General features: G+C 46.0%; 3 protein-coding genes and 4 non-coding genes across 7 annotated transcripts in view; 4 read left to right on the forward strand and 3 right to left on the reverse strand.

The window, feature by feature from the left end:
* LOC118080088 (olfactory receptor 2T4-like) overlaps window positions 1-451 on the forward strand; it is a 936-nt gene extending 485 nt beyond the window's left edge. The window contains exon 1 of the mRNA XM_035105019.1: window positions 1-451. This exon is cut by the window's left edge and continues 485 nt beyond it. Within this exon, the coding sequence (XP_034960910.1) occupies window positions 1-451 (451 nt within the window).
* Window positions 452-9,244: 8,793 nt separating this feature from the next.
* On the forward strand, window positions 9,245-9,354 carry TRNAL-CAA (transfer RNA leucine (anticodon CAA)). The gene is made up of 2 exons: window positions 9,245-9,282; window positions 9,309-9,354. It is a non-coding gene; the product is annotated as a tRNA-Leu (tRNA).
* Window positions 9,355-12,863: 3,509 nt separating this feature from the next.
* LOC118080932 (L-amino-acid oxidase BmooLAAO-I) lies at window positions 12,864-31,108 on the forward strand. Its single transcript, XM_035106970.2, has 7 exons — window positions 12,864-12,968; window positions 19,005-19,222; window positions 21,150-21,262; window positions 22,705-22,906; window positions 24,468-24,536; window positions 27,778-27,914; window positions 29,874-31,108. The coding sequence occupies exons 1-7, from the start codon at window positions 12,911-12,913 to the stop codon at window positions 30,679-30,681; spliced, it is 1,605 nt and encodes a 534-aa protein (XP_034962861.2). The 5' UTR covers window positions 12,864-12,910; the 3' UTR covers window positions 30,682-31,108.
* Window positions 31,109-33,056: 1,948 nt separating this feature from the next.
* TRNAE-CUC (transfer RNA glutamic acid (anticodon CUC)) lies at window positions 33,057-33,128 on the reverse strand. The gene has a single exon. It is a non-coding gene; the product is annotated as a tRNA-Glu (tRNA).
* Window positions 33,129-48,398: 15,270 nt separating this feature from the next.
* On the reverse strand, window positions 48,399-48,470 carry TRNAE-CUC (transfer RNA glutamic acid (anticodon CUC)). The gene has a single exon. It is a non-coding gene; the product is annotated as a tRNA-Glu (tRNA).
* A 544-nt stretch (window positions 48,471-49,014) lies between these two features.
* TRNAL-CAA (transfer RNA leucine (anticodon CAA)) lies at window positions 49,015-49,125 on the reverse strand. The gene is made up of 2 exons: window positions 49,088-49,125; window positions 49,015-49,060 (listed from the first exon to the last, which is right to left on the reverse strand). It is a non-coding gene; the product is annotated as a tRNA-Leu (tRNA).
* Window positions 49,126-56,826: 7,701 nt separating this feature from the next.
* ZNF692 (zinc finger protein 692) overlaps window positions 56,827-70,620 on the forward strand; it is a 20,111-nt gene continuing 6,317 nt past the window's right edge. Inside the window, exons 1-8 of the mRNA XM_035106969.2 lie at window positions 56,827-57,063; window positions 58,962-59,168; window positions 60,144-60,175; window positions 61,456-61,974; window positions 64,054-64,105; window positions 65,887-66,021; window positions 67,955-68,017; window positions 68,842-68,920. Coding sequence (XP_034962860.2) covers window positions 58,978-59,168; window positions 60,144-60,175; window positions 61,456-61,974; window positions 64,054-64,105; window positions 65,887-66,021; window positions 67,955-68,017; window positions 68,842-68,920 — 1,071 coding nt within the window. The 5' untranslated portion in view covers window positions 56,827-57,063; window positions 58,962-58,977. The remainder of the gene's footprint in view (window positions 57,064-58,961; window positions 59,169-60,143; window positions 60,176-61,455; window positions 61,975-64,053; window positions 64,106-65,886; window positions 66,022-67,954; window positions 68,018-68,841; window positions 68,921-70,620) is intronic.

A 70,620-nucleotide genomic window follows, 5' to 3' on the forward strand; every position in this document is an offset into this window, starting at 1 on the left:
ACTGCCTCTTCCCTACTGCAAGTCAAATGTAATTTACCATAACCTCTGTGAATATCCAGCCCTTATAAAGTTGTCCTGCTCAGACAATTCCAAATATGAAATAGTAACCTTCCTTGGTACCTTCCTGATACTCCTGCTCCCTCTCTCAGTCATCCTCGCTTCCTACATTGCCATCCTCCTGCAAATCTTGAGGGCACGCTCCTCCGGAAGTGGCCACAAAGCCTTGGGGACATGCCTGTCCCATCTCTGTGTGGTGGGACTCTTCTATGGAGCGGCCATTTTAACATATATGACCCCAGTATCCTCCTATTCAGCACAAAAGGCAATGATCAACTCGATATTTATTACCATCGTGCCTGCCATGATGAACCCTTTCATATACAGCCTAAGGAATCGGGATGTCTTGTCAGCACTGAGGAAAATATTTGCAAAATCCACATTACATAAATAGCCTCCTGTGAAGGCAATTGAAGAGGGGGGAAATGGCGAGAAGGTATATCATACAGTGATACCTCGGTTTAAGTACACAATTGGTTCCAGAAGTCTGTACTTAACCTGAAGCGTACTTAACCTGAAGCAAACTTTCCCATGGAAAGTAATGGAAAGTGGATTAATCTGTTCCAGACAGGTCCGCAGAGTACTCAGCCTAAGCGTACTTAACCCAAGGTATGGCTGTAATTGGTTTTGGAAGTCCGTACTTAACCTGAAGCGAACTTAACCTGAAGCAAACTTAACCTGAAGCAAACTTTCCCATTGAAAGTAATGGAAAGTGGATTGATCCGTTCCAGACAGGTCCACGGAGTACTTAAACTGAAAGTACTCAAACCGAAGCGTACTTAAACCGAGGTAGGACTGTATTTGGAATCCAGTGATAAATGCCCGACGCCTGTCCCTCTCTCTGTCAAGCCATGGCAAGAGCACATGGGACCTCAGGCATCTGCACAGGGTCTGTGTCCCTTTGGAGAACAGAAGAACTGGTGGAGGCCGCCGTGCTTTAAGAAATAGGGTTTATTTGCCTATTTACACCCTCAGTCTGCATGGAGGGAGTCCAGATCTTACAGCATGGCCATCCTTCTCCCTTGCCAAGATGGATCTCAGCCTTTCTTCCTCTTTCTTCTTCCCCAAAACCCCTTGCCTTCTCCCAGAGCAGTAACCCTGGCAACCGTCCAAATCTCCAGTCTATGGTCACACCTGGTGCAAGAAGTTCCATGGTCTTGTTAAGGATAAGGACCACAATGGCTCTCTTAGGGAACTCAGCCACCCCAGTTCTGTAACAATATTGACTTATTTTACCAGGGCTGCCATAAGGATTGCAGCGATAAAAGATGAGAAGTGCTTTAATCATTCTAAAGTGCTATATAAAAGCTGATGCTGAGGTCTTTGCTAATTTCCCTCTAGAACCCTGTGCACCAGCTCTCATGCAGCTCCAGAAGGTTCCTCAACCCTCCAGAGGATATTTTCGACTGGTTGTTAGGGGACAGCAGAGCGAAAGAGAAATCAGCAAGAGTCCTCTTCTGTTTCCCACTGTTTGGAGCCTCCTGTGAAAACCTCTTCCTACCTAGTCCATCACCCAATTCACTAAACCACACTGCCCACCACTAGCAGATGTGAAACTTGATGGACAGAATATCCTTGTGACCATGGGTGTTTTCTCACCCCCATCGTTCTTCCCGGACACTGAGGTCCAGCGCCGAGGGCCTTCTGGAGGTTCCCTCGTTGCGAGAAGCCAAGTTGCAGGGAACCAGGCAGAGGGCCTTCTTGGTGGTGGCGCCCGCCCTGTGGAATGCCCTCCCATCAGATGTCAATGAAAAAAACAGCTACCAGATTTTTAGAAGACATCTGAAGGCAGCCCTGTTTAGGGAGGCTTTTAATGTTTAATAGATTATTTTATTTCATTTTTCTGTTGGAAGCCGCCCAGAGTGGCTGGGGAAACCCAGCCAGATGGGCAGGGTATTAATAAAATTATTATTATTATTATTATTATTATTATTATTATTATTACTATTCACATTACTCACACTTTGAATAAGGGGCAGAACAACCTCTCTTTTAAAGAAAAAGGTTCACTTTTGGAGGTGGAATTTTGCTTTTGGTTCTTAGGTTAAAGGGGAGAGAGGGGACTTTATTAGCAGATTTGGACACAACCAAGGGAAGAAGACTGGTTTGAAGTTGGCCTTGCCAGGTTCCTGTTACCTACTAAAATCAAGTGGGCAGGATTGGAAAAGAGATCATTACATATCAGGATAGGTATATCCTTTAGGAATCATGTTGAATAGTATCTAACAGAAGATACATATTGAATTATTTTGTTTTTTGTTTTTGTTTTATCTTTTTCTTTCTTTTTCTTTGCTTGTCCTTTTTGTTTTCTTTTTCTTTCTATTTATAGATGTTGAGATGTATGATTCTAACTTTTATCTTATTTGATTTATAGAGCAGTTATCAATGTATGTATTTGTTAACTATGTATTTATTTGCATGTTTAGAAAACATAAAAAATAAAGGGATACAATGCATTACCAATGCAACAAGGAATTATTTGAAATAAAAATGCTGAATAAATATGTAGGAATTGCATTTCATTTTCATTGAAGGGAAGAAGATTTGCATGAAGTTCCTAAGTATGTTTGTTTAAGATATAAGTGGCCTTCCATATATTTTTGTCACAATGACCCTAAACCTCTTACTTTCCAATCTGTTTGTTGAAGCTGAAAGAAAAAGTATATTGTTTTAACAATTGCATCTTTCTCTGCATTTTTGAGAATGCTTATTTATTATTTCCATTTATAAGCTGCCTCTCATTCTGTAGGATCCTAAGGCACTAAATGTAGTGTACACCATAAAGGAATAAACAATTAATTAAATCATCATTTAATTCACATGGACTAATAAAAGTATTGATAGCAACTTAGTGCAGCAGCAGGAAAAAAAGAATAGATGGACACAGTGCTTTTTTTTCTTTAAAAAAATGTTTAGGGGTACTCTCATTTTCCTGCTCATATTAAAATACTGCCCCTCAATGAGGCCAAACTTAAATTCACAAAATGTTTAAGGGTATGTGTACCCCTGCGTACCCCCGGAAAAACTATTCTATTTAGTCTTATTATAAAGTTATTGTAAGTTTAAGTTAAGTCTGCTGCAATTGGATTTTTTATTGGGCAGTGCCGATCCTGAATGTATTGGATTTCTGACCATTATGCTCATTTGGCCTCAGTAGCAGTAAAGCTCTTCTGGATGAAATATAATTGCCTCTGGTCTATTTTTGGGGAAGCCTGCAATGTGTTTAAGTTTTTACTCTGCTAACTACAGTATACGTCAGAGTTCTGCTCTGGATCAATAAGAGTAGAATTTCAATGACAATCTAATGCCATGCCAACCCTGCTTGCCTCACTGCAGTCAACAAAATGTTGTGGCCTGTTTCCGCCCACATCTGTGTCCTATGTGTTATTTGTTCTCTACCTGACCTTGAATAGAAGGGGAAGAAATGGAGGCAGTGAGAGATTTTACTTTCTTGGGCTCCTTGAGGAGGACCCAAGCAGAAGAGCAGAAAAGCACTCTCCCCTCTTGCAGTTTCCAGAAGCAGACAGCCAACCTTGGAGGGTTGTCGAGCAGGGGTAATCTTAAATACTGTATGGGTATTGTGTTGTGTGCTATGAACTGGACACTAAGGGCCATGTGAAGATCTTGTTCTTAGATTTATCTAAGATAAATGAAGTCTAAATTTAATCGAGCACTGTACGTGGGAATATACACCAGCTTTCCTGCAGACAAGTTAAGGCAAGAACCTCAAAATGCAATTTGCATATTTGTTTTTAAAATAAAAAATTATTTATGATTTTCAATTTTATACATTTCAATAATTTTACAATCATTTAAACATTTCGAAACTTGACTTCCTTCTCCCTCTTTCTGTGGTTCCTTAAATTTATTTTTTATATTTTCTGCATATTCCAAATTAACTTACTCTGCATATTCCAAATGAACTCATTGCTCAACATAAAAAAAAAACCCATTACCTCCTGGCAAATAGAAGGGGAAGAAATGGAGGCAGTGAGAGATTTTACTTTCTTGGGCTCCTTGATCACTGCAGATGGTGACAGCAGTCACGAAATTAAAAGACGCCTGCTTCTTGGGAGAAAAGCAATGACAAACCTAGACAGCATCTTAAATAGCAGAGACATCACCTTGCCGACAAAGGTCCGTATAGTTAAAGCTATGGTTTTCCCAGTAGTGATGTATGGAAGTGAGAGCTGGACCATAAAGAAGGCTGATCGCCGAAGAATTGATGCTTTTGAATTTTGGTGCTGGAGGAGACTCTTGAGAGTCCCATGGACTGCAAGAAGATCAAACCTATCCATTCTTAAGGAAATCAGCCCTGAGTGCTCCCTGGAAGGACAGATCGTGAAGCTGAGGCTCCAATACTTTGGCCACCTCATGAGAAGAGAAGAATCGTTGGAAAAGACCCTGATGTTGGGAAAGATTGAGGGCACTAGGAGAAGGGGACGTCAGAGGACAAGATGGTTGGACAGTGTTCTCGAAGCCACCAACATGAGTCTGACCAAACGGCGGGAGGCAGTGGAAGACAGGAGTGCCTGGTGTGCTATGGTCCATGGGGTCATGAAGAGTCAGACACGACTAAACGACAAAACAACAACACCTGACCTTGAGGAGGGAGTAACCTCAATGCGCCCACCATACAAACACCATTGACCAGCTGGCTACCAGGCCAACTACTATGGGCATAGCCAGGATTTATGTTGGGGAGGCAAGACAGAGCTACCTGCAATTGCGATTGGTCAGTTCATGGAAGCCACACCTATCGTTTCCTCGGGTTCTCAGCTGCGGCGCTAGAATTGCGCAGCAACCTCATCCAAGTGACTTCAGCGAGCATTTCAATTTCAAATATTCTGATTGTTTCTACTTTTAGCTAAGTATTATTATTTTTTATTTACGCGCATGGCAATTACTACAACCTCCCATACTTGCCAAAACAAACAGCGAACAGCACAGGGAAACCTTAGGTTGCGGGGTTGGCAGAAGGAAAAGTCTAGAGCAGGGGTCCCCAAACTAAGGCCCGGGGGCCGGATACGGCCCAATCGCCTTCTAAATCCGACCCGTGGACGGTCTGGGAATCAACATGTTTCTCATGAGTAGAATGTGTTTTTTTTATTTAAAATGCATCTCTGGGTTATTTGTGGGGCCTGCCTGGTGTTTTTACATGAGTAGAATGTGTCCTTTTGTTTAAAATGCATCTCTGGGTTATCTGTGGGGCATAGGAATTCGTTCATATTTTTTTTTCAAAATATAGTCCGGCCCCCCACAAGGTCTGAGGGACAGTGGACTGGCCACCCTGCTGAAAAAGTTTGCTGACCCCTGGTCTATAGCAAAAGCTCATCCAAAGGAAAAAGCATTTCGTCGTCATTTGTCCACTAGAGGGCTCCGGGTTTTGCTAGGTCGGAGATAGGATGATGATAATACCAGTAATAATCAAGAAAGATTTTGGGTTGGGGGGAGGGCAGAGAAATAAAAAGAGTACTTATTCAGTTTATTTTCAAAGGAACTCTTCCATTGTCTTCTTGTTCCACCCAGCAAATGCCTCTGCAAATTGAATTTTTTCCCCCTGCACTTGACAGAACTCTAACAGAATTAAAATAAAAAAATTCCTTCAGTAGCACCTTAAAGACCAACTAAGTTTTTATTTTGGTATGAGCTTTCATGTGCATGCACACTTCTTCAGATACAGTGAAATGGAAGTTTCCAGGCACTTATGTAGAGAAGGGGTGGGGAGGGGTGGGGATGGGGAGGGGGGATCACTCAGAAGGGTGGTGGAAATGGGTGATTGACTGACTGATAGCTGTTGATGACCGCAAACGACTGCAAATGGTTTTGCATGAAAAAGCAAGGGTTGAGATGGCTGAAGATCGCTTATCATGTATAATGAGATAAGAACCCGATATCTCTGTTCAAACCAGGTCCCTCCATGGTTTTGAGCTTGGTGATAAGTTGCAATTCAGCAACTTCTCTTTCCAGTCTATTTCTGAAATTCTTTTGTAGTAAGACAGCTACTTTGAGATCTTGTATAGAATGTCCTGGGAGATTGAAGTGTTCTCCTACTGGTTTTTCTGTCTTCTGGTTCCTGATGTCAGATTTATGTCCATTTATCCTTTGGCGTAGGGTTTGGCCTGTTTGTCCAATATAGAGAGCTGAAGGGCACTGTTGGCATTTGATGGCATACACAATGTTAGAGGATGAGCAATTAAATAGTCCTGAGATGGTATGTTGGATGTTGTTGGGGCCAGTAATGGTGTTGTCTGGGTGTATGTGGCAGCAAAGTTGGCATCTGGGTTTATTGCAGGCTCTGGTACCAGTGTCCATGTTAAGTCTGGTGGTTGTATTATTGTGGGTGAGGAGTTGTTTAAGATTGGGTGGCTGTCTGTAGGCAATGAAAGGTCTTCCTCCCAGAGCTTGAGAAAGGGAGCGGTCATTGTCCAGGAGAGGCTGTAGATCTCTGATGATGCGTTGTACTGTTTTAGCTTGGGAGCTGTATGTGATGACTAGTGGTGTTCTGTTATTTTCTTTTTTGGGTCTGTCTTGCAGCAGGTTCTCTCTAGGTATCTGTCTGGCTCTGTTGATCTGTTGTTTAACTTCATCAGGTGGATATTTTAGTTCTAAAAAGGTTTGCTGTAGATCTCTTAGGTGAGATTCTCTGTCTGTAGAGTTGGAACAGATGCGGTTGTAACGTAAGGCCTGGCTGTATACGATGGATTGTTTGGTATGTTTGGGATGGTAGCTAGAAGCATGTAGATATGTTTGTCGGTCAGTTGGTTTTCTGTATAAGGTGGTGTCTATACGTCCATCCTGTATTTTTATTGTTGTTTAGTCGTTTAGTCGTGTCCGACTCTTCGTGACCCCATGGACCATAGCACGCCAGGCACTCCTGTCTTGCACTGCCTCCCGCAGTTTGGTCAAACTCATGTTCGTAGCTTCGAGAACACTATCCAACCATCTTGTCCTCTGTCGTCCCCTTCTCCTAGTGCCCTCAATCTTTCCCAACATCAGGGTCTTTTCCAAGGATTCTTCTCTTCTCATGAGGTGGCCAAAGTATTGGAGCCTCAGCTTCACGATCCGTCCTTCCAGGGAGCACTCAGGGCTGATTTCCTTAAGAATGGATAGGTTTGATCTTCTTGCAGTCCATGGGACTCTCAAGAGTCTCCTCCAGCACCATAATTCAAAAGCATCAATTCTTCGGCGATCAGCCTTCTTTATGGTCCAACTCTCACTTCCATACATCACTACTGGGAAAACCATAGCTTTAACTATACGGACCTTTGTCGGCAAGGTGATGTCTCTGCTTTTTAAGATGCTGTCTAGGTTTGTCATTGCTTTTCTCCCAAGAAGCAGGCGTCTTTTAATTTCGTGACTGCTGTCACCATCTGCAGTGATCAAGGAGCCCAAGAAAGTAAAATCTCTCACTGCCTCCATTTCTTCCCCTTCTATTTGCCAGGAGGTGATGGGACCAGTGGCCATGATCTTGGTTTTTTTGATGTTGAGCTTCAGACCATATTTTGCGCTCTCCTCTTTCACCCTCATTAAAAGGTTCTTTAATTCCTCCTCGCTTTCTGCCATCAAGGTTGTGTCATCTGCATATCTGAGGTTGTTGATATTTCTTCCAGCAATCTTAATTCCGGCTTGGGATTCATCTAGTCCAGCCTTTCGCATGATGAATTCTGCATATAAGTTAAATAAGCAGGGAGACAATATACAACCTTGTCGTACTCCTTTCCCAATTTTGAACCAATCAGTTGTTCCATATCCAGTTCTAACTGTAGCTTCTTGTCCCACATAGAGATTTCTCAGGAGACAGATGAGGTGATCAGGCACTCCCATTTCTTTAAGAACTTGCCATAGTTTGCTGTGGTCGACACAGTCAAAGGCTTTTGCATAGTCAATGAAGCAGAAGTAGACGTTTTTCTGGAACTCTCTAGCTTTCTCCATAATCCAGCGCATGTTTGCTATTTGGTCTCTGGTTCCTCTGCCCTTTCGAAATCCAGCTTGCACTTCTGGGAGTTCTCGGTCCACATACTGCCTAAGCCTGCCTTGTAGAATTTTAAGCATAACCTTGCTAGCGTGTGAAATGAGCGCAATTGTGCGGTAGTTGGAGCATTCTTTGGCACTGCCCTTCTTTGGAATTGGGATGTAGACTGATCTTCTCCAATCCTCTGGCCATTGCTGAGTTTTCCAAACTTGCTGGCATATTGGGTGTAGTATTTTTATAGTAGTGTCCAAAAAATGTATTTCTTGCATAGATTGGTTCATTGTTAGGTTGATGGTGGGGTGAAAGTCATTGAATGTCTGGTGGAAGGTTTCCAGGGTCTGTTGTCCATGTGTCCAGATAATAAAAATATCGTCAATGTATCGCAGGTACAGGAGAGGTTTGAGTGGGTAGGAGTTAAGGAAACGTTGTTCTAAATCTGCCATGAAGATGTTGGCATACTGTGGGGCCATGCGGGTGCCCATGGCTGTGCCGCTGATCTGGAGGAACAGGTCATCACCAAATTTGAAGTGGTTGTGGGTAAGGACAAAGTGGCAGAGTTTGGTAGCAAAGTCCGCTGTGGTTTTATCTGAAATGGTGTTCCTTATGGCTTGTAAACCATCATTGTGTGGGATGTTGGTATATAGAGATTCCACATCCATAGTGGCTAGTATAGTATTGTTAGGAAGATTGTTCAAATATCTAACAGAATTGACAGTGAAATCCCGTGCGAACATTCCCGGGGAGTGAGTTTCATTGAACTCAATGATACTTACTTCCGAGTAGACATGCACAGCTCAATATGAAGCTTAAAATCTGCAAATGCAAATCTTCCCACACACTTACCAGACTCACACACGCAGCCTGATCAAGCACCACGTGGCACTCAAAAGCTCGCACGGAGTATCTTCAAGAGCAAATTGCCTTTAAAAGAATAAATGATTTTAGAACACCTCCCTCCTCTCGGGAGTTCTGCACTGAATCTGAAGAACAGGGCGCTGCACCGCAACCCCGATGCACAGCGAGGTCGATGCGTGTGTGCGAGCGCCTTGCCGCTTTGACAGAAGGAAGGCGGCTGGCGCTTCTCTGCCTCTGCAAAAGATCGGCATAAAACGCAAAGGAAATACCTGGAAACTAAATGCGGATGGAGGCACGTATACCCGTGAATTAGCATACTGCTAATTAGGATTCAGCTAGGAAGCTACAAGCGTCAGTGTCAGGATGGCCGAGTGGTCTAAGGCGCCAGACTCAAGGTTGATTCCTTCCCATCACTAGGGTGTTCTGGTCTCCAATAGGAGGCGTGGGTTCAAATCCCACTTCTGACACATCCTTTTTTTTCCTCTCAAAATTTTTTTTTGTTCTCCCTCATCCTTCTATCTCTCCGTAATGGGGGAAAATCATCTGTGAACCCTTGAAACATTTATCTCTGTCTTTTTTCTGCACAGGATCTTAACAGCGATCCCACTGAGCAGTCTCTGAACTTACTTCCGAGCTCACACGCGCGTGCCTGCGAGTCATTTCCGTCCTCGTGCCCCCTGCTGGCAAGGCGGGTTACGGGCGGGGGGGGGGCAGATTGGCAGCGCTTTCTTTCACTCTCGGAAGTGTCCGATCGTGTCCATGCGTTGCATTTTTTTAAGCGGACATTTTTTTAAGCCACGCAAGCTCCTTCCTGGGTGCTGCAAAAAGACAGAGACACAGACAGACAGACAAGACGGTCGATTTTAGGAAATCCTTGTACTTTTCTGAGCTTGCAGAAAAGTCTCCATTATAAAACGAATGAGTATCAAAATTCACCTTTATATCATTGCATTTTATACTTTCTCCAGTTCTAATTACACTCATTACAAAATGGTTCAAAATTTAAATGAATATAGAAAGGTAGAATTACAAGTCTTCAGACAACCCTGCTAGTGAGGTTAATTGCTTACAATAATCTTTCAAATATCCTATAAATTTACTCCAGTCCTTTTGGAATACTTGGTCATGCTGGTTTCGAATTTTTCCTGTCAACTTAGCCAGTTCTGCAAAGTCCATCATCTTCATTTGCCACTCTTCTTTCGTTGGTACTTCTTGTTTCCATTTTTGGGCTAAAATAATTATTGTCGCAGTTGCTGCATGCATAAGCAGTACAGTACTTTATCTCCCCTTGGTGTCTCTTCACCAACTATCCCCAATAGAAAGGCTTCTGGTTTTTTAACAAAAGTATTTTTAAACATTTTCTTTAACTCATTATATACCATTTCCCAGAAAGCCTTTACCTCTTTACAAGTCCACCACATGTAGTAAAAGATACCTCCCTTCACCATTTTCTTTCCTCGCTGCCGTCCACCAACAGTTCTATGATTCTAAGATTCTCCAAGCTTGCAGGATCTGTTGTTGTTTTTATTACTTATCAGTGATCCACCAGCTAGAGCCAGGTGCGCAAGAAAGAAGCTTATAGTTTAATATTTTTGAGCCCAGGTATTTGTTCTGAGTGGCAGAATTGAAGCGAGCTCCCAATCCTTCTATGCAAAATCCACCCCCCCTCCTTTCTTTATGTCTGTAGTATGATGGGAGCCGCGACTCCAGGAGAACCACATAGTTGTTGCTATAATCTTTACCAATCTACTAAAATTACCCAGAGATCTGTCATGAGATCCTGATTTACCTTTTGCCCAACCCATCTAGTAGACGTAGTTGTGACTCAAGTTCAGCTGCTGAATATGCTTATTTCATTTCTTTTTTTTTTAAGGCGTGAAGAGAGGAGGTGAGTGTGAGGAATCTCAGTGTGTGCTACATATTATTATTTTTTATTATTTATACTCCGCCCATCTGGCTGGGTTTGCCCGGCCACTCTGGGCGGCTTCCAACAAACATAAAAATACATTAAAATATCACAGATTAAAGGGCTGCCATTAGGTGTTTTCTAAATGTCAGGTAGTTGTTCATCTCCCTGACCTCCGATGGAAGGGCGTTCCACAGGGCGGGCGCCACTTCCGAGAAGGCCCTCTGCCTGGTTCCCTGTAGCTTTGCTTCTCGCAGTGAGGGAACCGCCAGAAGGCCCTCGGCGCTGGATCTCAGTGTCCGGGCAGAACAATAGAGGTGGAGACGTTCCTTCAGGTATATAGGACCGAGGCCATTTAGGGATTTAAAGGTCAGCACCCCCTTTGAATTGTGCTTGGAAACGTACTGGGAGCCATATGTGAGAGTGATGGCTGTAGCTCTGCTCAGAAGCAACTCCACCCTTCAGAAATTATTCCGAGGGGTTGTGGACACCCTGGACACCTCCAGACTGTCAGTGTTTTATGAGAGGGATTCAAGTAAAAACAGAATAATTTTGGCCTTATGTGCTTAAAATGGGGTAAAGTGTTGATCACTTCTCCTACCTGCGCAGTTATCTTTGCACAAGAGCCAACCTTTGATGCCGAAATCCAGCATCGCCTGAGCTCTGCGAGTGCAACTTTCTCCCAATTGAAGTGCAGAGTATTTGAGGACTGGGACATTTGCAGGGAAGCCAAAATGCTTGCTAACAAAGCGATTGTACTACCAACTTTACTGCATACTTGTGAAACACAGACCACTTATAAACACAATCTCCAACTCCTCGAAAGATTCCATCAACGGTGTCTCCCAAAAAAATTATACATCACTTGGGAAGACGGGAACTAATGCCAGTGTACTGGAAGAAGCAAAGATCACCAGTGTCGAAGCAATGATTCTTTAACATCAACTTTGCTGGACTGGTCATGTGCAGGTGCCTGATGATCATCTTCCAAAGCAACTATTCTATTCCGAACTTAAAATTGGAAGGCAAGATGCTGGTGGTCAACAAAAGAGGTTTAAAGACTCTCTCAAGGCAAATCTTTTTTTTAAAAAAAGTAGTATAAACACCAACAACTGGGAAACACTGGCCTGCGAGCACTCCAGTTGGAGGACAGCCTTTACCAAAGGTGTCATGGACTCTGAAGATGCTCGAACTTAGGACAAAAGGGAGAAACGTGCTAAGAGGAAGGCACACTTGGCAAACTCTCGCCATGATCAACTCCCGCCCAAAAACCTATGTCCCCACTGTGGAAGGATGTGTGGATCCAGAATTGGCCTCCACAGTCACTTACGGACTCACTGTTATGACAGTGTTTATGGAAGACAGTCTTACTTGGCTATGAGTAATTGCCGAAGAAGAAGATTGTTAGGTTTTGTGGTTGTATTTGGTTCGCGTTTCAAAGCTCCCTGTCCAAGTGTTCTTTGTCTTCCTCCGGAGCTTTCTCCACGAAAACCCACTCTTTAAAACTCAGTTGGAGCAAACGGCAATCTGCAGAAAACCCGTTTAATCTGAAAAGTAGGTATGGATAAGCCCTTAGTCTCCATGTTGCCCATGTTGGACCCACCAGGGCAGAGGAGGAGGACAAAAGGAGAACGAGTTGATTTTGTGCAGGCATCCCCAAACTGCGGCCCTCCAGATGTTTTGGCCTACAACTCCCATGATCCCTAGCTAACAGGACCAGTGGTCGGGGAAGATGGGAATTGTAGTCCAAAACATCTGGAGGGCCGAAGTTTGGGGATGCCTGATTTTGTGTGTCATTGCCTCTGGCTCCCCCTACTGTTGGCCTCCCAGTTTTCTCCCTACCAACCACTATGGCACCAGCCATCATTCGGGAGACAGGGGCTGCTACCTTCATGCCTTGCTTGTGGGGCTTCCTAGAGACATAAGTGCAAACCACAGAACCAGATATTGAGAGAATTCCAGTTCTTTGATAATTGCTTAATGCATAATTAGAGTGAGAGGAGGAAGAGAAAGTAGGGGAGGAGCCTGCCAAATCATTCTTCACTCCCTTTCCTGTTCTGTTTGTGTATGAGTGTTAATTTGAAAAAGTATCTGGAGTTCCTCACTTAGCAAAAGAAATGGGTCCAACAAGTTTTGCCATCCAAGTTCCCAAGGGGAAAGATATGAGCATCTTCTGTAAGTATAATTCTGGGTAAGAGTACATCGCTAATTGTCTGATTTTAATCTTATTAATGACATTTCTGATGTCAATTTCACTATACTCAACTTTCAGAAACTATTGCTATTTAGATAATATGTGGGAGGTTTTAGTAGTAGTAGTAGTAGTAGTAGTAGTAGTAGTAGTAGAGAAGCAGAGAGCACAGAATAACAAGCGACAGAGAGAAAATACTGTTTGATATTATCCATTTCCAACGAAAGAAACGTATGTTAGATAAAAATGTCTTTTTATCTAACAGATGACGGATCAACTATTTGGTGGATTTGAGTAATTCAGTATTTGTTCACCAGCATACCTAGTCGCTGATGTTATTGGATTTAGAGAAGAGGAAATGTAAAAATCTTTTGCAAGTTGCTATTAAACAAGCACGCTTTAAATTTATTATTGTTGTTTTAATTTGTAAAAGTACATAAAGGAGACTGAGTACTGTACAAAAATCCCAGCTCACAAGAAAACAGTCTTAAAAAAACCAAAACCCCAAAAAGTATTTCCAGTGCAAGATTTTAAAATAATATTCCGCCAAGTTGAATTTCAGAAAGCAAAAGGTGTGGGAGGACAGGGAGGGGGAGCTTGAACTTGTTGAGGAAAGCTCGGTTTTGACTCTTAAATATTACCTGTGGGATTTTGCTGTTGTGCAAACCCCCACTTATTTCAGTGGAACTGATGCAGGAAAGCCTTGCACCCAACTAATAGTGCATGTCTGCAATGTGAATAGCTGTGTGTCAATCCGAACTTTTGCTATGGTTTTACTACTGTACTGCTGTAGTCCTTGCATGAGTAAAATATCCTTGCTGCGTGAGTAAAAAAAGACTGTCATAACTTAATGTGACATGAGATCTTATCTCATGAATAAAAATCTGCACAGGTCATCCAGTTCCTAGTAAAAGCTGATCGACACCTGCTGCACAGACAAAAGCAGACAAGGAGAACCAGTTTAGTCTTTGCTCACTAGGCTAATATTCTTTCAACTTCTACTTAAGCAGACGAAGCAAAATGGGAAATAGGCAGAAAGGAACAACACAACAATAGAGCTGTTGGAATTACAGGAACTGCTCATCTCAAAGTCCCTTCTCCATTAGAATGCATTGGCTAAAATTAGTACAGTACAGAAACCCTAGGTTTCTCTCCGAAGCTCCAACAAGGAACTTACTCAGCACTCTCAAGGAACCAACACATGCCTCTCCTTAAGGACACGCATTCCCTTCCCCCTCCATCGCTTACCTTGTCATAAGTTTGGGTTCTGTAGCAAAATGGTCACACTCACTTTCCGTAGGCATTTGAGAATAGTTATGGATTATTTCACTCTTGAGACCAATGTGTGTATATACAGTAGGATTTGCTGCCTGCTTAGATTTTAATTTTGCTGTGCAAAGCTGCATTTATATATCCTGTCCCAGGTGTGCCAACTCTAGGGGGCTGAGGTGTCATGGGAGTTGTAAGCCAGCCACATTTGGAGAGCACCAGACTGGGGGAAACGGATCTATTGCGTGTGGCTCTAGTTGCATTTCAGTAGTGTAGATTTTATTTTGTTTAATTACTTGTTGGTTTTGGCCTCATAGCCCCACCTAACCTTGCCCATTTGACACTACTTCCCAGTCGTACAGCGTGGAAGCACAGGGGGTACAAAATTGTTTGGAGCACAAAATTTCAACATACAGCTGTGCACTTCCATTGCTGGGCTCCATTGAAAATGGCTTCTCCATGCAAACCAGGAAATGTCCTCGCCACCAGACAACAGAACAACTCTTATCTCTGCAGCTGCAATCTCTTGTGTGACATGGACGCCCTTAGGCAATTGAATGTGCATGCGTACTCCGTCTGTTTACCTCCCACCTGAATTATATGTGGGTTCAAGCAAGACCCAAGGCAGTGATTCAACTTAAAGGCTTTATTGAACATGATCAGCTTTCTAAACCCCAAAGCTGTGAATCATAATTTGGAGCTTAAGAGCCAATGCCAGTAGCCCAAACCCTGATATTGCTATGTGATTGGATATCATGTATTGAATCAGAACACAGGGGCTCAGAATCCTTAATCCAGACTCAAGCCCAGGCGAACACAGACCAATGAATACCTGATACTACCCATCCCTCTGCGCAGCTCTGAGCTCTGGCAACCCACGGTACACCATTGCTACTTCCTCCAGATTTTGCCCACGACGAAGCCACGACAAAGTGACATTCTGAAATCCCTCAAGGCATGTGCAAAGTGCATTTCTTTTGCCATCTGCGTCCCGTTTGTATATGCTTAGAGTTAAAAGAGCTCAAGGAGGGTTTTTTCCTCCCTCTCTCATAATAGCAGAACTTGGGACAATCCCATGAAGCCAAAGATTGGAAGTTTCAGGAAAGAGAAATAAAAACACTTCTTTGCATAAGAACGTACGGTAGTTAAACTGTGGAATTCACTTCCACAGGACAGAATGGTGGCTTTAAAAGAGGATTAGACAAATGCATGAATGATAAGGCTATCAGTGGATATTAGGCATGATAGAAATGTCGGAGGCAGTATGCTTCTGAATACCAGGTCCTGGGAATCACAAGTGCGGAGACCACTGTTGCATTCAGGTCCTGCTTGCCGGTTTCCCACAGGCATCTAGTTGGGCACTGTGAGAATAGGATGCTGGACTAGAATGGGCTGTCACCTGATTCAGCAGCACTTTGGCTAGGCTGGGGTGAAGGTAGCTAATGAGTTTCACACCAGGGTGGAAAGCCCAGACAGATTATTCAGCTATAGCAGGAGGCACAAAATAGGTTAACATTTGCGCAACTCCTCGGATGGGGTCAATACTTATAAGGTCCCAATACATCATTACATGTGACGAACGCATGATCACGTTAATAATAATAATAATAATAATAATAATAATAATAATAATAATAATAAATTTATTATTTATACCCCGCCCATCTGGCTGGGTTTCCCCAGCCACTCTGGGCAGCTTCCAACATACTGTTGGCTACATACACACATGATCATAGAAATACAGAAATGATTGGATGATTTGCATGTAGTAAAAGGTAAAGGGACCCCTGACCACTAGGTCCAGTCGTGGACGACTCTGGGGTTGCGGCACTCATCTCGCTTTATTGGCCGAGAGAGCCAGCGTACAGCTTCCGGGTCATGTGGCCGGCATGACTAAGCCGCTTCTGGCAAACCAGAGCAGCGCACGGAAACGCCGTTTACCTTCCCACCTATTTATCTACTTGCACTTTGAAGTGCTTTCGAACTGCTAGGTTGGCAGGAGCAGGGACCGAGCAACGGGAGCTCACCCCGTCGCGGGGGTTCGAACTGCTGACCTTCTGATCGGCAAGCCCTAGGCTCAGTGGTTTAACCCACAGCGCTGCATCGTAGAAATCACAGAAATACATCATAGAAATCATGATCATAGAAATACAGAAATGATTGGCTGATTTGCATGTAGTAGTAATTAATATTATTATTAATAATAATATCCCACCCATCTGGTTGGGTTGCCCCAGCCGCTCCGGGCAGCTCTGGGCAGCCGCTCCGGCGGGAAGGTAAACAGTGTTTCCGTGCGCTGCTCTGGTTTACCAGAAGCGGCTTTGTCATGCTGGCCACATGACCCGGAAGCTGTCCACGGACAAACACTGGCTCCCTCGGCCTATAGAGCGAGATGAGTGCCGCAACCCCAGAGTCGGACACGACTGGACCTGATGGTCAGGGGCCCCTTTACCTTTACCTTGGATATCCCACCCATCTGGTTGGGTTGCCCCAGCCGCTCTCGGCAGCTTCCCACACATATAAACACACTGACGGGTGGTATGGGGATGGAGGTGAGGATGGCAGTGAGGACACAACGGTTCAGGACCACTAGCAGAAGCAATCTGGTGCTTCCATGGTGCAACGCCTTATTGCTTGATAGCATCAAGCTCAGTCGTGGGTAGCAAAGGGGAAAGTTTTGCAATCACTCTTCAGTTAGAGCTTTAGTTCCTTAAAAAGCAGGTTCTAACAGGGTCTGCGGTCAAACTTGGCTTCTGCCCCCCACTCCAGAACAATGTCTTTAGACAATGACAGGAATCTCCCAACCACAAAGCCTGTTGAAAGGGGACAGTTGGAGGATGGATTGAGGTAGAATCCCGACAAAACAGAAGTACTGTTTCTGGGGGGCAGGGAGGGCAGTGTGGGGGACTCCCTGGTTCTGAATGCACTAACTGTGCCCCTGAAGGACCAGGTGCGCAGCCTGTGGGCCATTTTGGACTCACAGCTGTCCATGGAGGCCCAGGTCAATTCTGTGTCCAGGGTAGCTGTCTACCAGCTCCATCTGGTACGCCAGCTGAGACCCTACCTGCCTGTGCACTATCTCACCAGAATGGTACGTGCCCTGGTTATCTTGCACCTGGACTACTGCAATGCGCTCTACATGGGGCTACGTTTGAAGGCGACTCAGAAACTACAACTGATCCAACAACTGCAGCAGCTACACAGGTGACTTGGAGCAGCCGCCTGGTCCATATAACACCGGTCCTAAAGGATCTACACTGGCTCCCAGTGTTGTTCCAAGCACAATTCAAAGTGTTGGTGCTGACCTTTAAAGCCCTAAATGGCCTCAGCCCAGTATAACCGAAGGAGTGTCTCCACCCCCATCATTCTGCCCGGACACTGAGGTCCAGCTTCAAGGGCCTTCTGGCGGTTCCCTCACTGCAAGAAGTTACAGGGAACCAGACAGAGGGCCTTCTTGGTAGTGGCACCTGCCCTGTGGAACGCTCTCCCAAATGATGTCAAGGTGATAAAGAACTAAACAACTTTGAGAAGAAATCTGAAGGCAGCCCCGCATGGGGGAAAAAATAATGTTCGATGTTTTGTTATGTTGTTTTATTTGTTGGAAGCCACCCAGATATTATTATTATTATTATTATTATTATCATCATCATCATCACCATCATCATCATCACCACCACCACCACCACCACAGTTTGGCTTTTGTTTTAACAAACATCACATGTGAGCTAAATAAAGGTAAAGGGACCCCTGACCATTAGGTCCAGTTGTGACCGACTCTGGGGTTGCACGCTCATCTCGCATTATTGGCCGAGGGAGCTGGCATATAGCTTCCAGGTCATGTGGCCAGCATGACAAAGCCGCTTCTGGCAAACCAGAGCAGCACATGGAAACGCCGTTTACCTTCCCGCTGTAGCGGTTCCTATTTATCTACTTGCACTTGACATGCTTTCGAACTGCTAGGTTGGCAGGAGCTGGGACCAAACAACGGGAGCTCACCCCGTCGCGAGGATTCGAACCGCCGACCTTCTGATCGGCAAGTCCTAGGCTCTGTGGTTTAACCCACAGTGCCACCCGCGAGTTAAATAGGTAGTGCTAAATATGTCATGTCATTTGCAAGCAGAATCTAACTGGACAGAAACAACTAGTTGGGGGAAAGCAATCATGACTATACTTAGGATTCAAGCACTGCCCCTGTCAGAATTTTGAGAACACCCCAATTTTGTTTTGAAACCTTTAATGATGGTGTCATTAAACACCCCTCCCATGCCATTGCTAAATCTTATCTGACAACACCAATTCATTTTTCCTGTTGTAATATATAACTGGTAGGCAGTTTGCAGCCAACACACCCAAGGTTCAGCCACTTGACCCTTGAATGTGTTTCTTCTGCTATGTACACTTCACACTTGGCCAGTCTTGGGAGAGGCTTGTAAACACCTAAGAACGTCAGAAGAGCTTGCTGGATCAGGCAAATGGCCCACCTAGCCCAGCATCCTGTTCCCCCCAACAGCCACCCAGCATAGCTGCCAAGTTATCCCTTTTTTTAAGGGATTTTCCCTTATGCTGAATAGGCTTCCTCGCGAGAAAAGGGAAAACTTGGCAGCTATGCCACCCAGATGAGACACTTCCCTCCTGCCATTTGTGCCTCTAACCAAAGGGACATGGATTGAGCGTGGATGGCAGAATGTGGACAAACAGGAACATGCAGACTAATATATTTATTCTATCCATTTGTGTATTTTGCATTCCAGTTCTTTCGGCATTGCTATTCTTTTCCACCCTGCGAAGCTGCTACACAGATGATCCTAGTCCGCTGGAAAAGTGCTTCCAGGATGCCGAGTATGAGAATTATCTAGAGATAGCCAAGAACGGGCTGGGCAATGCATCGCACCCAAGACATGTGCTGATCGTGGGAGCAGGCATGGCAGGCCTCAGCGCAGCCTACACTCTCACAGAAGCTGGACACCAGGTAAGGGGTCTTTTAGTCCTCACTAGGGAGCTGTGTCCCTAAGGACCTGTGTCCTCACTAGGACGTGGGTGGCGCTGTGGGTTAAGCCAGAGAGCCTAGGGCTTGCCGATCGGAAGGTCAGCGGTTTGAATCCCCGCAACAGGGTGAGCTCCCGTTGCTTGGTCCCAGCTCCTACCCACCTAGCAGTTCGAAAGCATGTCAAAGTGCAAGTAGATAAATAGGGACCGCTACAGCGGGAAGGTAAACACCGTTTCCGTGTGCTGCTCTGGTTCGCCAGAAGTGGCTTTGTCATGCTGGCCACATGACCTGGAAGCTGTACGCCGGCTCCCTCGGCCAATAACGAGAGATGAGCACCGCAACCCCAGAGTCAGTCACAACTGGACCTAATGGTCAGGGGTCCCTTTACCTTTACCTAGGGACCTGTGTATTGTTTGCACAAAGTCTGCAGGGAGGTTAAACCACTGTGGCTCTTTGCCGGGTATTCATTTTTTACTTTGCGGGGAGGTTAGGTGTTGCATCAAAGGAAGTGTTATTCCACACTTCACAGAGCATTCTTCCCCTTTTCTTCTCACAAAGAGTCTGATCAAGGAGGTGGGGGTTAAGGTTTGGTATTCGAGGGCACCAAATCAGTTTTAATCATGCAACCTGGCTTCGCAATCTGAGTTTGGTGGTATGTGATGGAGTCCCACCCAAAAATACCATGAATCTTTTTGGCCGCAGCAGATCTCACAAGGGCAGCCATTTAGCATGGCACAGATGTTACCTGGTAGCATAGCTGCCAAGTCTCCTGTATTCCCCGGGAAATCCCCGTTTTTCCAGCTGTTCCTAGCTGAAAAAACAGATTTTTTTGTTTTTTCCTGGTATATTCTGGCGCGGCGGCCATTTTGGAACTGGGCGGAGCATGCTCAGAAGCGACTTTTGATGCTGCTCTGCCCAGTTCCAAAATGGCTGCAGTGCGACTTCTGGCGCGGTGGCCATTTTGGAACTGGGCAAAGCAGCATCAAAAGTCACTTCTGAGCATGCTCCGCCCAGTTCCAAAATGGCGGCAGCGCTACTTCCAGTCTGCTACTTCCGCCCGGTCCCTTATTTCTCCGACAGCAACTTGGCAGGTATGTCTGGTAGTTGGGGAAACTAGGCCGAAAAAGGTGGGGAAGCGTAAGGAGCTGCCGTAGTCCTGTGCTGCCAGCCACAGCAGAGCTCAGTAGAGAGAGAAGCCAGCCAACCAGTCGAGTCTCAGGGGGGTACTTGCCTGGAGCCAGAGGCCGTATGCAAGGTTCAGTCCAGTCAGGAGTATCTGAGTTCATGAAATCAGATGACCCAGGGGTCAAGAAAGCGGAAGGTCCAAGGTCACAAGAAGCAGCAAGGTCTGGCCAGGAACGACAAAATTTTTTTCTAGCAACTGACTGAGGCAGGAAACCCTACTTAAGAAAGCTGGAGCCAGCTGGTTCTCCTCAGGAGCAAGAAGGCTGATCAGCAGTGGGTGGAGTCACTCTGCCTTCTGCTCCTTCAGGCTGCTGCTCAGCAGGTGAAGCCGACTCCTGGCCCATGACAGGAGCAACAGGTGAAATCAGAATCATAGAATCATAGAGTTGGAAGGGACCCTGTGGGTCTTCAAGTCCAGGCCCCTGCAATGCAAGAATCTCAGCTAAAACATCCATGACAGAGGGCCATCCAATCTCTGCTTCAAAACCTCCAAGGAAGGCAAATCCACAACCACTGGAGGGTTGAAACTGAACATCGGACCCTTGTAAATCAGCCCCGAGAAATGGAGGAACCCATGTGGCCATGCTGATTTATCAGCCGGATGCTGGGTAAGTCTCAACTGCCCTCGAGAATTGTGATGTGGACCATGGAAATCGAGGCAGGCAATTGTAGCATGAATCAGTCGCTGGAGTGATTCAGCAGCAGCTGTCCTGTTTGCCTTCAGGTGACCGTTCTTGAAGCCAGCAACCGCGTGGGGGGACGAGTGGAGACGTATCGAAATGAGCAAGAAGGCTGGTATGCAGATCTGGGGCCCATGCGTTTGCCTCAGGCACACAGGTGAGACGGGAGGTTATTACCACACGCCTTTCACTTGATCTGCTGAGCACGCATAAATCCCGCCTTGCTCATCCGTGACTGGTCTTTCCATGGCCATGTGTCCCAGTGTGCACTTGGCTGTGTGGGAGACAAAAGAGCTGTTGGCCTGTTGCCACGAGGAAGGAAGTGTATGCTGAGTTGAAGACAATGTATGACTTTCTTGGATGTGGCCCACTAGTTGGATAAAATCTTCGCTGCGAGGCCTAAGGCAGTTTGTTTTATGTGAAAGGGACAAAGCTGATGGGAGGAGGAGGAGGAGGAGGAGCACTCATTATTCCTCCCTTCCCCAGGGTGGCAAACGTAGCTCACCTCCCTTTTGCCCCACAATGCACCTGTGAAGAAGATAAAAGTTGAGAGATAGTGACTATTTGTAAGCGCTGGGCAATGGGAAGCTGCCCAGAGTGGTTGGGGCAACCCAGTCGAATGGGTGTGGTATAATAATAATAATAATAACAACAACAACAACTACTACTACTACAACTAGGTGTTTGGGAAGTGCTGTCCACAGGGCTTACCAAACCTTTTGAGCTATCTCTCCCCACCCCCAGTCTGTTTATATATTCATTAAATACAGTGCTTTTTTTCTGGGGGGGGATGCAGGGGGACGCATAGCCCTAAACATTTTGTGAATCTAAGTTTGGCCTCATTGAGGGGCAGTACTTCAATATGAGTAGGAAAATGAGAGTACCCCTAAATATTTTTTTGGGGGGGGGAGCACTGATTATATATATTTTAGGTGGCAGGTGGATGATTAATATTCTGCAGCCTTTGAAATGTGCTTGTGTGCTCCTGTTTTGACCAATTATACGTGCTTTTATCTTGTGAACTGCCCTGAGATGAAGAGCAGTACAGTCGTACCTTGGGTCTCGACTGCCTTGGCTCCTGAACAAATCGGCTCCTGAACAATCGAAACCCATAGCTGCCAAGTTTTCCCTTTTCTTGCGAGGAAGCCTATTCAGCATAAGGGAAAATCCCTTTAAAAAAGGGATAACTTGGCAGCTATGTCGAAACCTGGAAGTGAGTGTTCCTTTTTCGAATGGTTTCCGGAAGCTGGACCTCTGGTGCAGCTTCCAACTGGCTGCAGGAGCTTCCTGCAGCCAATAAGAAGCCGCGCTTTGGTTTCCGAACGTTTTGGAAGTCAAACGGACTTTTGGAACGGATTCCATTCGACTTCTGTGGTACGACTGTATATAAACCTAGTAAATAATAATAACATAATAATAATCTCTGCTTCTGACTGTGGAAGCACAGCATATCCATCATTGCCAGTAGCAATTGCTAGCCTTGTCCTCCATGGGTTGATCTAACCCTCTTTTAAAGGCATCCAAGCTGGTGGGCAACGCTGCCTCTTGGAAGAGCAAATTCCAGTTTTGACTATGCACTGTTCCCTTCTCATGCCCTAGGATTGTCCGCGAATATGTCAGAAAGTTTGACCTGAGTCTGACGGAATACTTTCCAGAGGATGAGAACGCCTGGTATTTGATTGACAACATCAGGAAGCGAGTTGGGGAGGTCAAGAGGAACCCCAGCCTCTTGAATTACACTGTGGATCCCTCAGAAGAAGGCAGAACCGCTAGTCAGCTGTATGAGGAGTCCCTCCATCGGGTTGGCATACTTTTTGTGCTTCTTTTAATTGGGAAAACCTTCTGTGTCCTGTTCCAAATATTAAGACCGTAGAAGTGGAGAGAACCAAAAGCCCGTCTAGCCAACACACCCTCCTAAAATATATTGTAGAGTTGGGAAAGATTTAAATAAGGGTAACAAAAATGACGCAGGTGGCGCTGTGGGTTAAACCACAGAGCCTAGGGCTTGCTGATCAGAAGGTCAACGGTTCGAATCCCTGCGATGGGGTGAGCTCCCATTGCTTGGTCCCAGCTCCTGCCCACCTAGCTGTTCGAGAGCACCTCAAAGTGCAAGTAGATAAATAGGTACCGCTACAGCGGGAAGGTAAACGGTGTTTCCGTGTGCTGCTCTGGTTCGCCAGAAGCGGCTTTGTCATGCTGGCCACATGACCTGGAAGCTGTACGCCGGCTCCCTCTGCCAATAACATGAGATGAGCGTTGCAACCCCAGAATTGGTCATGACTGGACCTAATGTTCAGGGGTCCCTTTACCTTTAACTAAAATGACCAAGCGACTGGAGCAACTTCTCTATGAGGGAAGGTTATTCATATGAACTCCTTGAGGCTTGCTTCTGAATAGATTGGGGGATTTTTTATTTTTACAAAGTGGAGGCATGAGGATTATGCATAGTATACAGAAAGTGGATGGGGGGTTTTCTCCCTTTTTCATAACACTAGAACTTTGGGATATCCAGTTAAGCTGAAGGTTAGAGGATTTGGGATAGACAAAGAAAGTACTTTTTCAGGCAGCACAGCACATTGTAGTAGTAGTAGTAGTAGTAGTAGTAGTAGTAGTAGTAATTTATTACTTATACCCCGTCCATCTAGCCAGGCCTCCCCAGACACTCTGGGTGGCTCCCAGCAGAATATTAAAAACATAATAAAATATCAGATATTAAAAACTTCCCTGAATGTGGCCGCCTTCAGATGTCTTCTAAAAGTCAGATAGTTGTTTATTTCCTTGACATCTGATGGGAGGGCATTCCACAGGGCGGGTGCCACTACCAAGAAGCCCCTCTGCCTGGTTCCCTGTAACTTCACTTCTTGCAGTGAGGCCCTCGGAGCTGGGCTGAACGATGGGGGGTGGAGAAGCTCCTTCAGGTATACCGGGCTGAGGCCGTTTAGGGCAGGGGTCAGCAAACTTTTTCAGCAGGGGGCCGGTCCACTGTCCCTCAGACCTTGACAAAAATATATATGAATGAATTCCTATGCCCCACAAATAACCCAGATATGCATTTTAAATAATAGGACACATTATGTTCATGTAAAAACACCAGGCAGGCTCCCCAAATAACCCAGAGATGTATTTTAAATAAAATAACACATTCTACTCATGTAAAAACATGCTGATTTCCAGACCGTCTGCGGGCCGGATTTAGAAGGCGATTGGGCCGCATCTGGCCCCCGGGCCTTAGTTTGGGGAACCCCTGGTTTAGGGCTTTAAAGGTCAGCACCAAAACTTCAAATTGTGCTTGGAAACATACTGGGAGCCAATATAGGTAAAATATGAAATGCATTCTGACTTTTTCTTTATGGTCATCCCAGGTTGAAGAAGAGGTGAAGAGGACAAACTGTACCTACGTCCTGGATAAATATGACACCTTCTCAACCAAGGTAAAAAAGAATGACCCACCCACCCCCCATTTCTTTTCTTTTCTTTCTTTGGATGTTACCGTGGCCTTTGGCTAGCGCAATAAAACCCAATAAATTAACAAAACTAGCTAAAGCAATGCCCCAAACTTGCGAAGTGCAAAGTGTTTTTCTGAAACTTTATTGGCGCACTTCTGTTATATTACTAGAATATTACACAAGCCTATAGTACCATGTTTTCCCGAAAATAAGACACTGTTTTATATTTATTTTTCCTCAAGAAGACACACTATGGCTTATTTTCCGGGGGTGTCTTACTCCAGTGGGAAGGGCTTCTTGTGGCTGAGAGCAGCAAGCTGTTGCCAGGAGGTACCGCGTCCAAGTCTTATTTTCGGGGTATGGCTTATATTGCAGAAATGCGTAGAAATCCAGGTAAAGGTAAAGGGACCCCTGACCATTAGGTCCAGTCGTGACCGACTCTGGGGTTGCGGCGCTCATCTTGCGTTATTGGCCGAGGGAGCCGGCGTACAGCTTCCAGGTCATGTGGCCAGCATGACAAAGACACTTCTGGCGAACCAGAGCAGCACACGGAAATGGTGTTTACCTTCCCGCCAGAAGGTATTTATCTACTTGCACTTTGACATGCTTTCGAACTGCTAGGTTGGCAGGAGCAAGGACCGAGCAACAGGAGCTCACCCCATCACGGGGGTTCGAACCGCCGACCTTCTGATCGGCAAGCCCTAGGCTCTGTGGTTCAACCCACAGCGCCACCCAGGGCCGGCTCTAGGTAGGCGGGGCGCTGCACAGCGAAGCCGCGCGGAAACCATGCTGCGCCCTGCGAGGGCGGGGGCTCCGGAGCGATCTCCGCCCCTCAGCGCCAGGACACCCGACCTGCTCGAGACTGCCCTGGCGCCACCCGCTTTCCCGCAATCCTGCTACGACTTATTTTATGGGTATGTCTTATTTTCGGGAAAACAGGGTAGTTACCCAGCTTCCTAGGTATCCCACTGTTATCCGGATGACCAGGCTCCTATTTTATTACCAGGAGGAAATTCCAGGCAGCTTTCAAAGTTATAAGAACAGGTTTATTGATTGTCAGACAAACAATAAGGTGCAGGAGAATAAAGCTTCTCAATCTGCACAAAAACCATGTGCATGTACAGAGTGTGATATACCCTTTCCATATAGCAAAGCTCAGCCTCCTGCCTGTGCTTTTGTGGTGGGCTACATCCTGGAGAAGCAGGAAAAATAACAACTCTTGTGGGGAGCTAAATTTCCTCTTGCAAGTTTGTTCTAACAGGTGCAATGGTTAGATTTTTTGCATAGATCTCTAAAACACTGTGTCTGCATATTTGCTGCACTATTGAGCTGAACATAATATTGTCAGGAAAAGGGCCTACTCACAAGGAGACCCCTGGCAGAGACGCATGCCCGACTGGCATGTTCCCTGTTTCCTGGGCGATCGTTTGGGAGCTTCCGAGCCTTCCTCAGCCCCCGGACGTCCAGTGATTGATGTGGGAGCACATCAACACACTCTTAGCATCTGCAGGTACTTGCACAGTTGCGTAACAGACCACAGAAACTCAGCATTCTGGCTAAGCTAGTTTATTTACACATAAACAGACATGGAGCATGGAACATGGCTCCCTCTCTCTCTAGCATCATACAGCAAAGAAAAAGAACAAAGGAACAACAGTCCCACTTAGGAACACAGTAAGACAAACATCCTGTCTACATCACTTCCCACTCTGTGGAATGAAAACACATACCCAGTCATGTGATAGACAACAAACCCATGACTGACTGCACAGGGGGAATGGATCTCCCAACAAATATTTAGCTGAAATGGAGCTGCATACATAAAATGGAGTCTCTCTGGCTCTGGTTTTGCACTTATGGCTACTTTGGCCTCCCTGGCATGGCTAGGATTGTTCTGGCCCAGCTCAGGCCCAGTGCCTCACCACCGAGATATCCTGGGGAGGGGGGGGCACATAAAGAAGGGCCTCAGGTGATCATTGCAGGGTCCAGGTTGGTTCATATGGTGAGAGGCAGCCCTTGACCCTTTGCAATCCTGAGTCGTTTAAGGTTTTGTAGGTCAGAACCAGCACTTTGAACCACAGAATGATAGAGTTGGAAGAGACCACAAGGGCCATCCAGTCCACCTGCCAAGCAGGAAACACCATCAAAGCATTCTTGACATATGCCTGTCAAGCCTCTGCTTAAAGACCTCCATAGAATCATAGAGTTGGAAGAGATCACAAGGGCCATCCTTTGAATTGGGCCCAGAAACTAATGGGCAGCCAGTGCAGTCAGGCCAAGCCGTCTGGTGCAGGTGAACAAACTGGCTGCCAAATTCTGCACCAGCAAAAGTTTCCAAACTGTCTTCAGAGGCAGTCCCATACATAACACATTGCAGTAATCTAACCTCGAGGTTACCAGAGTGTAGACAGCAGAAGATGGTCTATCCCTGTCCTGATTAGGGGTTCAGCGAGGCCACCAGCCAGAAATGATGGAAGGCACTCCATGCTGCCGAGGCCACCTGAGCCTCAAGCAGGGCCGGATTTAGGTTTGATGAGGCCCTAACTAAGCTACTGAAGGTAATGGGGCCCTTTATATGTCCAGCTGTCCTTTGTCAACAACAAATTGTCGCTATATTTTGTGTTGATTATATGCTATATGGTAATTTATGGACCTCATAGGTATCTAAAGCCATTTGCACATAACAAAATATGTATTTTATCAAAGTAACTGTTGAACCGAAACCACTGTGCTAAAGAATAGGTTTCCCCTGGGGAAAGAAGGAGACCCCTCAGACCTCTGCCTAGGAATCTCAGGACAAACAGAAGGCAGGCATAGGCAAACTCGGCCCTCCAGATGTTTTGAGGCTACAATTCCCATCATCCCTGACCACTGGTCCTGTTAGCAAGGGATGATGGGAGTTGTAGTCCCAAAACATCTGGAGGGCCGAGTTTGCCTATGCCTGCCCTCAGGCTATACGGCTATGTTTACTTACCTGGGGCTGAGAGTAAGCCTCACTGAACTCAGTGAGATAGATATATAGAGGACTGCACTGCAACTTTTTGCCGGATCCAATTCCTTGCTTTCCAGAATAAGTGAATCCCGAAGCCTGAGAACCTCAGGATGTCTGTCTTGTGTACTAGATTCCAAAATCACTTGTTGCTCGGTGGTGTGTTTGCTTAAGCGTCTTTGCTGAGTGCCGTCCTTAAAGGTGGTTATTTTACCCCCCCCCCCCTTCCCATAACAGCAATATTTAATCAAAGTAGCAAAGCTGAGTCGTGGAGCTGTCGAAATGATTGGGGACTTGCTCAATGAAGATGCTGGCTATTACCAGTCGTTCATTGAAAGTATGAGAGGTGAAGTGATCTTCTCTTCTAGAAGGAGGTAAGTGGAAATACACATTGCAAGGAAATAGGGAGGATTTATTCTTGCTGAAGTAAACAATCTGCTCTTCTTCAGACTAGATAGCCTTTTGGTTCATTTCCAAAACTAGGACCGTCTGTAGGAACGTCTCGGGACCTCAATACCTTAGGAATGCCTCTCCCCATACAAACCGACCCGGACCCTGAGCTTGTAATCGGAGACCTTTCTCTATGTCCCCCGTCCCTCCAAGAGGTTCGGAGGATGGCAACACAAGAACAGGCCTTTTCTGTGGTGGTTCGCCATCTGTGGAATGCTCTCCCCAGAGAGGCTTGCCTGGTGCCATTATCATGGGTGTAGCTAAGGGGGGCAGGGGGCAGAACCCCCCCCCCAAAAAAAATGTATAGCAGCAAGCTGAGGTTCTGCCTCCCCACGCCAACAAAAGGCCTGCCTCCTCAACAAAAGGCCTGCCTGTTGTGTATTGAAGTTCTCACCCTGGCCACCAGGGGTATTGTGTACATAGTTTTCACTCAGGTCCATGTTACAATGTTGTCAGCCGGCTGCCTATAAAAGCAGGCCAGCTGAGCTGTTCAGTTAGTTCTGTTCCAGCTTGCTAATGAAGAACTGCTTTGGAGAAATCGCTGTGTCTTCTGCTATTGTCTACCCACTATTAAACACTGCCCCATCCCCAACAAAAATCCTGGCTACGCCCGTGGCCATTATTACATATCCTTAGTAGGCACCAAGCAAAAACATTCCTCTTTATTCAGGCCTTCAGCCATTAAATAATCTGTTATTATGATTATTTTATTATGCAGTGCAGTATTATGCTCTGCTTTTTATTATTTTCTTCTTAATGTTTTAAATGTTCTTAATTTTGTACACCGCCCTGGGATCTTTGGATAATGGTTGATATATAAATCAATGTGCTCCTTCTCCCTACAATGAAGCCAACATAAAGATGTAAGAGTCCAGCTGGCTCTTGCCAAAGTTCCATCTAGACCAGATGCCTATAGGAAACCTGCAAGCCAGACCTAAGCTCAATAGCCACAATCCCCACTTGTGATGCCCAGCATGCACAGAATCATAGATTGCAGAGTTGGAAGGGACCCTGAGGATCATCTAGACCAACCCCCTGCAATGCAGGAATGCGCAGCCATCCCTTAAGGGGATTGAACCTGCAACCTCGGAATTATCAGCACCACACACTAACCAGCTCAGCTGTCCCCTTGGATAATATACCGTGGTACCTTGGTTCTCAAATGCCATGGTACTCAAACAACTTGGAACCCAAACACTGCAAGCCCGGAAGTAAGTGTTCCAGTTTGGGAACTTTTTCCAGAAGCCGAATGTGCTCCGTTTTGAGTGTTATGCTTCCATTTTGAGTGCCACACTTCCGTTTTGAGTGCTACGCTGAGGTCTGTCTGTTTTTACTATTTATTTTGAGTTTTATGTGACTGTGTGGAACCCAGTTCAGCTGCTGATTAATTGAGTGACTTCAGTACATTGCTTTCATTTTATGGATCAGTGGTATCATTAGATAGTAAAATTCATGTTAAATTGCTGTTTTAGGGGTTGTTTTTAAAAGTTTGGATTAATCCGTTTTGCATTACTTTCTATGGGAAAGTGCGCCTTGGTTTTGGAACGTTTTGGTTTTGGAATGGACTTCCGGAACGGATTAAGTTTGAGAACCAAGGTACCAATGTTTCCACAATTAATAAAAGCCATTGAATACCTTCCATAAACTTGTCTAATCCTCTTTCAAAGTCACCTGACTTGGTGGCCATCTCCGCAGCTTGTGGGAGTGAATTCCAGAGTTTTAACGCTGTTCTGTGTTCAGAAATGCTTCCTTTAGTCTGGGCTGAACTGAGCAACAACTGGGCAACACACAACAGCAGTTCCCAGTGTAGCTGAAGAGGGCTCTTCCATCTCCTACCTATCCCTTCATCAGCATTAGTTTTTGCTTTGTTTTGTTTTTTGCAGGTTTGATCAAATCAAGGGAGGCTTTGATCAGCTGCCAATAGCCATTTACAGAAGCATTTCGGAAAGGGTGCATTTCGGTACCAGGGTGGTCAGGCTGGAGCAAGCAGGCGACAGCGTCACCGCTGTTTATCAAACCGCCAACAAAGCAGTGTTCAGCGTGACGGCCGATTACGCCGTGGTCACCGCCACCGCCAAGGCCACGAGGCGCATCCATTTTGAGCCGCCCCTGTCGCGTAACAAAAGCCACGCCTTGCGGTCCATCCACTACAGGAGCGCCACCAAAGTCTTCCTCGCTTGTGCCGATAAGTTCTGGGAAGCTGACGGGATCCGCGGTGGGAAGTCCACAACTGATCGCCCGGCCCGATTCGTCTACTACCTGACTCAAAACAGTTCTGGCAGCGTTGGGGTTGTCTTGGCTTGCTACGTCCACAGTGACGACTCCCGTTTCTTTCAGGCCCTCAGCCATGATGACATCATTAGCATCGTCCTGGATGACCTGTCTGCCATCCACCAGCTGCCCAAGGGGTACATCCAGGCTGTGTGCCAGTCCTCTGTAATAAAGAGGTGGAGCTTGGATAAGTATTCCATGGCTGGCTTTGCTGCCTTCACCCCCTACCAGTTTGTCGATTATAGCGAACCTCTCGAGAAGCCAGAAGGCAGGATCCATTTCGCTGGGGAACACACTACCAAAATCCATGGTTGGCTGGACTCCACAATCATGTCAGGGCTGAGGGCAGCAAGAGAAATAAACCTCGCATCTAGGAAGCGGCTGCCCAGGATCAAGCCGAATGACAAAGAGGAACTTTAAACAGGCACCCTGCAAAAGGAGAAAAGATCGTTTTAAAGGAATATCTTGACATACAGGAGTTTTGAATTGGGACATGTCAAAATATTGCTATGAGTTTGGGAAGAAGGAAGTAGGCTGTATGCGAGATCCTTGGTGTTATGTATTGAAGTTCTCACCCTGGCCACCAGGGGTATTGTGTACATAGTTTTCACTCAGGTCCACGTCAGTTAATTTGGGCAGGAAACCCTGTGCTGTTGTTGTTGTTGTACAATGTTGACAGCCGGCTGCAGACACTGGAGAGACCTGTCAGGAGTAAGCATGAACCAATGGTACCAAATAGTGTGGGAAGCAGCCTTACTAGAAAAATTAACCAATAAGCTGAAAATGACACGGGGACAAAAAGAAGAAGATGGCTTCATCCCGGTATGGCTCCCCTTTATCACATACACAGCCCAACAAGACAGTGACAAAAATCCACCAACAGCATACAAATCAATATGGTTAACCTGATCCAAAACACCCACCCACCCCACTCGCACACGAAACAAAGATCACCACAGCCAACCACAAATGAACAACCATACCCTAGGCCAGGCATCCCCAAACTTCAGCCCTCCAGATGTTTTGGACTACAATTCCCATCATCCCTGACCACAGGGCCGCAGTTTGGGGATGCCTGCCCTAGGTCAAGCCCAACATCTCTCACCACCAAAGGAACACAAGCGAACAACAGAGAACCTGCACAAGCGACGCTGACCAAAAAAAACCTCATACTGTATATTAAGTAAAATAGAAACATTGGCACCTGACCCCACCCCCACCCACCTTTCCCCCATCTACCTCTCTTCCCCTTTTCTTCCCAATGTCTCAACAACTGAAACTGATTTGTAAAAATGTTATGAGAGACATTGCACATACTGTATTTCTGTAAATCAAGAAAATCTTTAATAAATAAAATAAAATAAAAGCAAGCCGGCTGAGCTGTTCAGTTCAGCTCCAGCTCACTTATAAAGGACTACTTGGTGAAACCTCTGTGTCGTCTGATATGTCTACTCACTACTTAATTAATACTTCTAACCGCTGGATCCAGGCAGTGTTAAAATATAAGCCAGGGTGGTGGGCCATTAAGAGAACAAAGGAATGGGGGGCTCTGAGCAAGACAGAAAATGTGTAGAGCTCCCTCCCTCAACAAACAAAGCCGGAGTTTTTCAAGTGATTTGACCTAGAAATACGCTGGAGAGAGTCTAAGCAAGGCTTGAAAGCAAGGTTTGATTTCTGTTTGACTCCAAGGCTACGACTCTGAAAGAAACGAGACCCTCTTTGGGTGTCAATGTTGTGAGCCCCTCCATAGTACAGATCTGCAAATAAACCATAGATTATGAAGACACCACCCTGGGTAAGCGCCTCCAACTCCTGGAATCTCTGGGTTCTTGGGGTGGTATGCAACAAAATCTAACAGCATTTCTAGATGGCAGACAAAAATGCAAAAGAAAATTAAAAACCATGATCCAGTGTCAGTGGTACCATGTTGCTGTTTTTCCATTCTGTACAGTATATATTTTCCTTCCTTTCCCGGTTATACTGTGAAGGGGAAACCAGATGGACAGCAAGGCTGGAATTTATAATACAGGGATGCAGAGTGGGGAAATTTACATTTCTCCACACAGAAGGAACTGAAATGGGAGGAATATGGAAATTTGAAAATATTTGTTCATTTATTTTGCCAGCAACATCTCCACTCATTTCTTCTTGTGTAGTTACAGTACAATTGGAAATAATTAATCTTTCAATAAAATAAAAAATAAAAAGCTTCTTTTTTTGCAGAACATAAGCAATTAATGTTATTTCGGGAGTGGCACCCACCCTGTGGAATGCCCTCCCACTAGAGGTCAAAGAGAACAACAATTACCAGACCTTTAGAAGGCATCTCAAGGCAACAGGAAGCTTTTAATGTTTGATGGATTTCTCTATTTTAGTGTTTTGTTGGAAGCCACCCAGAGTGGCTGCGGGAACCCGGCCAGATGGGCGGGGTATAAATAATAAATTATTATTATTATTATTATTATTATTAATATCCCCCCATTTCATTTTTATGTTATTTCCTTATTTTTGAAGGAAGATGTTTTTGATGTCTTAAAAAAAATCTGGGGGCGAAAGTGGGACAGGTTTCCAGCACTGAACTACTGTAATATCAAAATCATGTCAAATCACACAGGAAGTTTCTGCATATATCCCCCCCCCATTTAATAAGGATTATTTCGTTAAACAACTTGCAATGGAGCATTCAAACGCAAAGCTTTTGAAAGCAAAAGTAACCTGTTTTCAAGCATATTGCATACTTTTGCGAAAGGTTTATACAGTTGAATTTGAAGGCAAAAATCCTTTCAAAAGGAGTGTTCCCTGACCGGGAATCGAACCCGGGCCGCGGCGGTGAGAGCGCCGAATCCTAACCACTAGACCACCAGGGAAGTCGTGGTAGGTCTGATCAGAAAGCTAGCCATCATACTGTACAAGGAAGGCTTCAGTTCCGTGCACAATGTGCCTCCTTCCCAATTAAATGCATCTGCATGTCAAAAACCGCAAGCATTTCGCGTGCACACAGCTCTGCAGATGGTTCTCTGTTCGTGGATCCATTGAAATTTCCCTTCTACCTAGAAATTGCCTTCTGCAGAAAACCTGAGCAGTTTTTAAAACTCCTGCGAATAAGATAACGAAGCGGCGGCGTTTCTCGTGCAAGTTCGGCAGCATTCTAATTTTACGTCTGCACTGCGGGATAACTCATTTGTGGACGGATGCGAAGAAACCGGAACTTTATTTCTTTTACATAAGCTTGGGGGTGGGGAGGTGGGACCTAGTTTTAATTCACCGACAGAGCTTAGGCTGCAATCCTTGCACACTTACGCGGGAGTCAAGTCCTACTGCACCCCGAGGGGCTTAGCAGTTCTAAGCAGACACGTGCCCACGATTATACCGCTAAAACTCAGCGCGATCCACCATCAGAGGATCTCCAGAGTCTTCAGGTCTTTCCCAGCGCTGCCTGCAGACGCCTCTTGCCACTGGCAACTTGCTTCTCCCCATCAGCCCCACGAGAACGAAATGCGCAGGCGCCGTAGGATTCGCCCCAGCAAAGGAGCGAACCAGGCAGCTCCTCTGGAATCTAAAGGAAGCTTCCGATTGGCGGTTTGACAGTCCCGCATTCAGCCAATCGCGCAAAAGCCTCATTGGGAGCATCCCGCGCGCCGGGTGACGTAACGTTCGAAAGTCTCGGTGTGTAAGGGGACAGCAACCCTACTCAGAGTAAACCTATTGGAATGAATAGGCAAGGTTGACTTAGATCTAAAGAATTGTCCACCTTAGAGACGAACTAAGTTTGTTCTGGGTATAAACACATACAATTTAACAATCCTTTACATTACAGTATATCATATCACCAAAAGGCACAACCCACCATTATTTCTTGTTGCTTCTTTGCAGCCTCGTGTAATGGTGGAAGTGGTTCAGTCAAATAAATACTGCAAATGGTTTTCAACAACCTATAGTTACAAGTCACAGATCTCTCTCCCCCCTCCCCAAAAAAGCTAGTGCCTCCTTCTTCTCAGGTTGGTATTTGACAGTATTTGGAATATTTCTGTAATTAATATCCAAACTGACCTATTTTGAATATTAAGTTTCAAAATTCAATACAGTGGTACCTCGGTTGTTAAACGTCTCCGTTGATTAATGTTTTGGAACTTGAGCACCGTAAACCTGGAAGTAAATGCTTCCGTTTTCGAACATGCCTCGGATGTCAAACGGCTTCCACTGAGGTACCACTGTATTTTTCTCAATTTTCTCAATAAATTTGTAGATCACCCTTTGTGCCTCAGTTTTCGAACATTTCGGAAATCGAACGGTCTTCCGGAACAGATTACGTTCAAAAACCAAGGCACCGCTGCATATTGTGGTATTTAATTTTCAGTATTGTGAGTTGCATTGTTTTATGTCTTAAATTTGGAATTCAATTTCCTTTCTGTAAATATTACCTTCCCCACATTTTTGGATCTGATTGTTATTAAGTATCACACAGTGGATACTTTTGTTAATCAGCATTTTATATAACTATATTTGTAGCCATCACCCAAACCAAAGCTCAGTTCTGGAGAATAGAATACACATTTACACTTGAAAACTGCTAAAGTTCTGATTTATTCGAAGAAGTGAATGACCCTAATAAAATCCTAATAAATCCTGCTTTACTGGAATTGTGGTTCTTTTCTTTTCAAAAGCCACCTCTTTCGAGTCTTTTCCATAGCAATTCTCTCTGTTCGGTTGCCGATGAGATGTCTAAAGTGGTAAATGACAGGATTTCTTGGACTTATGAAGGCAGCAATATATTTTTTAAGTCTCTTCGGTATTATATGGATCTTCTCAGGGCAGCCTTTGCTCCTCTCCTTTCTTGCCGCCGCTGGAGAAGAAGAAAGATGCTTCTTTAAGCGGTGGTGATGGTGGCGGGCTGTTCAGCCATGTGCTTGGTCAACTCCTTTTCCATGGCCTCCTTCAAGGCAGTTTGGACATTGTTGCAGCTGATGAGGGCCTGGGCCTGCTCCGCTTTCTGCCTCAAGGCCTCTACTTGGGTCGCCACGTGTTTGTATAAGTCTGCCAACAAGGTCTTCACCAGATTCCTGGCCTTGGCCTCCATGCGCACCTTGGGCATCTGTCGCAGAATTTTGGCGGCAAAGAGATTTGAGGAACAGATCTTTCGGGGCTGCCCACTGCTCCCTGACTTGGTGCCTGAGGTCCTCTTGGCTTGACGCTTCAAATGAGGCTGCTTCTTCTTATGTTTTTGAGCCTGGAGCTTCTTCCAATTCCATCTCGCTTGTTGGTGCTTCTTGTTGACATTTTTTCTCTTTGGAACCCTGGCTTTCTTTTTGCCTTGCTGTTTGGCTGCCATTGTTCTGTTCTCCTTAAGCTCCGGCCTTCAAATGTCACCATATTTTTGTCAGCATGGGGATATATAGGCAATATAGCATGACAATGAAAGTGCTTCTGGCTTCACTGTAGCCGAGGAACCATTGTTACCCTGAAGGGGACTATGACCTCTCCCTTACTATGATCTAGCTGTGAGTTTTGACAGTGGCTCCTGGCAGATATTAACTGCACCTTGCACTTCTACTTTTACCACAGAAATCAGTTTTGAACTAAAAAAAAAAATCAGCCGGGCTTCATCACCCTTAGGCATGTTAGCCCCCAAAGTTGATTTATCATCACAACCTGCGTTTCTGCACCAAAACATTGTTGTGTGTAATCTGAGTATCTAAAGACTACGGTCCTGGGATAGTCCTTCCGCTCCCTACTTTGCCCACTGTTGGTGGTAGAATACAGATCAGTCCGGGCAGATCTCTGGACAGAAGCCAACTTTCCCGACGGCCCCTATTGCGGTGCCTTTAGAATATTCTTTGTGTGCAACTATTTGCAAGTGCTTCCTGATTGCTGAAGGCCAACTTTCAGCAACTCTCTCCAGGTAGCCCCAGGTTGGCAAAGTTTGCTGGACACAAATCCTCTTAAAGCTGCAGCAGAACCAATTGAAAAGTGGGCAGGAGAGCAGCTCTTAATGTTTTCAAAGGAGCTCAAACTGAACTACCACCAACATGCTGGAAGGAAAGCTGTTTTGGACAGATTTTCTATAAATGCCACCCCCCTTCTTCCATATTCCATTCCTGGTTTGTTTGTTTTAAAGCAAACCAACTCTATTATTTCCATTTGTCAAAGTCAGAGCAGCCCTAAACCTTGAGAAACATTTCCAGGAATCAGCATTAGTTTTGAAAAGGTAAAGCAGTGTGGATTTTGGTTGCTCTGGGTTTTATCTGGTAGACATCCACACTGGCAACTGATAAAGGCACTTAAGTATGATAAATGTGAGTTTTATGTATAGTTTTAAGTAGGATCAAGTTACACAGGTTATTAATGACAGTGCTCATTCTGGAACAGGAGCATAGTCTTTCAAGACACTTCTACACAAGGCTGATTATCTTAAAAGTTGCAAATTTATCAGGGCTTTGGGCTGTGCTTTCCAGTCAAACAAGATGAGCAGGAGCGGTTTAATAATTTGTATGGGAAAATGAACTCAGCAGTATTTAGTTGGGTCCTCGTGCTGATTGCTTCTAAAACTGTGTGTTTGTATTCCAGCATTATCTAGGCCAGGCATCCCCAAACTGCGGCCCTCCAGATGTTTTGGCCTACAACTCCCATGATCCCTAGCTAAGAGAACTAAGGTCAGGGATTATGGGAATTGTAGTCCAAAACATCTGGAGGGCTGAAGTTTGGGGGTGCCTGATCAAGGCTGTAACAGGGGTCTTCTCAGAGCTGCAGGTGGCCACTGACTGGAGCAAAGGCCCAAATGACATCATAAAGATTTGATTATTACACATTCATCAAAATTCCAAAGGTGAGCTTGAGCAATGCAAAGCTGTTAAAAAGTTAAATCTTGCCTCCTAAATGTGGCCAGCTTTATAACCATTTTTAAAAAGAAAATAAACCTTCATTTTTTTTGGTGTGAATAGCCACTTTGGCATTTTTTATTTTTTATTTTGTATAGCACCTCCTACATGACTAGCAGCAATCTGAAAGGCCAACGGCAGCTATTAGCAGGTGGCATTTAACTAAGTTTTACTCAGACCCACTGCAATTAATGGATCTTAGTCATGGTTATGAATTTAAGTGGGTCTACTCTGAGTAGAAATTAGTTGAATGCTAACCATTGGATTCTCCTTAACGTTTTGTGAGGGGACAGGGTTAAGGTTTCCACACATCGGGTCTGCACAATTTTCAAGGCATTTCTTGAACTTCCATTTATTCCTGCTTCATATGACAACCCAGACGCCTTTGTACATTTGTGTTTTATGTAACTAGGTTTCCAGTCAGCAACCAGCAAGACACAATGTCCCAGATTAAAAACAACACACACACACACACACACTTCAGTGAATAAGGCTGCTAAAAATCCTGATTTATTGGAACAATATATGGTGTTTCTTTTCTTTCAGAAACCAGCTCACAATTCTTTCATATATTTTGATTTATGTTCTGATTTATGGCCGATGGCAATGGAAAATCTCTTGGGCATGTGTAGTCTGTAGTCCAAATTTAGCTTCCTTTCCCACTGCAGTGGTCTTTCACGACATCCCCATAAATGGAACATTTGTTGCAAGCAATGAAGGTTGTTGGAGGTGAAGCTGGTATCTTAGAAAGCGGTAGATTACAGGATTTCTTAAGACACATTCAGGCAGCAAAGTCTTTTAAAGCTTTCTCAAGTTTAAGGGTCTTTTTTTCAGGGCAGTGTTTGGTCCTCTCCCTTCTTGGCCCTGTTGGAGAAGGGGAGGGATGTTTCTCTAAGCACATTCGTTCCTAAGGGGCTCGGATGTGTGGTTCACCAACTCCCTTACTACAGCCTCCTTCAAGGCTGTTTGGACATCAGTGCAGCTGATGGTAGCAGATGGGCTCTTCTGGCTCAAGCGGTCTATTTCCGTTGCCACGTGGTTGTACACATCCGTTAGCAGGTTTTTAACCATGCCCTTGGATTTGACCTCAATGTATGCCTTTAGCACCTCTCGCACCATCTTGGACGTAAACAGCTTAGGGGAACAGATTCTCACCACCTTACTGGTCACAGTATTTCTGGCAAGTGGTTCCTTGACCCCGTGCTCAAGGCAAGATGGGAACTTTCTCTGTTTACGGTCCTGGAGTTTGTTTTTTCTGGTGTGCTGATATTTCTTCTGGAGCTTCTTTCTCTTCAAAGCCCCAGCCTTCCTTTTCACTTGTTGTTTTGCAGCCATTTTTCTGTTCTGTTCACTTCTGTTCTGAAGCTTCGAGCCCCCTGCCTTCAAATGTCACCGCGCCTTTGCCAACATGGTCAGTTATAGACAGCGGTATGCTAATGAAGGAGCTACATGGAGGGTGCTGATTGGCTCTCTCAACCTGCACAGTAGCCAGGTAACCTTTGTTATGCTGAATATGACTATGACCTACTATTTGCAGCTATCCAGTTATGAGGTCAGACACTGCCACTGTTTGTTGACTTTCTGAAGAGCATGATGGCATCTGGCCCTTCTGGTGTTGCTGTCGCAATCAATCATAGAATCATAGAGTTGGAAGAGACCACAAGGGCCATCCAGTCCAACCCCCTGCCAAGCAGGAAACACCATCAAAGCATTCTTGACATATGGCTGTCAAGCCTCTGCGTAAAGACCTCCAAATCCTGGCTAATTTTGAGAAAATATGTGTACTTTCCATCTACCATAAACTAAGCTACCATGCCCATAATGTGATTTTTTTCCCCTCTACATCAAAACAGGCTTTGAAATCAGGGGTGGGTGGGTGTCTCCAGTCCCTGTTGAGAAAATTTTATAAATTCCTAGCTGATTCTGTCAATAACAGTGTTAAACAGGTCTTTGGAAGAGCTATCATCCCCCCCCCCCACCAACCCAGACTACTGTGCCTTTAACTACTACTTTTTTTTTTGGCAGGGGATCACATTTATCCTATGAAAGGTTCTCCCTGAGGATTACTGTAAGAAGAGTGCCTGTAGGCTCATGAACAAGATTCTGATTGAAGAGTGGGCAACCCTTATTATTAATCTGATATATTGGAGCACTTACTTTGAGATGTGGGATCCTATGTGAAATTTGTAAAGTCCCCTGGAAACAGTGGTACAGAAATTCAACAATAAATAGTGCAACAATAATAAAGTTTGGTTTTTTTAAAAAAAATAGTAGTAGCAGTAATTTAGACTGCTCTTTGTACAAATGACAAAAACGAAATACAGTGGTACCTCAGTTTTCGAACGTAATCTGTTCTGGAAGACCGTTCGAGTTCCAAAATGTTCAAAAACCGAGACTCAACAACCGACAGCTAGGTCTCCAGATCTTGCACTCAGCAGAAGACGTGTAGCATGTTCAACTTCCGAGGCTTGTTCAAAAGCCAAAGCATTTACTTCCAAGTTTTCGGCGTTCAAAAAACCGAAACGTTCGACTTCCGAGACGTTCGAAAACTGAGGTACCACTGTATAAATGTTAATTAAAATTAAACATTTAAACAGTTTAGCAGCAGCACAGCACAGAAATAAGCACGACAGACTTCACACTCTTCTACAACTGCCTGTGTGAAAAGATTATCTGTAACTGAAAGGCCCGGATCTGGGAGGCGGTGGGGACACACATATACTGGGCAGCAGGATAGGAGGGCAACAAACAAAAAAACTGTCAGGGAGTGCTGTGAAGACTTCAAGTGGAAGGGATGTGGAGCAAGAGAGCCCAGTATGGCAGGGTTCTGCAGCCGCCATGGCTCTACCACTGGGCTGTGGAGCTGAGTTTGGCCTGGTTCAATGGCAGCTGCAGAGAACAAGCCGGTGGTTGCCGGTTATATAACTGGATTTGTACTCAACACCCAAACCCAAGCTCAGTTCCAGAGAAGCAGAAGAAGACACAATTAGACTGGAATAAAGCTGCAAAAATCCTGATTTATTGGAAGAAGTGAAATAAGCTGCTAAAATCCTGCTTTACTGCAATTGTGGTCTTTTCTTTTTGAAAGCCACTTCTTTCACGGTTTTTCCCCCATAGCAATCCTCTCCGTTCGGTGTCCAATGATGTCTAAAGTGGTAAACGACAGGATTTCTTGGACTTATGAAGGCAGCAATATATTTTTAAAGTCTCTTGGGTATTATATGGATCTTCTTAGGGCAACCTTTGGTCCTGTCCCTTCTTGCCGCTCCTGGAGAAGGGGAGGGATGGTTCTCTAGGCGCACTCGGTGGGGGTGGGGGTGGGCTGTTCGGCCGTGTGCTTCGCCAGCTCCCTCTCCATGGCTTCCTTCAAGGCAGCTTGGACTTCGTCGCCGCTGATGGGGGCCTGCTCCTCCTTCTGGCTCATGGCCTGTACCTGGGTCGCCACGTGGTTGTATAAGTCCGCCAACAAGGTCTTCATCAGATTCCTGGCCTTGGCCTCCATGCGCACCTTGGGCAACTGCCGCAGAATTTTGGAGGCAAAGAGCTTTGAGGAGCAGATCTTTCGGGGCTGCCCACTGCTCCCTGGCTTGGTGCCTGAGGTCCTCTTGGCTTGATGCTTCAGACGAGGCTGCTGCTTCTTGTGTTTTCGAGCCTGGAGCCTCTTCTGATTCTTCTGATTCCGTCTAGGTTGTTGGTGCTTCTTGCGCACGTTGTTCTTCTTCTTTGAAACCCTGGCTTTCTTTTTGCCTTGCTGTTTAGCAGCCATTGTTTCTTTGTTTCCAACCTTAAGCTCCTGCCTTCAAATTTTTTGTCAGCATGGGCATTTATAGACAATGGCATGCAAATGAAGGCGCTATGTGGAGAGTGCTGATTGGGTGCCTCTGGCTTCAATGTAGCCAAGGAACCATTGTTACCCTGAAGGTGACTATGACCTATTCCTTGCTATCGGGCATGTAGGCAGAGCTTTTTTGTCATCATTTTTTTCACCTCTCAGCGGGTGGATGCCATGGGGAGCTGCCTTCCTCACACTGCAATGCCCCTTCTGCCACTGCCAGTTGCCAGGCTGGGAAAGTTTACTTTCTACACCAGGCATCCCCAAACTTGGCCCTCCAGATGTTTTGGGACTACGATTCCCATCATCCCTGACCACTGGTCCTGTTAGCTAGGGATGATGGGAGTTGTAGTCCTAAAACATCTGGAGGGCCAAGTTTGGGGGTACCTGTTCTACACCAAGGATCCTCAAACTTTTCAGAATAAAAATTCGCGCCACGCTGAATTTTTTATTGATTAGAAATACATGGGGAAACGAAAACAAACAACTCCTAGCAATGCTTGATTTATAACATGGAAAACAACTGCTTTATAATAGCCACAGGAAATCCAGAAAGTATAAAACAATGCAACTGCATTGTACCCAAAATATACAGTGGTACCTCTACTTACGAATTTAATGCGTTCCAAACACACATTTGTAAGCAGAAAAAAATTGTAAGTCGAATCCCATAGGAATGCATTGGGAGAAAAAATTCGTAAGTAGAAAAAATCCTATCTAAAAATTCGTAAGTAGAAAAAATCCTCTCTAAACCGCATCCAAGATGGTAGACAGAGCTCCATTCATAAGTAGAAACATTCGTAAGTAGAGTTATTTGTAAGTAGAGGTACCACTGTACATGAATCGTTCCCAAAATATAATTGCAAACAAGCCTCTTATGTATGTATACAAACTCAATGAAAGATGTGAGCTTGCTTTTGCCTGGTAATCTCATTTATAATAAGGTTACCAGATTTTTTCCCAAAGAATCCGGGGACACTTTTTTAAAGAGGGGGGGGGAGTTTTTTTTTTAAAAAAAGAAGTGATCTCTTCTGTGGTCTCTATCGCACAGAATTCCTCTGGGCCCGGGCCTGCTCGCTTGGTGCGCTAGCCGCCATGGAGTAGGCTCAGGTCGGGCCTGGGCTCAGCCATGTGTTCTTGCCCTCCCGGTGCTCTCCTACCTCTCCTCCTCAACGGCATGGCAAGGTCACGGCTCCCCTCTTTTTTCTCCTTCCTCTTTCTCTTCCTTCTCCTCCTCTCCTCATTCTCCCTGCATCAGCTCCAGGATTTTCCTGGCCCCAGAGCGTCATTGGGCAGTCAGCCGGGTGGCCAGGCGCTCTCGCTCCCAGCTCAATTTGGGTCGTAAGGGGAGTCAGCAGTTCCCCGAGTTGATGCGCCGGGTGTCCCCGGTTCCCCGTCGGCAGTGGCGGTGGCAGCGGAAGTCTCAGCAGCCCAGAGCCAGCCTGGTAGCGCAGTTGGCTCTGGCTGGCTTCAGGAGCTGCTTGCTGCCGTGGTGCCCGCCATTTTACCTCACCAGAAGTCCCCATATGATGTGTCTTGTGCCGTTGAACCAATCATGCAACATTCATTCGCTACTAATAAATCTACAACACTTAAAATATAAATCCGGGGACATTAAGTGAAATCTGGAGACATTCCGGGGATTAATTTTGTCCGGGGACAGATTTGTTAATCTGGGGGGTGTCCCCGGGAAATGGGGACATCTGGTATTCATAATTTATAAGTCTAATCTGAGACAAACTGTTGTTTCCTCATCAACACAAAGAAGCCTTTCTCTTTTCTGATCTTTCATATTTGTCAGAGTTGAAAATCCATGTATCACCAGACAAAGGAATTTCCATAATATGTCACTCAGCATCAAACAAATTGTTCACAATCAGGCCACTGGCGGGCTTAATCAATATTTCAGCTATTGTATGTGGGGAGTTTTCTGTTGGGCAATCAATTCAGCCACTTGGCAAGATATAAACTGCATCTTTTCTCATAACTTTACTTGTGTGGGGTTCTTAAAAAAAAAATCCTTGTCATTTCTGCTGTTCCAAAAGCCTTTCAAAATATTGAACATTATTGTTTGCCAGATTTCCATGTTTTGACAACAGATGTGTTTTCTTCCCATCTGGGGCCGCATTGGAATTGGAAAGCTTCTCACTACACATCAAACACAGAGGTTGAGGGACATTTCAATCTCCAGTCCATGTGAAACCAAGATTCAGAGCTATCCACATATTGTCAACAAACTTTCTTCTCTAGAGGTTGGATTGGGCCTGCTACTACTGGTGTCAAATTAAATGGGTCTTCTCTACTCTATTCCACTGAAATGTTTAAATGTTTCTTTGATTGTCTTTGAATCTTCCCACCACATTTGCCACACCCTTTGAGAACCATTGTTCTACACCAACACAGGCGATGAAATGTTGTGAATTTTCAAAGTTATGGTAAAAAATTGAGTATCATGCGTGTACAATATTTTCTTTAAACACTGGTTCGGAATATATTTCAGGAATCTGTCCCTAGGGGAAGAAATACAGATTTCAGAACAGAGATGGGGAACGTACGGGCCTCCTGACGTTGTTGAACCTCCTCTCTTCCTCATCATGCAGGCTGTTTTCAATTATTTTATGCACAAATCACCTTGAGACAGTTCTTTAGAAACTGTCAATGATGATGTTGTCCTCTCTTGCCCTTGACTCCGATTAATATTATTGTTTCTTTGTTTGTATGTCAATGAATCCACCTAGTGCTGTAGCTTTGCAGATTATCAAATATATGAGATTTGCATTGTTTTATCTGGTTAGGTCCTCCATGTAACCTCGTCATTGAGGTGCAGCTGAGGTGCACATTCCCCCGCCCCATAAAGCACGATTTTCTCCATCAGTTCACTCCATGTCTGCCAATGTCAAGCTGCAGGGTAGCTGGGCTGCAGTTTTTTCATTCCTCCTTTTGGGAATGAAGCGGAACAACAAACACACATACCTTTCTCTGGATGTCCAGCAGCACCTGGTTCCAAAGATGGCATATGCTAGTCTGCCACCTGATGCCAAGTTAGAGTATAAATCTTAATGAAAATGCACAAAGGAATTGGCAAGCAATAATAATACAGTGGACCCTCCGGATACGAACTTAATTCATTCCGGGGGTCCTTACGTACCCCGAAAAGTCCGCAACATGAGGTGCCATTTCTGCGCACGTGCACGGCGCACAGAGCACCATAGCTGCCAAGTCTCCCGTTTTTCGCGGGAAACCCCCGGATTTTAATCTGTTTCCCGCTGGTCTCCCGAATTGGAAAAAATCCCGGAAATCCCCCGGATTTTCTACCTGCCAGGGAGGCTCCATTTTGGGTGCTGGCGCCGCCCGATTTCCAGTGTCCATGGGTAGCATGGCACCGGAAGTCGCTTCTACGCATGTCTGGAAATGCATAGAAGCGACTTCCATGCCTGGGCACCGAAAATTGGGTAGAGCGGCACCGGAAGTTGCTTCTGCGCATGTCCAGAAGTTGCATAGAAGTGACTTCCAGTGCCACGCGGCTGCTGATCCCGCATTTTTCAGCGGGAGACTTGGCAGCTATGCAGAGCACTTCTGCACATGCATGAAGAGTGCAGAGCGCTTCTGCGCATGCGGCGAAACCCATATGTATACACTTCCAGGTTTGCCGCGTTCACAACCCGAAAGTTACGCTACCCGAAGGGTCAATCATAATCATAATTTATTTCCTTGACATCTGGTGGGAAGGCGTTCCACAGGGCAGGTGCCACTACCAAGAAGGCTCTCTGCCTGGTTTCCTGTAACTTCTCACAGTGAGGGAACTGCCAGAAGGCCCTCGGAGCTGGACCTCAATGTCCAGGCTGAAGGATGGGGGTGGAGATACTCCTTCATGCAATATAATGCAATGCAATGCAATAATTAAGTGCAGGAACTCACCATGAACATCTCCCTTGTTCTCTTATAATGGCAATGGCGCCCACCTGAGAGGTGCCGGAACTGAGTTCCAGTGAGTTCCAGCTGGGGGAAAAGTCTGGTCATCCTTATGCTGATGACACCCAGTTTTATTTCCTTATCTTTCATTTTTTGCAGGTGAGGAGGTAGAAAGGGCCAGTGAGCTCTCTTGGCTCACCTGGAGCATCTGTCAGCCGGCTTTGGAGGGTGGGCTCAACTTCCTAGGCACCTAGAAAGCTAGGCTGTGCAAGGCAAGCTTGTTAGGGGGAGCATGCAAAGGAGGAACCTTTCTAATTAAGCTTTAATTAACCTTTTTTATTTTTCATGGTTGATGACTTCAGAAGTAGCAGGGAAAGGAGTCCTGTTGAAAGTCGAAACGGGACAGGGAACACTTTGGCCCCAGAACTGGATGGTCCCAGTTTTTTACGGGGCGGGTGACAACCCTGGGTGAGCCACAAAATTGTATTCTCCCCCGACCCTGCTGCTAGGGAGGAAGGGGTGGGTGAAGATCTACATCAGGAACCAGGAGAAAATAAAGATCTACTTTGGAGCTCCTGTCTTTGTGTATCCAGCTTGTCTCATGGCTGGGCCAGCCCTGACCACATAAATTCTCTCAGAATATTCTGAGGCGGTTGGGGTAACAGCCTCCAGCCTCCTTGCTGCCACTGCCACTATTTCCAGCCAGTGTTTGGAAGCCATTTCGGCTTAGCCCTAAAACAGGGGTCGGCAACGTGCGGCCCATGGGCCAGATGTGGCCCACAAAGACTGTTTTACCAGCCCATGAGCCGCCCCTCAACCGAGCCGCCAGCTTGGCGAGTCCCGCACGCGCTGCGCTAAACCAGCGCAGCGTGACGCGGGGACTCGCCAAGCGGCGCCGGAAATCACACCTGCGCATGCGCAGATACTGGAAATCGCATGGGAGTGATCCGGCCCATGGCCAGTAAACCTTGCCGACCCCTGCCCTAAAACATGGCTACTACAATACCTACTCCTATGGGACTACAGAATGCAGGGAACTATAGTTTGTTAAGGTGCTGAGAGTTGTGAGAAGACCCCTTGTTTATTATTATTTATATAAGTATTAGTATTAGTATTATATTGTATAATCGTTTGTTGGGAGCTGCCCAGAGTGGATGGGGAAACCCAGCCAGATGGGCGGAGTATAAAAAATTGTTGTTGTTATTGTTAAATTTATACCCTGCCCTTCCTCCCAAAGATGCTCAGGGAGGAAAACACAAAATGTTATAACAATACAATTAAAAATAAGTGACAAAACTTTTACAAACATTTTAGAAGGATTTAAAACATCTAAAAACAACCACGTGCCTTCACAGTTCAAAATGTCAAACCGAAGCTCAGTTCCAAAGAGGAGGAGTAGGAGGAGGAGGAGGAGGAGGAGTAGGAGAAGAAGAAGAAGAAGAAGAAGAAGAAGAAGAAGAAGAAGAAGAAGAAGAAGAAGAAGAAGAAGAAGAAGAAGAAGAAGAAGAAGAAGAAAACAAATACACTTGAATAAAGCTGCTAAAACTCTGATTTATTGGAAGAACTGAAAAAGCTACTAAAATCCTGCTTTATTGGAATTGTGGTGCCTTTCTTTTTGAAAACCACCTCTTTTGTGTCTTTTCCATAGAAACTTTTCATCTGGTGTCCCATCAGATGTCTTTACCACGTTTACCACGACAGGATTTCTTGGACTTATGAAGGCAGCAATACATTTTTAAAGTCTCTTGAGTATTGTACGGATCTTCTCAGGGCAACCTTTGGTCCTGTCCCTTCTTGCCGCTGCTGTAGAAGGGGAGGGATGGTTCTCTAAGCGCACTCGGTGGGGGTGGGAGTGGGGGTTGGGGTGGGCTGTTCGGCCGTGTGCTTCGCCAACTCCCTCTCCATGGCTTCCTTCAAGGCAGCTTGGACTTCGTCGCCACTGATGGGGGCCTGCTCCTCTTTCTGCTCCACGGCCTCCACTTGGGTCGCCACATGATTGTATAAGTCCGCCAACAAGGTCTTTATCAAATCTCTGGCCTTGGCCTCCATGCGCACCTTGGGCAACTGCCGTAGAATTTTGGAGGCAAAGAGCTTTGAGGAACAGATCTTTCGGGGCTGCCCACTGCTCCTTGACTTAGCAGCTGAGGTCCTCTTGGCTTGATGCTTCAAATGAGGCTGCTTCTTCTTATGTTTTTGAGCTTGGAGCTTCTTCCAATTCCGTCTCGCTTGTTGGTGCTTCTTGTTGACATTTTTTCTCTTTGGAACTCTGGCTTTCTTTTTGCCTTGCTGTTTGGCTGCCATTGTTCTGTTCTCCTTAAGCTCCGGCCTTCAAATGTCACCATATTTTTGTCAGCATGGGGATATATAGGCAATATGGCATGACAATGAAAGTGCCGCTGGCTTCGCTGTAGCCGAGGAACCATTGTTACCCTGAAGGGGACTATGACCTCTCCCTTACTATGATCTAGCTGTCAGTTTTGACAGTGGCTTCTGGCAGATATTAACTCCACCTTGCACTTCTACTTTTACCACAGAAATCATGATTTCAACTAAGAAAAAAATCAGCCGGGCTTCATCACCCTTAGGCACGTTTTTGGGGAATAAACATACAGTAGCACCTTGGTTGTCCAACAGAATCCATTCCGGAAGTCCGTGTGACTTCAGAAAAACGTTCGACAACCAAGGCGCGGCTTCCGATTGGCTGCAGGAGCTTCCTGCCGCCAATCGGAAGCTGCGTCAGACGTTCAGCTTCCAGAGAACACTTCCAGGTTTGCGGCGTTCGGCAACCAAAACGTTCGAGAGTCGCAAGGCGTTCGGGATCCAAGGTGTACGACTGTGGAGGCTATAGGCCCCAAACCTGATTTATCATCACAACCTGCGTTTCTGCACCAAAACAGTGTGTGTCATCTGAGTACCTGAGACTACAGTCCTGGGATAGTCCTGCTCCCTACTTTACCACTGTTGGTGGTAGAATAGAGAACTGGCAGATCTCTGGACAGAAGCCAACTGCAATGCTGATATTCTCCTCTCTTGCCCCTCCTCGACTCCAACTAGTATTATTGTTTGTAAATGAACCCACGTAGTCCTGTAGCTTCGCAGGTGATAAAAGAGAGATGTGCAATTTTTTAGCTGGTCCATTACTCCGTATGTGTTGTCGCAGCAGCTCCTGGTTCCAAGGATGCTAGGCTGCCACCTGGTGCCAAGTTAGAGTATAAAGCACAAAGGAATGGGCGAGCAATGCAATAAAGGTCCTAATCAGTGTAATACTTTAACATCCACCCATTTAAAACAAAAGCAGAGTCCAGCGTCGAAGAAAGCTGTAGTAGTTCAGAGCGGCTCGATTTGCTGTTTCAGTGCAGCGGACAAAAGGGATAAAGGGAGGTTTCGGACAGGGAGTTGTGTTCTGCAACGATAGAGCCGTACATCCGCTCGAAGCAAAAGAGCGGGTTCCTAAGTGTTCTCAAAATATTTTATTTTGAGTAAATGCTGGTGTTGTTTTGACTAATTTGCAAAACACATTCCCTGACCGGGAATCGAACCCGGGCCGCGGCGGTGAGAGCGCCGAATCCTAACCACTAGACCACCAGGGAAGCGGCTGGCGAAGCCTTTCACTAGCTAGTATACTAGCTAGTATACAGTCTAGTATTTTAAGATACATTTCTTCGAGCCTAGGTATGTTTTAGCAACATATGGAATCTCAGAAATCTAAAAAAAATGAGATCTCTGCACGTTGTCTTACCGGTACAAACCAACAGATTAAAAGTTCTTTTTATAGAGCGGCAAGAAGAAAAAGACTACTCTTTCGTTTAAAAGCCAAAATGTCTAGAAATAGTTGGTACTTTGCAGTCCTAAGGTTTATGATTTCTATAGTTATATAGATATAATAAAGAAACCTTCCTTCCCTTTCCCCCTTCTTTAATCTCTACTCCACAAAATGCACTCCAAGTAACAAAAGGAATTTGAAAGCAAAAGGAGGGGACATGAAAGCCACCTTGAACATAAACACGAGAAAAAGTTTTTCTTTCTCTCTTCTGAAATTTATTATTAAGCTCTTCGGTGCGTAGGTAAGCTTTATGTATGTTTTTATGGTTAAAAAAATGAATAAAGTAATTTTAAAAAATTTAAAAAAGGATGTGTCAGAAGTGGGATTTGAACCCACGCCTCCATTCGGAGACCAGAACACCCAGAGCCTGGGAAGGATATGAGCCTTGAGTCTGGCGCCTTAGACCACTCGGCCATCCTGACACTGACAGAAACATGCTGCGAACAAAGCACCCTAATGCTAGGCAGGCTGCTTCGACAATACACTCTTCAAATGAAACGAGATAAGCAATGCGCAGGGATGGCCCTCCAGTTGAGGAGAAAGAGGGGAAACAACGCAGCGAAGCGCCCCGGCTGCTCTCACTCGCACTTAACAGAGTCTGAGCGCTAAATCCCGGGCAGCGTCGAGTCGTTCTATGGCCACCGAAAACAACAGAATTTAAACACCGCAGATCGGGCGGCTGATTTTCTAATCTCCTCTTCTCCCGAATTGCCATAAAAATAATAATCTAGGATTGGTTTCCTACCGGCAGAGTCACCTCTCTCGCCGATCTTTCCTGGCGCACCGAGATCCATGCACTTGTTTGCAATGCAAGGGCGACTGCGCTCGTTGCAACGGAAGGTGCTTGTCGCGGTGCAGTAGCACCTGTTTAAATGCAAAATCTAAGTGTCAAACGAAGACCGGGAGCCGGGGGGTGGGGTGGGGAACGGATCAGCGGCCAAAATCAGTGGCGTCGTTCGAGCGTTTTACTATTGAGTTTTTACTCTTTCTCTTTTTCTTTCCACCAGCCTCCACCAGCTTCACAGGATATGGCAGCACCAACAGCGTTTACAATAAATAATAATAATATTTATTTTTTTATACCCCACCCTTCCCGGTTTAGGAACCGGGCTCAGGGCGGCTAACAACAAATATAAAACATCAACAAAAAACAACTTAAAAACAGCGTAAAATACACATCAATATAGCATCACTAGGGCAACTGGCCAAGTTAGTCCTGCTAAGGCCAGCAAGGAGACCAGGGAAAATTTTGATGTGGGGACCCAGAAGGGTTTCTTCATAAAAAAAAGGAAAGGAGAAAGGGGTGACAGATCAGGCTAAATTGAAGGCCAGGCGGAATAACTCTGTCTTACAGCCCCTGCGGAAGGAGATCAAGTCCCGCAGGGCCCTAGTCTCATGGGACAGAGCATTCCACCAGGTCGGTGCCATCACTGAAAAGGCTCTGGCCCTTGTGGAGGATAGTCTGGCTTCTTTAGGGCCTGGGACCCTTAAGCTGTTACTGTATATCTATGTACAGTACACATAAAATACATATAGATACAGTCATACCTTGGTTTAAGTACGCCTCGGTTTGAGTATTTTCAGTTTAAGTACTCCGCAGACCTGTCTGGAACGGATTAATCCACTTTCCATTACTTTTAATAGGAAAGTTCACTTCAGGTTAAGTACGCTTCAGGTTAAGTATGGATTTCCGGAACCAATTACACTCATACTTCGGGTTAAGCACGCTTCAGGTTGAGTACTCTGCGGACCCGTCTGGAACAGATTAATCCACTTTCCATTACTTTCAATGGGAAAGTTCGCTTCGGGTTAAGTACGCCTTAGGTTAAGTACAGACTTCCGGAACCAATTGTATACTTAAACCGAGGTACCACTGTATATGATACATAATTATATAATAATAATAATAATTTATTATTTATACCCCACCCATCTGTATATATGTATACAGTATATGTACATACTGAACTGTCATGAAATCCTACTCAATATTGATCCAGAGCAGAACTCCAATGTATAGTTAGCAGAGTAAAAACTTACACGTTGCAGGATTCCCCAAAAATAGACAAATAGAGGCAATTAATATTTCATCCAGCAGACCTTTACTGCTACTGAAGGCAAATGAGCATAATGGTCACAAATCCAATATACATTCAGGATTGGCTCTGCCCATAAGAAATTCAGTTGCAGCAGACTTAACTTAAACTTACAATACCTTACAATAAGTCTAAAACCTTAACACTAATACAGAACACCACACCAGAAGAGAGGTAGAAAAAGAAAGTGAAACCCAAGCTCCTTCTGGCCTTACTTTTATAGTCAGCATGACCCTTGGCAGAAGAGGTAACAGAACCAGTTTAAGAGAGCTGTACTCTAACCTAACCCCCCCCCCCACGTTGGGGGTGCCCGGCGTTACAGGTCATCATATGCATGACATCATGCGCTGGGTGGGTGGTGCTGGGGGGGGGGCATTGTAGAGCAGCCAAAATCGCATATGGGGTTTTACATTATGAACTTTATAATGCGTTTTCCTGTAACATTTTTTAAAATATCTCTAGATCCAGCCTTGGTCTCATATGCTCATCAGCCCCAGACAACATGGCCCAATGTTCAGGTATAATGGGAGCTGTGATCCAACACCTGGAGGGCCACATCCTTTAGATAAAGATGGTTGCCCCTTAAATGTCCTCTGCAGTAACCCTAATATATGGCTTTATCGGAGGGAAAGGAAACCACATCCAAGCTAAAGATCCTGGTAGAATCCCGTTTTTATTATATTCTAAGATGTTTCTTCTCCCAAAGGTTTTCCGGAGATGCAAGGATTCTTCTGCAGCTCAGATCCCTTCTTAGTTTATTCAGAATGGAGAGTAGTTGATCCCTGTACTCGCATGAGATGTTTCCTTTAAAGTGAAGAATTTCTTGTTATCTTTAGAGTAGCATCAGGACTTTTCATTAGGTGGGTGGTTCTCGTTTCTTGCTTTGTAGGTTTCCTCCATAGATCTCACTTGCGCCAGCCAAAGGAGACTGGGAGAAATGTCCTAACGGCGCCGTGCCACTTTGCGGACGGTTTTCATCAGTTCCGTAACTTGTTTCTTCCGCAGCACGCGTTTAAGTGCTTTGTGTAGTTCCCTGGAGCCGATGGTGGAGGTCCGCTGTGCTCTCTTGCTGCTCTTAGCGTGGTTAGACACAGTGTTGTAGAACTTCCTTATGAAGGAGATCATCTTCCCTTTGGCCTTGGTCGATATGGGCACCCTGTCGCGGTGCAGCTGACTCAGCACTTTAGAGATAAACTCATCGCAGGGATGCTTCACATACTGCTTTACAGGTGCTATCACCTGGTCTAGCACCTTCCGCCGCCCCTGCTTCCCTTGGCTCAGATTTGGCTTTCTCTGCTTTGGCAGGAGCTTCTTATATGCGGCTTTCGAAGTCGTCTGTTTCATTCTCTTGGGAAGGTGGCTCCTCCTCCTCATTGTTCTGTAAGCAGCAGCCATTGTCCCAGTCTTCTCCTTTGGTTCTAGCTTCCACCTGACGGTGCTACCATTGCTCTGAGCTTGGCTGACACACTGGCTGATGCTCAACTGAGCGACCTGCTCTTATGCTATTAGGTGGACAATGTGCTGCCTGGGCATCCAATCAGACTCTGGCACGTCATAATGTTCACCTCTGATCCTCTTCTCTCCTGTATGCCAACAGGGGAGATTTGTGACTCCCCATTTGCTCACTGCTCAGTGGGTAGGACTGAAACCAAATTTAAGCAGGTGTTGTTTGGCTCCTAGCATCTCCATTTGGCTGGCCGGCATGGCTGCAATGCTGCACCAGTCATTTGGTCTGTGGGGCAGCAGGGCACCAAAAGAGATGTCACTTTGCTGCTGCGTGAATCACCTGGTTGGCTGGGTAGCATGGTATGAGAAGATGCACATCTTATGGTGTGGCTGTGCCCTGCAGATCATCTGGCAAGCACAACATCAAAAGAGGCATGTCTTTTGATGCTGCGCGAGCCAGGTGATTCCTAGCACCCGGCCAGCCAGCTGCTCCACACCTGCTTCCACTGAAGGAAAGCAGAAGTGAGGAAGCCCAGGCCAGCAAGCACACATACCATCTCCCCACTTCTCCCCTGGTGGGAGTGGGGGCACCATTTTGTGGTTCACCTCAGGTGCCCAAATGTTTTGGGCTGGCCCTGCCTACAAAAGAATCTCTGCTCTTATTTCAGATTAACCAGATTGCTATGAGACCGGACTTATCTTTGCAGAAGCCATGCGGGTTCTAATTCAGCAAAGCTTTTTCTTCTAAATGCTTGGTTACGGACTTATCTTTGCAGAAGCCATGCGGGTTCTAATTCAGCAAAGCTCTTTCTTCTAAATGCTTGGTTATTTTATCCTTAACAATACTTTCGACCAGGTTTCCTGTGAAAGATGTTACATTAAATAGCCTGTAATTTCCAGGATCCCCAGCCCAAATTCCCAAAGTTGGTGTTACATTGGCTACTTCCCAGATAAAGATGGTTACCCCTTAAACGTCTTCTGCTGTAACCCTAAGATTTTCAGATTTTTTTTTCCAATGAATCTGGGGACACTTTTCAACTTCAGTTAGGAGTGATAGGATTTTGTCAGGGGACTGATTTATAAATCCGGGGACTGTCCCCGAGAAACATCTGGTAACCTTACCCTAACACCTTGCTTTATTGGAAGGAAAGGAAACCACATCCAAGCTAAAGATCCTGGTAGAATCCCATTTTATTATATTCCTAAGAATAAGATGTTTCTTCTCCCAAAGGTTTTCCGGAGATGCAGGGATTCTTCTGCAGCTCAGAACCCTTCTTAGTTTATTCAGGATGGTGATCAACACAGTGCTCCTGTGAGATGTTGTTTTCTTTAAAGTGAAGTATTTCTCGGTATCTTTAGGGTAGCATCAGGAACTTTCATCAGGTGGGTTTTTCTCTTGCTTTCTAGGCTGGCGCATTCGTCTCTTCTCCCCCGTGGATCTCACTTGCGCCAGCCAAAGGAGACTGGGACGAACGTTGTCCTATCGGCGCCGTGCCAGTTTGCGGATGGATTTCACCAACTCCGCAGCTTGATTCTTGCGCAGCACACCTTTCAGTGCTTTCTGTAGTTCCCGCGAGCCGATGGTGGAGGTCCTCTTGGCTTTCTTGCTGCTCTTGGCGTGGTCGGTCATACTGTTATAGAACCTCCGTATGAAGGAGATCATCTTCCCTTTGGCCTTGGTCGATATGGGCACTCTGTCACGGTGCAGCTGACTCAGCACTTTAGAGATGAACTCATCACAGGGATGCTTCACATCCTTCTTTACAGGTGCCATCAGCTGCTCTGCTACCTTCTGCCCCTGCTTCAGATTTTGCTTTCTCTGCTTTGGCAGGAGCTTCTTATGTGCGGCTTTCCGAATCGTCTGTTTCGTTCTCTTGGGAAGGCGGGTCCTCCTCCTCATTGTTCTGTAAGCAGCAGCCATTGTTCTAATTGTCTCCTTTGGTTCTAATTTCCACCTCAGGATGCTACCATTGCTCTGAGCTTGGCTGTCATATGCTGGCTGATGCTCAACTGAGGGACCTGCTCTTATCCTATTGAGAAGACAATGCCCTGCCTGGGCATCCAATCAGACTCTGGCACGTCATAATGTTCACCTCTGATCCTCATCTCTCCTGTATGCCAACAGGGGAGATTGTGACTCCCCATTTGCTCACTACTCAGTGGGTAGGATTGAAACCAAATCTAAGCAGGTGTTGTTTGGCACCTAACATCTCCATCTGCTGCACCAGTCATTTGGTCCGTGGGGCAGCAGGGCACCACAAAAACACGCCTCTGTGGCTGCTGCACTGCTGTACAAATCACCCGGTTGGTGAGGTAGCGTGGCACCAGAAAACACATGTCTTTAGGTCACGTTGATCCATTAGAAAGTAATAAAAATCCAGCGGCACACCAGAAGCTCCGTTCCTGCTGTGACTGAACAGGTTTTGCTCCCCTAGATCTGCCTGTGACCGTAAGAATAAATTCAATTCAATTTGATATGGAAGAGACCTGTTTTGTTGCAGCTGGGGCAGATGAAGGCGTCCGGTTGTGCTGCTACAGATGCACATGGCATTTAGAATCATAGAATCGTAGAGTTGGAAGAGACCACAAGGGCCATCCAGTGCAACCCCCTGCCGAGCAGGAAACACCATTAAAGCATTCTTGACATATGCCTGTCAAGCCTCTGCTTAAAGACCTCCAAAGAAGGAGACTCCACCACACTCCTTGGTAGTAAATTCCACTGCCGAGCAGCTCTTACTGTCAGGAAGTTCTTCCTAATGTTTAGGTGGAATCTTCTTTCTTGTAGTTTGAATCCATTGCTCCGTGTCCGCTTCTCTGGAGCAGCAGAAAACCACCTTTCCCCCTCCTCTATATGACATCCTTTTATATATTTGAACATGGCTATATCACCCCTTAATCTTATCTTCTCCAGGCTAAACATACCCAGCTCCCTAAGCCGTTCCTCATAAGGCATTGTTTCCAGGCCTTTGACCATTTTAGTTGCCCTCTTCTGGACACGTTCCAGCTTGTCAGTATCCTTCTTGAACTGTGGTGCCCAGAATTGGACACAGTACTCCAGGTGAGGTCTGACCAGAGCAGAATACAGTGGTACTATTACTTCCCTTGGTCTAGATGCTATACAGTACTCCTATTGATGTAGCCCAGAATTGCATTGGCTTTTTGAGCTGCTGCATCACACTGCTGACTCATGTCAAGTTTGTGGTCTACCAAGACTCCTAGATCCTTTTCACATGTACTGCTCTCAAGCCAGGTGTCACCCATCCTGTATTTGTGCCTTTCATTTCCCCCCCCCAAGTGTAGTACTTTCATCTTGTTTGCTTTGGCCCAGTTGTCTAATCTGTTAAGGTCATTTTGAAGTGTGATCCTGTCCTCTGGGGTATTAGCCACCCCTCCCAATTTGGTGTCATCTGCAAACTTGCTCAGGATGCCCTCAAGCCCATCATCCAAGTCATTGATAAAGATGTTGAATAAGACTGGGCCCAAGACAAGAACCCTGTGGCACCCCGCTAGTCACTACTCTCCAGGATGAGAAGGAGCCATTGATGAGCACCCTTTGGGTTCGGTCAGTCAGCCAGTTACAAATCCACTGAATGGTAACATTGTCTAGCCCGCATTTTACCCACTTCTTTACAAGAATATCATGGGGCACCTTGTCAAAGGCCTTGCTGAAATCAAGATAGGCTACATCCACAGCGTTCCCTTCATCTACCAGGCTTGTAATTCTGTCAAAAAATGAGATCAGATTAGTCTGACATGACTTATTTTTCAGAAACCCATGCTGACTTTTAGTGATCACAGCGTTTCTTTCTAGGTGCTCACAGACCGTTTGCTTAATGATCTGCGCTAGAATCTTTCCTGGTATTGATGTCAGGCTGACTGGGAGGTAATTGTTTGGGTCCTCTCTTTTCCCTTTTTGAAAATAGGGACAACATTTGCCCTCCTCCAGTCTGCTGGAACTTTGCCTGTTCTCCAGGAATTTTCAAATTCCATTTCTTGCTTCTCCCCTGGCCACTGCTGTGCCAACGTCATCTGCAATGGATTCCCCACACAGCAAGGTTGATGCTGTCAGCCTTCATGTCACATTTGCAGACAACTTCTTTTTTTTGTAATGCAGTTAAGCCACACAGTTAAGCCACCTTTCTCAGAAATTTGGGAGTTCACAAAATTATGTCTATTATTTGTTTCATTAATGGGTGTCACTTCCCATAAGGCATCCTGAAGCAATCTACTATTAAAAAAAAGAGAACGATTTTGTATGTGTGTGTATACTATTAAAAAAAAAAACAGCACATATATAAAATCGATTCAAAACCAATCGATTCAAAACCCATGCAATGGCAGGGACCGGACTTGGGAGGATAAAAACAAAGATTGTTAAGTTAAAACCAGCATCATTTGCCAGGTGGAAAAAGACACATTCAACGTCGCTCTACCTAAAGCCGAGCGGCAGGCCCGCCCGACTCTCATTGCCGAGTGAACTACAACTCCCATGAACCACCGGGGACCCAGCGGCGAGGCCACGTGACCACGCGCGCGAGGGCAAGGGGGCTTCTCCGCCCCGCCCCCTCCCGTCCTCCTCCTCCTCAGCTGCCATATTTCGTCGCTCTTCCTCTCGTGTGTCAGCGAAGAGTGAGGGGCGGAGGAGGAGCACTCGCCGCTCTTAAAGGGGCCACGGTGCCTCACGGTGGGCCCCCTCCCCGTCCCCTGTATCAATAGGGAGACCTCAACTGAACAGCGCTGCCCGCACCAACGCAGGGAGATGGAGGGGACGGCGGCGGCGAGAGAGCTCGCGCTCCGGAGCGAAGCCTGAGCGAGACGGTTGGTGGAGGAAGGAGGGGCGCGCGGGTAACGGAGGGAAAGCGGCGCTCCTCTCCCCCTCCCCCGGCCGCTGCGCGCTGGCCTCTGATTGGCCGCAGCCCGAGAGGGGCTGGCAGCTGTTGGCTTGAGGGAGAGGGAAGGGGCGGGACTGTGGGTTCGAGGGGAAGGACCGGCAGCGTTGGCGGAGCACGAGAATGGCACGAGTTGGAGGGCGCTGGGCTGATTCCCCCATTCACCCCAAACCGGTCAATGCATCTCAGACACGTTGTAACACCCAGAAGACTATAGGGGGAGGGCTATGCAGGGGGTTGACTAGATGACTCTTGGGGGTCCCTTCCAATCTACCATCCTTCGATTCTGGGAGAAGACAGTCATTTTCTTTCATCAAGAAAAGTACTCTTCTTTTTCCCTGTGACATTAAACCTCAAGATACCCATTTGTGCTTTTGACTCCTTTTTCTGTTCTGTTCTTTATTTTTATTTTTTTGTTAAGGAGACAAAATGCCATTCATTTCTGTACAGTAAGGATGGGCAGACATCAGGCTTATAGGATTTACTTCATTTGTGGGGGTTTTTTTACTGGGATCCAAATGGTGCAAAATACTGATCCACAAGGCAGAGCTGTAGCTACTGGGTGGGGGTGGGGTGGGTCTAGCCGGGGTTTTTGCCCCGGGTGAAGCCTCCAGAGGAGCGACATTGAGGCTTCCAGCCTCTGTGTGTGTGTGTGACAAATGTGCATGCCAAACTTGGTCTTTGACCCGGGTGAAATAAAGCCTAGTTTCACCCCTGCCACAAGGAACTGGCACCCAAATGGTGCAAAATACTGGACTGGATGAAGAGGCAGTTGCAAAATGACAGTCCAGAGGAAGAGCCAAGTTACCCGTTGCTCACAAACCAAGCCTTAGACTGGGTTGACAAGTATACAAGTACAAATCTGTTTCTGAGATGCGGCAGTTCAGGGATTCCGAAGAAACCACCACCATCCTGCAGTTGCCGTTGTTAAACAGGTGGAGGAAGTCTTGCAAGTCTTCCACAAAGCACCGAGAGGTCACCCGGTAGATTCTGACCCACCTGCTGCTTCATAAGATAGAGAAGTGGCATAGTCAAATTCCAGTATGACAGGTACTGCATCATTCCAAGTGATAATAGGGGGAGGGGGGATGCCAGGGGGTTTAGGATGCAATATCTAGTAGCAGACGTGCATGGTAAAAGGCATGGATAGCCAAATTAAGGTCCGGGGGCCGGATCCAGCCCAATCGCCTTTTATAAATCAGCGTGTTTTTCCATGAGTAGAATGTGTCCTTTTATTTAAAATGCATCTCTGCGTTATTTGTGGGGCATAGGAATTCGTTCATATTTTTTTTCTTTCCAAAATATAGTCCGGCCCCCCACAAGGTTTGAGGGACAGTGGACCGGCCCCTCTGTTGAAAAAGTTTGCTGACCCCTGGTAAAAGGGGTATGGTCTCCTGGGAGTGTACACAAGGGAGCTTAGGTCATATGTAACCTCTGAAAGGTACTTTAGAGAGTGACAATGCAAGGACAGGTCTCTGCATCCTGATGAGCTCTGAAAGCAGCTTACCCAAACCACCTTTACATTAAAATCACATTATTAAAGACTAGTGTCCAAAAGAGAATGTGGCTTCAGGAACATGCAAGGATATTTCCTGCCTTCTCCCCCAGCTGAAACCCTTTGGTGTTCCCTTTCGTGACCCCTTTGCAGGCAGCAGTGCCTTCTGAGGAAGACCCTTAGGCAAGGGTGGACCAGCAGGGTTTGCTCAGCCATTGATGGAGGAAATGAGTGCCCCCCCCCCGTTTGCAGCAGCATCTGCTCTCTATAACTTGCTTGCATGGCTCAGTTGGGAATTCCTCGTGGATCACAACTCCGTTGCCTTTTTCCAGCGAGGCGGCTTGGGAGATGATGGACCACGGGCGTCAGGGCCGCCAGCGGGCCTCTGAAACTATCCGCAAGCAGAAGCGCAAGGAGCTGGATGCGCGGCGAAGCAAGTGCCGCATCCGTATCGGCAGCCACCTGGAGCAGTGGTGTCAGCTGAAGGAGCAGCTGGGCTTCTCTTTGCACTCCCAGCTGGCCAAGTACCTGCTGGACAGGTGAGGAAGCTGCTTCAGGGAGAGCTTGACTTCCACCCGCCTATTCCTTGGCCTGTTTTGCCTGTGTGTCAAGTGCTAGATTTGCATGCGCTGAAGTAACTGGATATGTGCAGATGAGAAGTGGCAGTCTTACAAAAAGCCAGGCAGGTTTGTGGGAGAAGGAGATGGTTGGCTTTAGGCAAGCTGCTACGTCTCGGTTTTCAGAGAGCCAGCGTGGTGCAGTGGTTAAGAGGGTGGACTCATAATCTGGGGAACCTGGTTCGTGTCTCCGCTCCTCCACATGCAGCTGCTAGGTGACCCTGGGCTAGTCACACTTCTTTGAAGTCTCTCAGCCCCACTCACCTCACAGAGTGTTTGTTGTGGGGGAGGAAGGGAAAGGAGAATGTTAGCCACTTTGAGACTCCTTGTGATAAAGCGGGATATCAAATCCAAACTCCTCCTCTTCTTCGCTTGTCTCCACCCCTTTGCAATACACAGATAATATGGACCTAATTTTCCTGGTTGTTACAGGGATTACCGAGGCCTGGTTTAAAGGTGATGCCTTCGATATACAAAAATACATAACCTGTGAAGGGATCCAGACACAATGTTCCATTCCAGTGGTGTTGGCGGTACCTATCAGAGTTTGATAGCGCACTAATACGGCACATGCAACCTCACATGGGGAAGTCGATTTACATATCTGACGTAGCATTTAAATTTGGCCTGAGATTAAATCCCTGAAGCAACGATGGTGGCCTGATGACCCTTGGGATGTTGTCAAGAGTCCAACTCCCATCATCCCTGAACACTGGCCATGTTGACGTATGGGACTCCCGGCAACATCTGGAGGGCCATAGATTCCTCAGCCTTTCTCTAGCAAATGCTCCTCTTCTAATATCATCAGTAATATTGAGGAAAGCAGTTGCTACGAATCAAGTGCAGACCCTTGTATTTTGCCTGCTCACCTTCCTGCCTCTTCTCTTTCTCATTCAGATACAGTTCACAAGGCTCAGTTCCAAAAACAGGTAAGAATCCTTGCAAGTTCTCTGTAGAAAAGGCATTTTATTAGTATTAATTAAAGTGATCTCTTAGTAGTCTGGCAGATAAGTACAATGTTGTTTGGGTGTTTTTTTTTTAACTATTTAGCCTGTTTGCCCACTTGGACAAATGTTTCACATGGGAAATTGGGGGCGGGGGGGAGAGACTGGAAAATGAGCCGAACGTAGCAGCGTAATCACAGGACAGGCTTTCTCAAAAGCTCCAATAATCTGCACAAACGTTTGCAGTATCCCGTTAAAAGGGGAAGGAGTCTGATTCCAGCCAGCAAAAGACTCACAGTGTGATTTGTCATGGATATGCAATAGACGGGTATGTCTTTTAAACATGTATGTCAACAGGTTCTTTAAATAAAATAAAAAAGCAAGTTTTTGTTCTGGGGGCCTGTGATACTTCTCTGAAACTAGAGCAAGCATCATCTTTGGGAGTAGCAGCCCTAAAGTTCCCAACAGATGGTGAAAATCAATTCTATCACTACTGCTTTGGGCCGAGATGACACATTTTTTTCTCTTGCTACAGATATAAAAACCTTTTACCGCCATTTACTGTTGTGGTGAATTAATGGTCACTGTGTTATTTTGCCTACCTTTAAGGTTAAATGTACTTGCTGCAGGGCATTTCATGTCCATCCGATCTCAATCTTTTACATTTTTATCCTCTATACCACAACTATATTAATACAGGTAACTCAACTGACTATTCCGAAGGCGGGACTTCTTGGGTTCCTTTCTATCTTTTTTTCTTCCTCCCACCCCACCAAGAAGTGGGAGGGAGCGCTGCAAACAAAGAACGCAGCTCCGTAGCCGAGGCTGAACTGGGATCGGAGCCCCCCCCCGCATTTCTCACCTCTGATTGCCGCCCCCCCCCCGCCTGAAACAAAAGAAGAATTGTCATACGTTCTAACACCCGTTTACTCAACGGGCTGAATGACACTAGTCATATATAAAGTCTCACACATAGAAAACTAACCCATTGCAGAAAGTAACAGGCTAGAGCTTTTTCTGGAGGTGTAGATCAGCCCTGTAATAATTGTTAATAAAAATGTTGTACAGTATGTAAGCTTACTGCTGCACTGAGTCAACCTTTGAGTTCATTAAACAGTTATCTAGATCAGGTAAAGGGACCCCTGACCGTTAGGTCTAGTTGCGGATGACTCTGGGGTTATGTTGCTCATCTCGTGTTAATGGCCGAGGGAGCCGGCCTACAGCTTCCGGGTCATGTTTCATGCCGGTTTCACCTTTCTTCTCAGGAGAGGATAGCTCCAAAGTTGTTTCCGAGCCTCTTCCTCCTGATGCTCTGCAGCACCTCGTCGTCCTTTCTCACAATCACAGCCAGGAATGTGGCTTCATCCCTAACGTGAAGCCCTCGTTGCTGGAACAGAAAGAAGTCCCAAGCAGCATGGTATGGGAGTGCCTGGCCGGCCACACCTTCTCTTGGAGCCCCCCTACCTCGCAGACGTGCCCCCCATCGCCCTGCAAGGCAGCCTCCAGGTGTCCAGAGGAGAAAGCCATACGCTCCAAGCCCAGCCCCCCACCCTCCCGCATCATCCGGCGCCGGCGTTCCCTCCGGAGGGCGGCAGCAGCCCATGCCTTTTCCTTAGCGCTGGCATCGAACTCACCAAGCCCAGTGGACGAGGCGGAGCCATCTTCCAAAGAGGATGGGGAGGGCGGTGCTGACGGAGAGAGATCGGCATGCCTCTCTCCTGGCAGCGGAGCGGTCCTTGGCGAGGAGGCGGGATTGCTGAGCGGCCAGAACCCCAATGAGACAGGTGAGGGGGGCTGGCTGCTTGTAGGATGCTGGAGTGAAGTCCTTGAACTTGAGAGCCAGTGTGGTGTAGTGGTTAAGAGCAGTGGACTCGGTAATCTGGTGAACAGGGTTCACTTCCCCGCTCCTCCACATGCAGCTGCTGGGTGACCTTGGGCTTGTCACATTTCTCTGAAGTCTCTCAGCCGCACACACTTCACAGGGTGTCTGTTGTGGGGGAGGAAGGGAAAGGAGAATGTTAGACGCTTTGAGACTCCTTAAGGGGAGTGAAAGGTGGAGTGTCAAATCCAAGCTCTTCTTCGTCTTCTTCTTGGATGGTTAGGGACCGAAGAGCTTGGGTTAGAGGCTATAGGAGGGCATTGCGTTGGAGTGTGAGATGCAATTGTTGGGTGCACCTGAGAGTAAAAGCAGCCTGGAAAGGGCTGACCCAGTAAGTGAAGTACCGTACTTTTCCGTGTATAACACGCCCCCGTGTATAATACGCCCCCTATTTTGGGGGACTCCAATTTAAGAAAATGTCCCAGAGTTGTGGAGCTTTTTGGGGGGAGGGTGGCCCAAAGTTCTTGAGCTTTTTTGAGGGGGCAGGAGGGTTTGACAGAGATTGACAATCGCTCATCTGCAACAAGCATCGGCCCAATCGCAAACAGCAGCAGGAAACAGTAAGTAAACTTGCCGCGGCAGCAGCCAATCCACAACAGCCATTGACGCAGCAACCAATCACACACCCATTTAACACAGCAGGAGCCAATACAAAGAAACCCTTTCCGCAGCCACCAATCACACACCAAAATCGCCAATGACAATCTGCAGCTCGCGGCTGCAACCAATCACCCATCACCCCTACCCACTACCCATGTATAAGAAGCCTCCAGTTTTTCAACCTTATTTTAGAGTAAAAAAAAAAAAGCTTGTCTTATACACGGAAAAGTATGGTGATAAATTTAGCTCGCTTAATAAGCAAGCGCCATCACGTTACAAATTGTGGAATATGGTCTGCAAAGCATGCCTTTCAAATTCTTATGATTACCGAGAAATTGAAGAAATCTCCAATACTATCAAATAATCAGAAACCACAGAGAATCTGAATGAATTTCTAGTTCATTTTTTTGTTCTTCCTTCTCTGTGTATTTAGATTATAATCCTGCAGGTAGGATTCTGTCATTGATAATTTTATTATATGCCACGCAGCACCTTGGGGGCTATTTGGGGAGGGGGGCATGCTTAAGGAATTATTACCATTACCAAGCATGCCACAGGTTTTTAAAGCAGCTTATTTTATTCAAAAGACATGTACCAGAAAGGATATATTACCAGTAATTAGCAATGTAGGTTTTGATAACATGTTTATATAATTTCTGTATATTATTTTCTAAATGGTAATTGCTTGAATTAATTGTAATTGAGTTCGAATAACAAAGGTGATGATGATTAGGAAACATCTTGTACCTTATTGACACAAAAAAGCAAATTGCTGGTATTAAAGAGGCGGGTTTCTTTATGGGAAAAACATCTGCCGACTCCTCTGTTCGTAAAGAACATACAGTCGTACCTTGGACGTCAAACGGAATCCGTTCCAGAAGTCCGTTTGACTTCCAAAACGTTTGGAAACCAAGGCGTGGCTTCTAATTGGCAGCAGGAAGCTCCTGCAGCCAATCGGAAGCCACATTGGACGTTTGGGTTCCAAAGAATTTTTGCAGCCGGAACAGTCACTTCCAGGTTTGCGGCGTTCAGGAGCCAAAAAGTTCAAGTCACAAGGCATTTGTCAGCAATTTTGAACTGTTCCTGGTTTAAACGGTGGTTTCAGTGGGGTCTTTTATATCATCTTCATTGTTCACCGCTGACTGGACACCCCCTAATTTCCCAGGCTTACAAAGCATGCAGTTCTGCTGGTTTGACTGCACAAGGCTGCAGTTTCAATCCCTAGCATCTCCAGCTAGGCTGGGACAGATCCACTGCCCCAAACCCTAGAGAGCTAGAGGACCTAGATGGACCAATGGCCTGGCTGAGTATCAGGCAGCTTCCTATGTAGGCACATTCTGTGGCTGTGTCACCCAATTCTGACTGTGAGTGTTTCCTCTTGCAGCGACTCCCTCCGAAGAGATTCCAGCTGCCACAGAAGTCACAGAACCTGAAAGGTCAGTTTCCATGCTGCCTGGCTGCCTAGATACAAGAGGCAGTTTACGACTTTAAAATAATAAAGCAAACAAATGGTTCAAAACACAGACCAGCCGAGTTTCTGCAGGCTGACCAATGGACTTCTCGGGAGCACATGGCATGAGCTCCCTGGCCTGGCTTCTTCACTTCTGCCTTCTCTCAGGGCACCCTTGAGTGAGAATGTCAATGTGGATCTCCACTCGCCCCTTTTCTGGCGGGACATGCAACTTTCCTCAGATGACTGAGCTCGGGAAGAATTGGGCTTTCCTGTTTCACAGCAGAGACTGGCCACAAGAGTCAGCTAAATAGTGACTGTAGCATTCACAAAATTGCTATGCTCCCCAGTCACCCATTGCTGATATGTATACCTGGTATGTTGATGAACCATATATCTATTGATACATTTTTAAAAGCATTTTTTGTCATTTGTTGTTGTTGTTTGCATAGGGCAGGCTTCCTCAAACTCGGCCCTCCAGATGTTTTGAGACTACAATTCCCATCATCCCTGACCACTGGTGCCACAGGGTTCTGTCTTGGGCCCAGTCTTATTTAACATCTTTATCAATGACTTGGATGATGGGCTTGAGGGCATCCTGAGCAAGTTTGCAGATGACACCAAATTGGGAGGGGTGGCTAATACCCCAGAGGACAGGATCACACTTCAAAATGACCTTAACAGATTAGACAACTGGGCCAAAGCAAACAAGATGAATTTTAACAGGGAGAAATGTAAAGTACTACACTTGGGCACAAATACAGGATGGGAGTCACCTGGCTTGAGAGCAGTACATGTGAAAAGGATCTAGGAGTCTTGGTAGACCACAAACTTGACATGAGTCAGCAGTGTGATGCAGCAGCTAAAAAAGCCAATGCAATTCTGGGCTGCATCAATAGGAGTATAGCATCTAGATCAAGGGAAGTAATAGTACCACTGTATTCCGCTCTGGTCAGACCTCACCTGGAATACTGTGTCCAGTTCTGGGCACCACAGTTCAAGAAGGATACTGACAAGCTGGAACGTGTCCAGAGGAGGGCAACCAAAATGGTCAAAGGCCTGGAAACAATGCCTTATGAGGAACGGCTTAGGGAGCTGGGTATGTTTAGCCTGGAGAAGAGAAGATTAAGGGGTGATATGATAGCCATGTTCAAATATATAAAAGGATGTCATATGGAAGAGGGAGAAAGGTTGTTTTCTGCTGCTCCAGAGAAGCGGACACGGAGCAATGGATTGAAACTACAAGAAAGAAGATTCCACCTAAACATTAGGAAGAACTTCCTGACAGTAAGAGCTGTTCGGCAGTGGTATTTGCTGCCAAGGAGTGTGGTGGAGTCTCCTTCTTTGGAGCAGAGGCTTGACAGCCATCTGTCAGGAATGCTTTGATGGTGTTTCTTGCTTGGCAGGGGATTGGACTGGATGGCCCTTGTGGTCTCTTCCAACTCTATGATTCTATGGTCCTGCTAACTAGGGATCATGGGAGTTGTAGGCCAAAAACATCTGGAGGGACAAGTTTGAAGAAGCCTGGCATAGGGTCTGTTGGTTTCTGCTCTAGGTAATGGAGTTTAGGGCCCTCCAGAAGCCTTGTCTCCAAGGCACTTTGAAGTTGTCCACCTCCACAGCCACCTTGATAACACATTCATGGAAAAAGACTGTACAGGCATCTCTCAGTAAGTTTAGCAGTTACAGGAAACTCTCCTGCCTTTGATGTCGGGAAGGGCACCCTCTCACTTAGTTTTTATTTGAATTATTTTGTATTATCTGCAGCACTTTGCCTCTACCAGAGGAGACGCCAGAGTCTGTGCCTGACCAACCAGAGCAAGAAGATGACGAAAGAGAGGAAGACAATCTGGCATATACAGATGACCTGCAAGATGAGAATTATCACCCTTCCCTGGACAGGTAAATGTGCTTTTGGGGGCATTACCACCAGTTAAGGATTGTGCAAGCATTTCGAGTTTAACGCTGCTGTTCTTGTTATTATTACGACTTTTCTATCCCATCTTTCCTCCAAGGAGCTCAAAGTGTGGTGTAGTGGTTAAGAGCGGTAGACTCATAATCTGGGGAACCGGGTTCGCGTCTCCGCTCCTCCACATGCAGCTGCTGGGTGACCTTGGGCTAGTCACACTTCTCTGAGGTCTCTCAGCCCCACTCACCTCACAGAGTGTTTGTTGTGGGGGAGGAAGGGAAAGGAGAATGTTAACCGCTTTGAGACTCCTTAAGGGGAGTGATAAAGCGGGATATCAAATCCAAAGCAGCTTCCATGGTCCTTCCCACTCTCCATTTTAAAACTCACAACAACTTGTGAGGTACATTAAGCTGAGAGTCTGTGAAGGGCCCAGTTGAGCTGGGACTTGAACTCTGGTCTGCCAGGTCCTAGTCTCTAGCACTGTTAAACTCCACAGCTGATTAGCTCTTGTGGGGTGTCACCCATCCTTTAGAGTCCGGTAGTGTTGCATCCTGTCAAGTCAGTTTGGTTCCTGGGTGACCAGAGCAGCTGTTCAGGGCTCAGATACTTAGCAGACAAGCTTTTGCCCCTTCAGGGACAGATTTAGGTTTGATGAGGCCCTAAGCTACTGGAGGTAATGGGGCCCTTTATATGTCCAGCTGACCTTTGTCAACAACAAATTGTCACTGTTTTTTTGTGTTGAATATATGCTATAGGGTAATTTATGGACCTAATAGGTATCTAAAGCCATTTGTTCATGTTGCCATGCAACCAGTCCATGCAGAATGTTTTTGTTGTTGTTTAGTCGTCTAAGTCGTGTTCGGCTCTCTAAGACCCCATGAACCAGAGCATGCCTTGGAAACACTCACTTTCTTCTCAAAAGCTTCTCCTTTTTTATGTCCATGGAGTTTTCTTGGCAAAATAATGGAGTGGTTTGCCAGTTCCTTCTCCAATGCAGAATGTAGGCACCCTACAGGAGAAACTCGGAAAATTAGAATATCGCCAAGAAGTGCATTTATTTCGGTAATGCAACTTAAAAGGTGAAACCAATATATGAGATAGATGCATGACATGCAAAGCAAGATATGTCAAGCCTTTATTTGTTGTAATTGTAATTATTTGTCGTTAGGCGGGTCAAATGGAATGTAATTGATGAAATGTAATAGCAATGTTTATTTTTGTATTATTGCAACTATTTGTTTTATTACTGTGGAATTTCCAAAAGAAAGCATTTGTAAAAATTAAAAGAAAAATAAAAAATAGTAAGTTGCATTACTGAAATAAATGTACTTTTCGACGATATTCTAATTTTCCGAGTTTCACCTGTATATATAGAAATGAGCAAACCAGTGATATTTTAGGGAGCATGCTAGCAGGCAGGGCCCATTACTTACAACAGGCATCCCCAAACTGCGGCCCTCCAGATGTTTTGGCCTACAACTCCCATGATCCCTAGCTAACAGGACCAGTGGTTGGGGGAAATGGGAATTGTAGTCCAAAACATCTGGAGGGCCGAAGTTTGGGGATGCCTGACTTACATCATAGGAGCCTACACAACACAAAACACTGTTGCTGTGTGTCGGTTTTATTTCATTTCTTATTTATCTTAGATTTTGGAAATATACATCCAGGGTTTTTTCCCTTTTAATTTTTTTTGGGGGGGGGAGCTCCCAAGAGAGTGGGGGGCCCTAAACTATAGCTTGTTTAGCTCATACGTAAATCCAGCACTATGCCCCTTCCATTTCCCCACCACTTTTAAAGACGGCTGATTCCCTCATCCTTGCCACAGTGGCAGCCTGAAGACCCTTCTGGGAAAATGTCCTTTTCGTTGTTACACGGCAGACCCTTTTGTTGCTACGCTTACCAAGCTTATTTCTTCCTGTACAGTTGCAAGAAGCGGGCAGAGCCTGGTGATGAGGATGTGGCCCAGATTGGTCCAAAGAGAATCAGGTGGGTGCTGGTCCATTGGCTTTTTGAGCCTAAAGGGCATGCTGCTAACCTCCCCAGAAGTGGGCCATAGTGTGGTGACCATGGAAGAAGGCCTCTAATTCATGGTTAGTTGAAGGCGGTCATGCTAGACAAATGGACTGATCTATTGAATCCCTATTATTTGTCCATGGTCAAATGTTCCATGAATCTGGTGATGCTTGAAGAATTGGCCAGCTGTCAACTTAGCACAAACACCTTTAAGAGCACCTTTAAATACTGCCTTTTGTTTTTCAATAGGTGTCGGGGAACCTTCCAGAGTAGAAAGAGAGGCAGGAGCTCTAGAAGGGAGGGAGGGGAATTCTATTGCACCTGCTAAATCTCACCCACAGTTCTCCTTAAAAAATCAGCCTAAATATAACAGCTGCTTAAATATATTTATGCTGTTCTGAGAAAGTTGACGCTTTAAAAATACTTGGCCAAGTATTTGACATCTGACCATATCGTTTTTGAGTAATCCAATGCTCGAAGCTTGGCATAAGAACATAGGAAGCTGCCTTATGGCAAATCAGACCATTTGTCCCTCTGGCTCAGTATTGTCTACACCAGGCATCCCCAAACTTCGGCCCTCCAGATGTTTTGGACTACAATTCCCATCTTCCCTGACCACTGGCCCTGTTAGCTAGGGATCATGGGAGTTGTAGGCCAAAACATCTGGAGGGCCGTAGTTTGGGGATGCCTGGTCTACACTGACTGGCAGCAGCTCTTCAGGATTTAAGAACAGGGAACCTGGAGATGCCAGGGATTGAACCTGAGTTTCCTCTTCCTTCCTCTGCCTTTCTTTGCAGGAAGGCAGCCAAGCGAGAGATCCTCCTCTGCGACTACGATGGCTGTGGGAAGATCTTCTCCAACCGCCAATATTTGAATGTAAGTGATGGATCAGTGGCAGGAAGCACATCCCTACGCACAAAGGCAGAGAGGGGACACGAAGCACTTGGAAATGGTCGAATCCTGAAGAAACATGAATTGGTCAGACAGGACTATTTGAATGCCTCGGAAGCTGATAAGGTCTCCTTTGCAGGAGACAGTTAAACAAGGGCCTGTTAGAGATACATTTGCAGTTTCCTGCACTGAGCAGGATTAGATTACCTCCACGGTCCCTTGCAGCTCTAAAATTCTGTAATTTTGGTAGGGAACATACTGTATGACCACTAGCATAGCAGCAGCAGCAGCAGAAAAAGCCACCATATTGATAGCTGATTAGAGAGGAATAGGCAGGTTTAGTGCAGCCTACTGGCCCACGCGGGTGGCACTGTGGGTTAAACCACAGAGCCTAGGGCTTGCCGATCAGAAGGTTGGCAGTTTGAATCCCTGCGACGGGGTGAGCTTCCGTTGCTCGGTCCCAGCTCCTGCCAACCTAGCAGCTCGAAAGCACGTCAAAGTGCAAGTAGAAGCGGCTTTGTCATGCTGGCCACATGACCTGGAAGCTGTACGCCGGCCCCCTCGGCCAATAACGAGAGATGAGTGCCACAACCCCAGAGTCGGTCACAACTGGACCTAATGGTCAGGGGTCCCTTTACCTTACTGGCCCACCAGTTGAGGAACAAAGGTTAAAAAAGAAGAAGGTAAAGGACCCCTGGATGGTTAAGTCCAGTCTATGGGGTTGTGGTGCTCATCTCGCTTTCAGGCCAAGGGAGCTGGCATTTGTCCACAGACGGCTTTCCGGGTCATGTGGCCAGCAGGACTAAACCGCTTCTGGTGCAACGGAACACCGTGACGGAAACCAGGGCACATGGAAATGCTGTTTACCTTCCCATCACAGTAGTACCTATTTATCTTCTACTTGCACTGGGGTGCTTTCGAACTGCTAGATTGGCAGGAGCTGGGACAGAGCAATGGGAGCTCGCCCCGTAGGGTGGATTCAAACCACCCACCTTCTGATCAGCAAGCCCAAGAGGCTCAGTGGTTTAGACCACAGCGCCACTCACGTCCCTTTAGCTGAGGACCAGCATATTGTCCACACAAACTCTTAGGTTCTGAACCGCAGACCCAAAGGAAGGTATCAACTTACAACACAGCGTGCAGAACCTCACTGCCTTTACAGTCGCGGGATGGACGCCACCACAGTGAGACGTTGCCAGGGCTTGTCTGCAAAGTGCTAATACGTTAAGCATATGTCGGCTTGGCCAGAACCTCCCATCGATCCACCTGACCCATGTGGGCATATAGGCGGCAACTGTCTGAGGCTTACAGATAGCTCCCCTCTCTAGGCTGAGAGCCCAGCATCCCAGGGCCCGCAGATGAGCATAGCATCAAAGCAAGCCAGGTACTTCTCAAAACAAGTGAATATCAACATATAGGTGCTCATTATTGCACCAAATAATTGCAGGGTTATCTTGACGGTCAAGATGGCGTTTGCAGAATGTCTGGAACATCTCCACTTTTGCTTCAACACACTCGGTCCCTACTTTACTGCAGAAAATTTCCATGGGAGCCCCACCCCTTCAAGGATTTCACACCCTAGCAAGATGGGCAGAAGAAACTGTGGAGGCTTGTTCATTGGGCATGGTCCTTCATGCCCTCCTCATAGGCATCTGTTTGGGACCTTAGATGCTGGAAGTGGTGGG

Source organism: Zootoca vivipara, chromosome 2 (genome assembly GCF_963506605.1).
Source record: "Zootoca vivipara chromosome 2, rZooViv1.1, whole genome shotgun sequence".
Classification (NCBI taxonomy): domain Eukaryota; kingdom Metazoa; phylum Chordata; class Lepidosauria; order Squamata; family Lacertidae; genus Zootoca; species Zootoca vivipara.

Coding starts and splice junctions, on each gene's coding strand:
- LOC118080932 (XM_035106970.2), top strand. CDS start 12,911: ATGGGTCCAACAAGTTTTGCCATCCAAGTTCCCAAGGGGAAAGATATG. Junction 19,223..21,149: donor TCACAGAAGCTGGACACCAG/GTAAGGGGTCTT, acceptor GTTTGCCTTCAG/GTGACCGTTCTTGAAGCCAG. Junction 24,537..27,777: donor ATGACACCTTCTCAACCAAG/GTAAAAAAGAAT, acceptor TTCCCATAACAG/CAATATTTAATCAAAGTAGC.